Below are 72,089 nucleotides of genomic sequence, written 5' to 3' on the forward strand. Positions count from 1 at the left end.
GTGTGGCCCAGAACAGTGATTCCTCATATAGTTTGGATGTTAACCCTTTGCTCACTAAATGGTTGGCAAATACCTTCTGAGTGTACTGTTGTCAAAATGTCTCCCTTGCCTATCATTAAGAACAAATTCTAGAGTCATAAGTGTTTTGAAACCAAAAAAAAAAAAAAAAAAACCCAAAAAACAAAACCAAAAAAAAAAAAAAAAAAAAAAAAAAAAAAACCTTCTTCGGAAACTGCTTCGGAAACTGCTTCTTGCAGGCTTGCATATTTTATTTTGCTTTTAAAAGATTGTTTTTATTAAATTATTTTTATGTATATGCATGTATTTGTATACCGTGTTTAACCAGTGTATACCAGTGCCTGAAGAGACTGGGTAAGGGTGTCAAAACCTTAAAGGTGGAATTATAGGTTGTCCTTCGTGGGATCTAGGAACTGAATGGGTCCTCTGGAAGAGCAGTTATCCCTTTTAACTGCTAATATACCTTGCCAGCCCCTCAAACCTTTATTTTGAGAAAAAAAAAGACAATGATTTGAAATGTCACCAACAAAGACAGTAAATGTTAAGCCATGCATCAAAGGAGACTCCCGGGAAAGTGTTTCAAACACTAGTGGATTAGAGAGCTGGGTTGCTTTTGTTTGTCTCCTAGTAGGTCACTTGTGCAATACTATTTTTTTTCTTTCAAAGAAATAAGAAATTAGCTTCACTGGGATAGTACCTCACGGGCTCAAATTCTATTTATAAAGCCCTCCTCTGCCAGAGTTCAAAGGGCTTAGCGGATGGCTTCTAACAAACTTACAAAATCCATAAACAGTGGGTTTGGAGACTGTAGAAGACTTGGAGGGCAAGAGTCATTGCTGTGTTCCTGGATTCTAGAACAGTCACATGTCACCCCTCCCAGGCCAGCACATCCCTGCTGTGGCTGGGAACAAACTTTGTGTTTCCTAAGACCAAAGCTGCTTGTCCCCTTGATGGCTGCATCTCGCTTCACCAAGGATATTCCCCCCCAACCCCCACCCCCGCTCCATTCTATTTACTTGAACAAGTTTTCAACTAATTTCAGCTCATTTTCCCCCTTATTTGTCAACTAGCTGTATGGGTACATAGTACCAGCAATCTATGTATTGAATAAGACATGTTCAAACTTAAACATCAAGAAAGAATGTAGATGTTGGTTTTCACTGGGAAAAACTTTTTTTGTAGTCTGAAAATGTATACATGGAGTATATTGCAAATTGGTTTTTAGGATTTATTTTTAGGTCAATATTGTCTGAATCTATATTCATCAATGTTGTAAGGATAGGAGAAAATTCAGTTGTAGAGAAATTTGGGTGGCTTCTGTATGTATTGGGACACTTTAAACACTGACATTTTTAATAGTAGCACAATGAGTCAGTTTTATTTCTGCTTGGTTTGAAGGTTTATTCCCCCAGAAGACCTCTGTTGGGAAGTGAGTTCCTGAGTAAGCCATGGTGGGCTGTAGGACTTAGGAGGAGATGCTGGGTACCTTAATGGAGCCCTCAGGGATAGATTAATGCAGTTATCCTGGGAATAGGTTAGTTGTCGCCATAGAAGGCTGCTACTACCAAGGGAGTTTACCTCTTCCATGCTTCAGTTCTCTCTCACATACCTGCTTACCTTTCCATCACATGCAGCTGCCCTGATTTAGACTTCCCAGCCTCTAAAGATAATTATGCCTGAGGCTTCTGTGGGTACCATGGCTAACAGAGCATCTTTCTTTGGGAGGCCAGAAGGTAGTTCAGTTCAAAGGCACTGCATAGCTGGTGTTGGTTCAGATTTCAGGACTCTAACCGTGAATAGTTTATTTTGGGCGTATTAAGCACAGCCCAATTACCTTTCCTGGTGATAATAACTCAGTTCCATGTGTACAGTAAGGCTTAAGATGTGACTGCCCTGAGATTCTCTGTGCAGTCCATGTGACACTTTCCATAAGGAGGTGTTCTATGGATTGACTGAAAAACAAGACAGAACAAAACAAAACAACAACCAAAACCAAACTCATGATAAGGGTCTGGAGGAGGATGTACTGTGGTCTTGGCCACACAGATAGCGAAAAGATCGCCAGGCTAATAACCACATCTGCTCTCTGCCTTCTGGGCAGATAACGGGTTATGCGTCTCTTCGCTTGACGGGAAAAAACTGTGTGTTTAACATTTCTGGTTCCCCTGGTGTTTATCTGTAAGCACAAGAACCACTGTACCTCCCACACGGTCTCCTTTTTTATTTTATTTTTTTTTAAAGAGGAAACTGGGGCTGTAATAGGTGCAAGGTTGAAAGCATTGCCTTCATGGCTAGTCTAACTCATAGAGGCAAGCATACCAGAATCACAAGAGCAGTTGACAGAGAATCAAGGAAAGGGGAAAGCAGTCGTAACCACGATGGCCATTCAAAGGTTATTGAGAGATTTTGTTTATCTCTTTATGCAGATTATTAATATGACCATTGATTGCATGAAAGAAATCTGACAGATACATTTTAAGCAACACATACTAAGAAATAGTTAACAGTCGAGATTATGCTTGAGCAACAGTCTATCTTAGTTCTATTTTGTAAAACTGTAGTTAATTCTACTATCTCTTGATTAATTTCAGCTATTATTTTCACTGTAATATTAGTAGTTTTACTAGTAATACAGGTCATTTTTGAGACCTCTCTTTGTTTCCTAGTAACAGCTCCTGGAACTGGTAATTAAAAAACGAAATCCTTAGCATGGCAAAACAAAATCATTCTATCTCCTTCCTATTACAGGTGTGCCTTCATCCCTCCTCCCCAAAAAGGGATTTGGATTCTGCATTGACAAGCTGAGAATTAATATGTAATATAGTCAGTAATCATAGCAGCATAAGGGAATAAGCATCCAAGGATCTGAAGGGGTCTGCAACCCTATGGGTGGAAGAACAATATGAACTAACCAGTACCCCCAGAGCTCATATCTCTAGTTGCATATGTAGCAGAAGATGGCCTAGTTGGACATCACTGGGAAGAGAGGCCTCTTGGTATTGCAAACTTTATATGCACCAATACAGGGGAATACCAGGGCCAAGAAGTGGGAGTGGGTGGGTAGGGGAGCAGGGCGGAGGGAGGGTATAGGGAACTTTCGGGATAGCATTTGAAATGTATATAAAGAAAATATCTAATAAAAAAATAAACAAATGAAAAAAAAACCCCAAAACATAGCAGCATAATTTTGGGATCCAATAGTGTTATGTCTTTGACCTTATGTCATTGGTTCATTCTTCCTCTTGGGACATCTTGGGATGGATTTCTTGTCTATCTCCAGATGCTTCTTTTGTGTGGCCTCTGGGATGCTGTTCTGGTCGGATGCATCAGGGTGGGAGGCGTCTGGGACTTTGTTCATTTTCTGGGAGGACAGAAGAATAACTTTACCCTGATGTTAGAAAAACACTGGGTCCTTTCAATAGATTGGTTTCTAGACCTTTGCATTTAACGTATACTTTAGGCTGTGTCTCCTTTGGGGCAAAATACCTTTGGGCAGCAGAAAAATTAGCCTTTAAAGGGGAAAAAAAAGCTATGCTAAAAGCTATGGTAAATTTAGCATAATCGGTGGGGATTTAGGTAGGCGTATATGCTCCCTTTTTATTTGTAAAATTTGCCATCTAAGTATTTGATGGTGTTGTTCCACAATAGCTTGACCCTTAGATAATAAGGGACTCCAATAATGTGATTATACATTGTAAAATTCCTTAAATCGTTTGCTAGTATAAGCAGGACATTATAAGTTTTCAGTTGTAATGGGAGTCCCAGAAAGGAAATGTATAAAGAACTATTTGACAAAGTTAAATTCCAGATATGACACAATGGTATTTTTCCAGGAGCCTCTAGGGCCCCATGCCATGCCTGGGGCTCTGTGGCTGCCTAGTTAGGGAGAGGCACCGTGCATGCCTGTAGTACACTCTAAGCACATGTCTCTACACCTGACATCAGAGAGGGTCCCAGACATAGACAGCAGTAGTTCCAGATGTCAAGCTGATGTGAGAGCCATCTACTGCTACTTATGCACTAGATGCTTGGAACATTCTGTAAAATATGCCTTCAATCAAGGATAGGCTCTTGTGGTAAACAAACAAACAAAAAAACAAACCAAAAAAACCCCCAAAAACCAAAAAACCAAAAAAACCCAAAAAACCCAAAACCTTTATACTTTGTAAGTTACCCCACCTCTTGCATTCTGTTAAAGCAATGCAAAATAACTAACACAACCACCAAATTTGCCAAGGTTACCAAGTTGCACCGTGTGTCAGAAGAACCAACTGTATTTTCCTGTGGAGTCTGTGAGCATAGAAATGCTACAGAAAGGACATTTGACAACATAAATAAAATTGAAAATGTGACAATCCTGTGACTCAGTAATGTCCTGTCGAGGACTCAATCTCAGGAAACTAATTATGAATATGCTTCATGATTTTTCCAGCTCAGGATGTTCATCACAGCAGTGTTTACAAAGTAAAGCTGCAAATAGCTCATGGGTCAAATACAATCTATTAAGAAGGTTAAAGTAGAATCATGTCATTGGCTCCTACATTCCCATTAAATTGAGAGTACACCATGCCATACCATACCATACCATACCATGCCATGCCATGCCATGCCATGCCATACCATACCATGCCATACCAAACCATACCATACCACACTAAACCAAGCTAGCTGACATAAAAGATGATTTCATTTTGATTTTTGCTGAACCATACTTCACTAAACCAAACTAGTTGATGTAAAAAATGATTTAATTTCAATTTTGAGTGTTCACCAAAAAGTCCATGTTAACTATTAAGATATGTTATGTCTATTCATACGTGTTTCTATATATGCATTACATGTGCATTCTCTTCTCTTCTCTTCTCTTCTCTTCTCTTCTCTTCTCTTCTCTTCTCTTCTCTTCTCTTCTCTTCTCTTCTCTTCTTCTCTTCTCTTTTCTTCTCTTTTCTTTTTTTTTTAAATCTGTGTGTGATGGTTTGTATATTCTTGGCCCAGGGAGTGGCACTATTAGAAGGTGTGACCCTGTTGGAGTAGGTGTGCCACTGTGGGTGTGGGCACCCACATCCTAGCTGCCTGGAAGCCAGTATTCTGCTAGCAGCCTTTAGATAAAGATGTAGAATTCTCAGCCCCTCCTGCACCATGCCTGCCTGGATACTGCCATGCTCCTGCCTTGATAATAATGGACTGAACCTCTGAACCTGTAAGCCAGCCCCAATTAAATGTTGTCATTGTAAGAGTTGCCTTGGTCATGGTGTCAGTTCAGAGCAGTAAAACCCTAACTAAGACATTTTTATACTTTATGAAATGTGATTGTTTTTAAAAGAAATTACAGCATTGTGTGTAGAATCTGTTTGGTGCAGGCAGGTAAGCTTTATCACCCAGCAGTTCAGCATCATTTTGCTGCTAAGCAAGGCACCTGCTGGTGGGACAACAAGGAGAGGTAAGCAGCTGGGTTCAAATCCAGCCCTGAAAGCAGGAAGAGGGGAGTCGGTAACCAAGAGTCCAAGGTGATAAAATGGGCCTTCCTCATAGAGTGCTCCCTCCTGATTGGACACTGCTCTTCTTCCTGCTCTTAATTGTACACCAAGAATGATTGGAAATGTGCATCCGATTTTGGGTTGTCATGGCAATTGTAGAACCAGTAGAGCATTGACAGAGCATGGCCAGGGTTGTTAAAAATTCTTGAGACAGGAGACAGAGAGCTGTTCTGTATGAACGCCAATAGTGGCCCTATTGAGAAACACCAGAGTGCCCAAGGTCAAAAACCAAGAGAGCCCAATGGAGGCAGCAGGCCAAAGAGCAAGAGAATGATGAAAAGAAGACACAGCTAAGGAGTGGGGAAGCCAGAAGACTCCAGGGCTGGTGCTAGCCAGGCAGAGGGGATCGGAATGACAAAGATTGTTGCTCTTAGCAGCCACTCTGTATGGCAGAGAGGGAGCCTGTGTCTGTGTGCTGTTAAAAATCCAGAACAAAAGGAAGGATCAGAGGGAATGTTGCAGAAACCCAGAGCAAACGACGCTATGTAATATTAGGTTTCATTTTGATTAATTTATTTCAAGAGCTACTAAGCACTGTGATCTTTAGATGTACATTAAGCAAGAAACTTTAAGTCCTTGCTAAAAGGTAGGTACAGTAACTGCTGTTGTTATAATTTGGACAGTCCAGGACTTGGAATTTGTCCTATGAAGGACAGTCATGATCTTGAAAGTCTTGCTGAGGAGAAAGTCACCCCTGGTTTCCTACAGCCTTCCCAGACATAGATACATGCTCCCATTTCTAGTTGAAATCAGTTGTTCAAGGTAGATTGAGAAAGGGGAAAGTTCTGTGGTAGCATCAAGGCTGGCTCCTGAGGGCAATGGATTGGCTGGGCAGTGGCAATTCTTAGGGACCCAAGGATGAGGCGGTCAGTGTCAAGAGCAGCATCTATTCTTCATTGGTGACCAAACTAAAGGTGGGAGACCACACTGAAAGATGCTATTTGAATATGACTTATGTTCCTCATCGGCCTGGTTTCCAGACACACATATTTAAAGGGCAAATCCCTCAGCTTCCTGTAGATTGTGGCAATTACTCAGCGTCCTTGGAATAAATTCCTCTCTTGTTTATGTCAGCTCCAGAGAGTCCCTTTGGTAGGCAGATGCAGGTAACTAAACTATCATGTACCAAGCGCTGTATGATCAAAATCAGACTAAGTCAGTAAGGCAGACATGCACCTAAGTCAGATTCATGGTTCCTGTAGTGTGGGTCTGACCATGGACCATAGATGCTGTGGATAAGAAACAAGGATTGACAGTGTGCGTGATTTAGTTTCTAGGGGCATAGATAGACCAGTGAGGCTGATTAGCAACTCATCAATCAGGATCAATTAGCCTGTTAAAAATAAATAAAGGGGATTAGCTGCTGTTGTTTTTACAGTATGGGCCCGGAATGAGAACCGCATCCCTTGAGTTGCTGACACTGGAGCCTGGGATTGGACAGGGGACACAGAGCTGCATCTGGAAACTGAGTGCTGAGCCCAGCTTATCTTGTTAAAGAACTCCCTGTTTCTTCTTCTTTTGTAAGTTTGAAAGTCTTAAGTTTTCCAAAACACTGTCCCAATGACTGTGGTTCGTTTGATTTTACATGAACCGGATAGAAGGTGTTTGGGGAAGTAGAGGCAGGGAAAGAGTCCTAGGCTCCAATTCTCTTTGGTTATGTAGCCACGATCAGTGAGCTTGTATTCTAGGCCTGGCTTTTTTTCCACACAGGATTATCTTCTCCCTTTCAAACAACCCTCCAAGCAGAGATTATGAATTCAGTATTCTAGGGCAAGCCTAAGGGCCCAGTTTTAAAGCTCCAGAGTGATGGTGTGGAAACGCTTGACCCCAGGTGATCTGGCTCTAGTCCCAGTTGATGTCCACAAAACACATTATCCTGCCTCTTTTGGGGGAGGGGGATCCCATGGCAAGGCATCACGTGATCTGTCCATCATTGCAGGAGTCATAGCTCACTGCTGGAGTAGTGAGGGGCTAGAGATAAGTCCCAAGCTTTCTCTGTGGATTCATTAAGGTCACTTACAAGATCTCGAAGGTATCAGTCAGGAATAAATCTTTCTGACTGAAAATCAAATTCTAAGCACGGGGGTGGACTCTATGGGGTCAGCTCTGCCAAGTCATAACGTTTGAACATGGGGGGGAGGTATTAACAAGTCATGGTGACTTGCCTGGTGTTGTAGATCAGGATGTCAACAATACTTATCGACCACCTATGACACATCACTATTGTGTAAGGATTAAGTTGTATCCTCTTTAGTCCTCTGTACAGGTCCTTGAGGCCTTATCTGTTTTTTGTTTTTTAGTTTTTGTTTTGTTTTTGTTTTTGTTTTTGTTTTTGTTTTTTTGTTTTGTTTTTTGTTGTTGTTGTTTTTTTTTTTTTTTAGATAGAGAGGCACACTCTGAGAGGGCTTGTGACTTTGCCAGTATCACAGACCTTGATGAGCTATTAGGGACTCGACCTGTAACTTCCTCCCTCTAAAGCTCAAATCTCGCAGCATACGTGGTACCCACCAAGCATGTCCAGCTACATCCAAGAAGAGGTAAAGTTGTTACCCTCATTCGAGAATCAGTCACCAAGACCAACAATTATTGTTATATTCTGAGTTACAGACACTGCCTTCATGGTAAAAGAGAAAGAGACTTTTAGATAAAGGGACAGATGCACCTTTTTTGTTTTGCCATGGGTTTAGATGGAAAGGGTGGCCCTATGAGCCCACAGGGAAATAGGGCGATAGCAATGAAGTCAGCATCAGAGGACACTGTGGAGCTGTATAGAGGACGACAAGGGGGACTGTGAGAAGCACTTGGCAGCACTGGAGGCTTGTGTGCACATAGGCATTAAGGAAAGAACCCTATGTGCTCACCCACTGCCGGTTCGCTGGAATGTTAATTCACAAGTACTTCGTTTAGACTCGCAGACTCTTTCATGAGGATTGCATATCCACAGTAAATATAACTGGAATTAAGCCTCACCTGAATATTTAATATGGCAGGCCGTGGAAGATCTTCAATGCTTTAAAGAACTGACTGATACTTTTGAATTTTCTAATCATCAATGCTGAGAAGGCCATGTTGCATACATATACAGTCCGAAGTACAGAAATATGTGTAAGGCCATTGTAAAACTTGCTGAAAATCCTGCCTTAAACCCAAGCAAAAATTAATTGAATGGTATTGTTTAGGAGCTCAGCAGTGACTTGGATAGCAACTATCAAACATTCAAACACAACATGATTCAAATCTATACTCATGGAGGTGACACTCCCTGGCTGGGGCCAGATGACAGGAGCATCTTTGCTTTCCCTAATTCAGCTGTTACATTTCTAGAAGAGCAGAAAGCTGTGCATATGATAAAAAACCACTGCAGTCCATAGCATGCCGGGCGTCTGAGTGTGATGGTTCAGTGGACTAGTTGAGCATGATAGTTGGGGTGAGTGACGGCATCCACAAGCATACAGGGCTCCTGTGTGTTCCAAGCTGAGAGTACAGTGAAGCTGTGCGGTGTAACACAGGCGAGCCTAGCCTGAAGCACCTGGGAATTGCTACACAATTGAGGCTGAATTTATTTTTGATCATTGCACATCCAGGAGTCTTCTGCTATTGTCACTGTCTTTAGAACGGTCACCTTCAGCTGAGCGACCCTGTAGTGGGGTCACGACTTACAGTCAGACGAAGCCGGGCTCTGTAACATCTTTAAATATGCACACAGTATTAATACACCAGTGCAAATGCCTTGTGAAAATAGAACATATTTACATATTTTACATTGCTAGCCCCACTACTGTGGTGGCATGGGAAGCTGGGTAGCCAACTGATTTTTAATGTAAGATATTAGGAATACTGGCTTTCATATTCATATATATGTATGTATATATATGTATATATATATACGCACACATATATATAGTATGTATGTATATATATATCGTATGTGTATATATATATACACGATAATATCTTAACTATACTACCTATACATGTGCATACATATATAGTAACTGATTTGAATTGCTACTCCATTGACTAAGTATTTATGATGCATTGTATGAAATACATCTCCAGACCCGCCTGCCCCCCCCCCCCCAGCCCTGAAGGATATACCTCACTCATTTTTCTTTCTTTCAAGAAACTAATTTTGCTATCTTCAAGCAACCACTTCTTTTGCTGAAGCAAAACAGAACAAACAAACAAACAAACATCAACATTGAGATTTTCCTAAGCATTTAGAAACATGTCGAGCAGCCTGGGACATTCTGGGATCCTGTAAGAGCCCTGGTCTGTGACCTAAGGAAACAATTTTGTTTCATACAGTTAATATCTTCTCCAAAGGCTGAGTGTATATTATGTCGCATAGTCAGAGCACTGGGGGACACCCCGAGAGGAAGCTTGTGATGAATAAATAGTAAGGCAAAGAATGGACACTGTAAAACCATTCCTTAATACATGCTTCTGTCAAGGCCACATGTTACTTTGGGATTTAAGGAAATATATTGGCATCTTCTATGTGATAAGATGCTTCAAGCATTTATCCTTAAAAAGGACTAAAACCCATTGTTTTTTTTTCCTCTCCTGTTTGTATCATTTCCTCCTCCTCCTTCCCCCTTCCCCTCCCAGTCCATTTCTCTCTCTCCCTCCCTCTTTCCCTCCCCCCTCCCACTCCTATTCCCTCTGCTTCTTCCCCATTCCCTCTCCTCCCCTTCCATCTCTCTGTTCTCCCTTCCTTCCCCTCCCCCTTCTTTCCCTGTGGTCAGTGAGACGAAGTTCTTTTAACTAACATCCCATTTCCGCCAGCAGAGGGCACTGTTTGCGCGTTTAAGTAGATGTCTCGGCTTTGTCTTTCCAATGTGAACAGTATCTGAGTCACAGGCAGGCACGCTATTCAGCTGGAAAGATGCTGGTGAGAAGGCCTTGCCTGAGTGGTAGTGTTTCAGCATCATTTTGCCCAACATTTCCTTTGTTCTCGGCTGCTTGGAGGGACGTTCATTGCAAATGCCCTTGTAGTTCCTGGTGGAAAATGTATGTTTTGAAGGCAATGGCATTGGGTCACTCAACGTCTAAATATCACAAGTGCTTCAAACCACTTTAGGTGTCAAATTCTGAATCAAGGTATCAGCCCCAGAGTAGATCGTCTTGCTCCGGGAGCATCATAAATAATTTCTGTAGCAGCAAATGACATCATAAAGCAATCAGGCATTCCCTGTACACCATAATCGATGGACTTAGATGTCTTCGGATGGAAGGGTATGGTGAAAGACACTTTTTCTCTCACTGGACTTGAGCACTTTAGAATTAGTCAGTGGCTGCCTATCAAAAATGAAGTGAGTCACGTTCAACTTCTAATATATTGTGGAATATTTTCTCAAGAGTGTCATACACATCATTTATATAATATTGGATTATATATTTTGTGATGAAGTAAGTACTTTTGCATTTTTATGGCAATTGTTTTTTTTAAAAATTAATCAAAGTGTAGATGAGAATGGCATACTTTAACAATGAAAAGTCACGGTTAGGCAGATACCTACTTGGCTTGCCCAGTCCTCAGTATCTCTCTCGGCTCAGGTATAACTTTTCATTTTGGAACCTGTATTTTAGTCCACCCCACCCCACCCCCCCATCTCTGAAATAATCAGCTTGTCGTGCTATTCTCTAAGCTACTACTTTTAGATGTTAGCTGCGGTTTGACTGTAGCAGGAGTATGTTGCCCAGGGTTGTGTGTGTGTTTGCTAAAGCTCGGTCGCCAGTGTGGTGATGCTGGAGACAGGCACCTTTAAGAGAAGGTGGGGTAATTAGACCAAAGTAATTATTTCACACGGAAGGGATCAAAGCCATGTGTATGGGAACCCGCTGACTTCCTCTTAGAGTGGGTTGTTATAAAACATAACGCTCACCTTTCTCATGATCTGGCTTCCTGCCTCTGCCATGTGTTGTCTCTTTCCTTGTACTGGCTCCCCCACGACACCATCTGCCACAGGGTAGGCACACATAGGGGACTGTCACCAAGGGCCAAACATTCTAGGTTTTACCCAGGGTTGAATTGTCAGACTCAAAAATTGTAAGCTCAACAGATCTCTCATCATTCCACAACCCAAGGTGGTTTGTTATAGCCAAGCAAAGCGGGATTGTCTTAAACTGTGAACTGTCCTTTTGGAATGTATCGATAGATAAGACTTTCACCTTAGGCACTCGGTCCCTCTGCTCACCATATCTGTCACATCTCTGTTGGTAACCTGTTCAGCTGCAGGAAGAGCACTTAGACCTTCCATGGTGAGCAGTCTACTCTGAGTGGCCTTGCTGTTCTCTGATGCCTTCTGCCGCCCAGGTTTAGTAAATTTCCTTTACACGATCAAGGTTACTAACGTTTTTCTTGTGCTCTCTGGGCACAATTATAACGTCTTTGTCTACAGTATGTGAACTTATCAATGGCATTTCCCCTGAAAGTCAGGGTTGCTTCTCAGGGTAACCGATCGTGTGTTAGTTATTGTTGTACTCCTGTCTCTTACTATGGTGTGGCGTGTGTGCGCGCACGCATGCGCAGGAGCGCTTTCTTGTATTTCCACTTGTGGGGTTGCCTATGCATGCACATGCATGTGGAGACCTAGGGTCGATGTGAGGAGGCTTCTTTGATTGCTCTCTACTTTATATAAGAAGGCAGGGCTCTCACTGGCACTGAGACTTCACTAATTTGAATAGTTCCAGGGTTAGGTGGGTGCTGGGCCCTGAACTCGGGCCCTCAGGCTTGCGCAGCCGGCTTTCCTTCTACCCATCGACCCACCTCTCCTCCTTCATTTTCATTTTCTTAAATGCTGTTTGTCTTTCTCATGTCCGCATTTTTCTTTTCGTTTTTGTTTTTCTTTTTCCCTTCAGATAGAGATCTGAATTATATAATCCCCGCTACCTGCCCCCCCCCCGCCCCGAAATTTCTTCTGCTTCAAGACAAGCATGAGTGCCCTACCACTCTGTAGCCATCTCCTGTGCTTCACTGATCTCCTTTGTCATCTGTGACACCCCCTCCCCTTCTTGGCATCCCTTTTGCTGCTGTGGGATGTGCTCACACAGTCCGCAGGAGAGAGGGTGAGATATGTTTTTCTGCGTTCTCCCCGTGTGTGGAAATCAACACGTGGAAGTGTGCTCTACACCCATGCTTAAATAATACTATTATAAATCAGTATGGAAGATACAATTATAAAGGAACTTTAGAACTTTGAAGGCATTCTCCCTTTCTCTTGAGTGTCTGATATGCTGGTGTGAAGTTCAACGCTGTGTAATTTTTGCCTTCTGTGTGGAGGCTCTGCCTTCCTTATGGCTTATGGGACAGCCACTTGTGAGCTCAGCCAGTCTGACACCTTAAGCCTTTCAGGCACAAATTTCCGTTGTATCTTTCAGATGTCCTCCCCTCCTTCCTGTCTTTCCTTCTCTCCACTTTCATACTAATTTCCCATAATTCCTAATAATTACATGTTAGTTTCCCTAGAATGGTGTTTTAGTCTATTTTAATTTTATCTTTGAGGGGATTTTTTTGTTTTCGAAATTAAATTCTACAATTTTGATTCCTTTTTTTGAAGCTTGCTTTGTTCTTTGCCTAGCCCTTTCTGTTCTTGCCCACTGCAGACAATACACGTGTCAATCTTTCTGGCAATATTAGAATTCTTACAAAAGTATGCTGTTCATATTTTCAACTGAACGTGAGAATCAGTTTACAGTGCAAACTTTCCTCATCAGAACGTCTTATTTGGAGTCTCCCTCCCCCCCCCCCCCCCCCCATGTGTGAGGATCTATCTGTTCCTATTGTGGAGCACAGCAGGCAGTGTGCACTGGGCTTGTCATTTCCACAGTGGAGAAGCAGCTTTCCTGAAGCTCAGGTTTCCTTGGGTTTCTCCTGATGCTAGGCTTGTGTTTTACACATGACCCTTTGCAGTCTGAACCGTCAGGATCAGGAGCGCTGTGCCCCTTTGAACAGTGCTTTATCCTCATCTCCACATCTCTCTTCCCACTTTGTTTTGCTCTGATCTGCCATTTTTGAGTTTCTATCATCAGTGACATGTCTCCCATCTTCCGAAAACTTGTAGACCTGTTTTTATCAATAAAAACCAACTCTTTTTTTTAAATATATTTTATTACATATTTTCCTCAATTACATTTCCAATGCTATCCTAAAAGTCCCCCATACCCTCCCCCCTCTCCTCATTTCCCTACCCACCCATTCCAATTTTTTTTTTTTTTTTTTTTTTTGGCCCTGGTGTTCCCCTGTACTGGGGCATATAAAGTTTGTGTGTCCAATGGGCCTCTCTTTCCAGTGATGGCCGACTAGGCCATCTTCTGATACATATGCAGCAAGAGTCAAGAGCTCTTGGGGTACTGGTTAGTTCATAATGTTGTACCACCTATAGGGTTGCAGGTCCCTTTAGCTCCTTGGGTACTTTCTCCAGCTCCTCCATTGGGAGCCCTGTGATCCATCCACTAGCTGACTGTGAGCATCCACTTCTGTGTTTGCTAGGCCCTGGCGTAGTCTCACAAGAGACAGCTATATCAGGGTCCTTTCAGCAAAATCTTGCTAGTGTATGCAATGGTGTCAGCATTTGGAAGCTGATTATGGGATAGATCCCTGGGTATGGCAGTCTCTAGATGGTCCATCCTTTCGTCACAGCTCCAATCTTTGAAAAACCAACTCTTTATTGTTATTTTTACATTAGGAACTTGTATTTATTTATATTCTCTTGTCTCTCTCCCTGTTTGTGTATGTGTGTGTGTGTGTCTGTGCACAGGGGAGGGTGCTGGTGTGTGTGTGTGTGTGTGTGCGCGCATAGGGGAGGGTGTTGGTGTGTGAGTGTGTATGTTCCTCCTTAAAAGTCCACAGAAGTCAGAAATATGTCAGCAATCCTTTAATACTCTCTGCCTGGTTTCAGTGAGACAGGTTCTCTCACTGAACTTAAGGCTCACTGGTTCAGACAGGCTGGCAACCTATCAAACCCCTAAGATCTGCTTGGTTCTTTTCCCTACAGTGCTGGGGTTACACATATGCTCTGCCACGCTCATCTTCTTGTGTGTGCTGGGGGGACTGAACCCCAGGCCTTCATGCTTGCTCAGTAAGCACTCTTACACACTGAGCCATCAGCTGGCCACTGCTTTCTTTAATGACACTTTAGTGGGGCTTTGGGTTAGAAGAGACTATAAACACCTGCACAATCTACCATCCTTATCTAGAATCCCAGAGTAGTTTGCCTCATCTGAAATTTTTATGCATAGTATTCATTCATACCTCACATCGTTTTGAAACACACACACACACACACACACACACACACACCCCTAAGGCTTAGGGATCATCTCAGAAGTGGAGACAGAATGATGATGATTTGAGGGTATAGGTAGTGAGGCAGTCTTTACTGGACATAACAGGACTATTGCACACATGAACTCACAGCAACTCTGATCACATACACAAGACCAGCACAAGACCAAGCCAGCCAAAGTCCCAGCATGGGTGACGGAGGGGCTGCGGGAAGGAGAGTCCTTTTTCTTTCTTCATGGCTAAGGCTTTCAGAGACTGCCCATGCTCCAGTGGAGGGAATAGGGGTAGATTTGAGCAAATGTGTTATATGCACGTATGGAATTCTCGAACAATACAAACAGATACCTTTTGGCACACTTCTTTTGTTTGGTCCCAATACTAAGAAGTCCTTTTATTCTGTCCCAAGTGGTCTGCCCCAAACACTGAATGAACTCAATTAATATTGGAATATGTCATACTAACTCAAACATCTGTTTAATCCATTTTCAGTAAAACAAACAAACAAACAAACAAACCATACTTCAATTATTACAATTTTTGGTTCTTTATAACAATAGTGTGAAATAGATAGTATCACTACCTCATTTGAAGCTGGAAATGGAGTTGGTTTTTTTTTTTTTTTCTTTCAGAAAGATGAGTCTGCTTAAGATCAAAGAGCTGATGGGCTGACTGGCTTAGAGGCAACCTTTCAGTGCTTTTAAAATCCTGTACCGCACTCTCTCTCTCTACTGACCCATGGATAAAATCAAATAAATGCAACAGCACAAACAAACGATTTAATCTGTCTGCATAAATTCCTACTGCCCCAGGGCTTCATGGGTGGGGGGTGCTTTAGTTTAAATCTTGGGCTTGCTCTTAATAGTATTTAAGACTAGTCCTGAATGTTTGGTATAGTTACAGCTTTTCTAGCTTTTTCTACACAAGTGTGTGGAAACTTCTGTATACAGAATAAATCCTGTTGTGGAAAGAAAAGTTGTGGCTTCCATAGTGGGGCCAGGGCTAAGGGGCAGCTATGTTATTCTAGTTGCTTTGCCTTCTTCTCTATCTTGCCATATTTTAGGTCAGATAATTTGGCTTATAGCATTCAAAACTGTATTAATTATGGGATTTTTATGACAGGGTTATGCAGTATCTGTTTGCCAATTGGGAAAGAAAGATAATTATACTTGAATGTAGGTCACATTTAAGAAACTCTTTCAGGCCTATGGGAACCATGTTTCCTTACAACTCAATGTTAATGACATTGTGGAGTGTGAAATCTACTATGTGACCCAGTTCTTTTGGGTAGAGATGAGTTTGCCCCCCTCTCTTTTTAAAGTGGGTGTACTTAGGAAGAGAAACGTGCTTGATGTCCTGTAGGGCAAGCTGGTCAGTTGTGGTAGATGATGAACTGGATCCTGTTGGTTCTATAAAGCTGATGAACCCATGCTTTGCCAAGTTGGGTGCCTCCGGGTGCGTTTCTAGGGTTATTTATCATAAACATCACTCTCCCAAACCCCTCAAAGCTGGTTTCTACTGATTTTTTTTTTTTCTGGGAAGATCTTTATTTTCTATGTAGTTGTTTTATTTAAATTGGTGATGTTCAGACTTTCAGTATTTTGGATCCAATCCACTCCTGGATTTTTTCTTTCATTTTATCCAACAATAAACATAAATACTAAGTGTGGGGGCCAAGGAGATATCCCAGTCAATTAAACGCTTGCCGTGCTTGTAATCCCAGCTAGTACTGGGGGGGGGGGAGTTGGACTCCTGGTACTCACCGGCCAGATCACTTTGCGTAACTGGTAAGCTTCAGGCCATCAAGTGACCCCTTGCAAAAGGAAGTCAGTGGTGCCTTAATAATAACACTCAGGGTTGCCTTCTGGTCTAAATATACACTTGCATGAGTGTGTGGGTGCATGCATCCTATCCCCAACACACACACACACACACACACACACACACAGGAATAAGCTCCTTGGAACCTAAGCATTTGATGAGAGGGTTTGGTACATTTTTTTTAAATCCCTGTATCTCCGCCATGCCTAATTAATCTTTTAAATTAAGGTATTATACTTACTATTCCCAAATTCTGGCCCTATCCCACCCAATCTATTCCTTGCCACCAGGAAAGTAGATAGATGTAAGAGAATAGCGGACTGCTTAAAATCGATTTCACGGCACACAATGAAAATGCTTTCCAGTGGTTTCAGGTGAGTGCCCTGAATGGTGTGTGATTGCACATGAGATGCAGCTAGTTCCACAGTCCTAATATGCAGAGCAAAGTTTGGGCTTTTGACACTGTAATTTAGATGATTTAGTGGTCTAACCGGTGCTGGGCTTAGGGAAAAATTGCTTCTCTGAACAAGGAAGGAGGGAATCAGATTAGTGTAAATTTTAATTGACAACTTGAACTGAGCTAGGATTTTTATCCGGACTATTTCTATTTTCATGTTTCTTCATCTTCGCCATGTACGTGTATAGACAGCATCAGGCTAAGGCATACAATTTGGAATGAGGAGGAAAGATATGGAGGTCGGCTTTAGAGACCTGGCTTATTTCTAGCTAAGTCAGGTCAACAGCATGGGCATGCAATTAGCCCAGCAGCTTGACTGAGGGAGTCTCTTAAAGGATGCTTCCTACTTTGTTCTCCATTGACAATGTATCCATGAACCTGTGATGCTGTTTACAGAGCACAGTAAGAACTCAAGGGGATCTGTGTGGTCCAGATGCATCTCCTTGCTCAGTCGTTCATACTCAGTTCTGCATGAGTCCTGGGGTAAAGAGTCTACAAAATATAGCTATTCATAAGCCGATGAAGGCTGTTAATCTCCACCTCAGAGTTCTTTCAGGTGATGCATGAGCTGGTGGATTCAGCAGGGTTATGAACTCCCTGATGAATAAGGAAGTCTGAGATCAGCATTGACCAATAGGTGAGCCGGGCCTCAGTAATCCAGCTGTTGTTTGTCTTTTGGGTGTAGTCTGTTTAGCTTATGCTGTTGACCACAGTTCTAAATGGGTGTCTCTGGCTATGTCTTTAAGGGAACGATGTAATCTTCAGGCCATGGGCGCATGAAGAAATCCTTCAATTATTCTTGACACTCCTGAGGCCTCAAAGCAAAAGGTGGATTTATTTATTTATTTTTAATCGAGATTTATAAGATACCTGAGAATGAGTGCACGAACACTGCCTTCATCAGGCTGGGTATTGCTCAAGTTTCAATTCAGGAAGAAGCAGAGGGCAGCTTTAAAGATGTGACTAATAGCAAGATCATTCATTCAGGTCATTAGGTATGCCTCAGTGGTTTGTGGGTAGTCATCCTTTTATTTCAAGATTTTAATTTTTTTTTAGATTTTTAAATGTTTTTAATGTGTATTTATACTGCTTTTTCTCCTTCCTTTTCTCACTCCATTGGCCCCCTCCTAGCGGCTGCCCTTTGACCTCCTCCCACGACTTCCGTTCTCACATTGATAACCTCTTTCTCTTTCATTATATTTGTTTCTGTGGGCATTCATATTTAAATATTGGCAGAGCCAGACTTAGAGGAAGGACTAAGGTTGTTTAATTTAGTTGTGTTGCCTTCAGTTCTTTTGAACCCTCTAGGACAGTGGGTCTCAACCTGGGAGTCATGATCCCTTTGTGAGGGGTCACGTATCAGATATCCTGCCTATAAGATTCTACAATTCATAACCATAGCAAAATTATAGATATGAAGTAGCAACAAAATAAGCTTATGGTTGGGGTCACCGTAACATGAGGAACTGTATTAAAGGGTTGCAACACCAGGAAGGTTGAGAACCACCACTGTGGTAACTAAGAAAATAATGTAAAGAAGTTGTTCCATGGATGGCCAAAAGTGGAAGAGAGAGAGAGAGAGAGAGAGAGAGAGAGAGAGAGAGAGAGAGAGAGAGAGAGAGAGAGAATTTAAAGTCTTATTAGGAAGGGGGCGGTGAGTGGGTGGAGGGAAAATAGACATGGGATTGGCATTTACTCACCTCCTATTCCTGTCTCACATGCAAGTAGATGGTTTTGTTCATTATTTCATTTAATCCTCGCTAAAGCCGAAAGGTTTTTATTATTGTCATTATTATAAGTAAGGAAACTCAAGGGAGAGGTTAAGAAAATCACCTTAGGTTACACAAAAAATCCACAGGGAAGACATTTTATTAACTCCAGTGTCTAACTAAAACAATGCTTTTCCTGGTACAGCACGCGTAGGTACTGTTTTCATTCTCATTGAATGCTATTGGTCTGTGACTGTTCAGGTCACCTTAACTCTTTCAGGTCCTGGCTGATTGAATCATCCTGTTTTGTAGGACGTTGTGAATCCTGAGTAGCGACTCCTGAAGATGCACTCATTCCTTTAACACACAGTTGTTACCTGTGAGGTGTTGAGCTTAGGACTGGTATTCTATCAGATGCTGAGAGGGATGTGATTCTGAGAGACCAGATCTTTTGGGTTCAGACTCCATCTTAGAGATCCTGACCTAAGATTGAACTCAAGTTAACAGGCTAGTACCTACCACCAGTTTCTAGGCTACCACCCAAAAAGACCTGTGTCTAGCACCAGTTTGCAGGTTATTCCCCCAACAAATCTGTACCCCCAAGTTACAAGCCCTCCCCTGACACTTCACTTCCTAACAACCACCGATCAGGAGGAAAACAGAAGTTAACTTTATGGTTTGGCTCCCAGCACCAGCCATGATAAAGGCCATAATGGGCCCCCAATCAGATGTGCTCAGTCTAGATACCTCCTTCTTGTCTTTATAAATGCTTGCCTGAAACTTTATAAATGCTCCACCTTCCTGCTGTGTCAAGCTTGATAGAGGGCCCAAGCTCGAGCTTGAATAAAGAGACCCTAATGCGATTGCATCGGATTCAGCTTCTTGGTGGTCTTTGGGGCTCATGAACATTTCCTGGCACAATGGTTCCTGTCTGTGGGAATGCACACTCTGGGTGTGAGTGTTCACTCTTTCCACATTGAAAGAGGCAAGCTGCCACATCCAATGAGTGGGACCAAATAGAACTCAGCTCCAGGAGGCTATAAGGATGATATATGTACAGGCCAACTGAATATTGTGGTTATATATGTATGAATGTTATTAGGAACTTGGCCTGACCTGAAAGCATGATGAAGTTCTAGGTGAGTAGACTATTTCCCCATTTTATTTCATTTGAAATGTTACTCCCCAATTGCTTGCTAGTCTTTTCCTTTCAAGGATTTTTTTTTCTGGATGTCACTGGTACCAAGATTAGCAGAGTGCAGAGCCTCTGTATGAGTGATGCCAACCGTGTTTGAAGGCGCAGTGTTTGCCAGAAAGGAAGCAGAATTTTCACCTTTCAGATGCCACCTGCTTTTTGTTTACAGTGCCCTGAAAGACAGACAGGGGAGTTTAAAGTGAAGTTCTCAGATGGTTGACATATGAAACTATCTATCAAATTATACTATTTTTTAAAATCCATAAGCATGCAGAAAAATATCTAGGAAGAAAAAAAAATACCACACACAGAGGAAGGACCTGGGACCATAGCTCACAGTCAAATGGAATTTTATTGTTGCCATTATGAGATTTTCCTTAGAAAATGTATTCACTTGTGATTCTTATAATTAAAAAACAACACAACAAGCAAATTTAATGAACTGAACTTGTGATGTTCCAGGAGAGAGTGGATTGTTGACCTGAAATAAGACAGAGGATAGCATATCCCAGGAGCTGAGCACAAAAGCTCTTGCTCTAGAGGGCCTGGGCTTGAATTTCTGCTCTCCTGCTCACCAGCTGTGTCACCTGAATACATGACCTGGCCTATTTGTGTCATAGCTGTTCCATCCATCAATAGATTAGGACCTATAACCATACATAGATTAGATTAGTGATTGTTTCAATCATTAAATGACTTAGGATATGGAAATACTTGATTATTCATACTAAGGCCTCTGTAAATATTACCTAGTATTTTAGGGAAACAAACAAGATTGGAGTAGGCTCGCTAGGGAGAAAGGATAGATATTTAAGACAGAAGTGGACATGTGACTGATGCTGTCTTGGAGGTATCTCTCAAATCCCATAATCCTTTGATCATCCCTTCACTTGTACAGCCTGAGGTCATGCGGGGTGACTTGTAAAGACTCTACCAATCCTCCGGCAGGTGTTTAACTTTGTGATCGGGAACGAAGGGTCACATCCCTTAGCCTCTCCAGTCAATTCTGTGATTAGTGGGTTCTTAAATAGCCACACTACCCACCCTTTGTGTTTACATTTTCTCTTGTAGCGAACACAATGACTATTCATATTACAGTAGATATAAAACGGCATTTCTCCTCTTTCCCTTCTTCACCCTGTTCTATTTTCAGCCGCAGACAAGTCTACTTCTCTGAAGAATGTTACGGAAAGTCAGACAAGTCAAAGGAAAGCCTTTCTACCTCTCCTGCATTACTTAGATGAAAACCCAAAAGTCGAGGTGGGGTAGAGGTGGGAGGGACGAACACCCCGCTCCATGCTCTAATTATTTTAATACAGGATGAGAAAATACTCTTTGAGAAGACATACAGCATTGAATCCATTAGTATTTAGGCAGTGTCGAGAAAACTCTACATGGTTGTGTTTTGAATAAGCGCATCTACCGAGTTAGTATCTCTCTCTTGTCTGCCTTGTCTTTGAGTTTCTCAACCATTGTGGAAATTTGGCGTCTTAATTGATTCGATTCATAAGACACTGGTAGAATGGGTTCTTAATTTCGATCTAACTTCCCCCTTCCCTTCCCCCTACTGTCTCATGTCTACATGGTTCTTCATTATGACCCTAAGTAAAGTTTTGATGGCACTGTAGCCATTCATCTGTCCAGGCAATTATTTGAGCTTTTCCTGGAGGTCTTTGTTTAGCTTTTTTTGGCCTTGCTGTGGATCATAAACCTGGCCAATGTCTAGAGTCCGCAAGAAGTGTAACCAATGTGTGTGTGTGTGTGTGTGTGTGTATCCTAGCCATGACCCCAGTGCCTTTCTCTGGTACCCTACCTTAAGCACACATTCTTGTTACTGTTGCCCTTGTTAAAATCTTTTTTTTTTTTTTTGTATACCCAGAGTGTGGATTTATGTGCTTTGGGCTTTTCCTCATAATAGATTTTTTTTCTCATTCATGTATTGGGAATGCCTTCATGTAGCATAATGAAAGTGAAACACGATTCTCAACTGAGAATGTACTCTAATATCTTAGGAAGCTCTAAAGCGTGCTCTTGAAAATGCTCCTTTATTGCAGTGTAATTGGCATACAATGAACTGCATCGATTATGGGAGTCCAATTGTGAGCCCAATTATGAGGCTTTGTCTAGAAGCCCCTTCTTAGGGATGAGCCTGTCTTTCTTTCTGTCTTCAACCTGAACCTCTCAGGGGCATTGCCTTAACTCTCTTTAATTACTTGCCTTGTAAAAGTCCATTTTCAATCCCTCTCAATCAGCCATCTATTTCCATTACTCACCTAAAATTGCTCTTTAAAACTTTCAGCTGCCGAATCCGGTGGGTATTTGTCTAGCCTTTTAAAAATGGAGATTCTTTTTGACATTTGCCCCCATTGGCCAATCTGTTATTTATTTATTTATTTATTTATTTATTTATTTATTTATTTATTTATTTGGAAAATTTAAACTTTCTTGGTATCCACTGCAACAACCTTCTGGCACTCTCTTACCACCGACGTGGTTGCTTCTCAGTGCCCATGTTCCGCTGGCTTACACTCTCTTTTGTTTATCCTCCTCGGCTATCTCTGTCTCTATACAGTCCCTACTACCTGTGCACCAGCACCCATTGGTTTAGTAGTATTAAATGCTTGTGAATGAGTTCAGCAAATTATTTCATCTTAAGCCTTCCTGATACTCAGATCTGTAAGCAGGGCTGATAGATGGGAAAAAAAAAGTTCAATCAGCCAAGCAGACTAGCATAGTGAAGGGCTAAGTGGGGTCCTGCTCCCACAAAGTTATATTTCACCTCCACCTAATTAGACAATGACTATGGAAACCTTAACAAGGATACGCTTAGAAAGAGATAAATGCCTAAATGCCGCAAGGAAAGAATAGAATAGAACGGCCTAGAAAGCAAGAGGAGGCTACGGGGTAGGGGGTCGGGGGTGGGGCGCTCCTTAGACAACATGGCGGGAGAAAGCATCTCAGGGGTGAGGCACTCCAGCTCTTTGCTGGGCGGATACATGAAGCTTCCTTTCTCCCGCAGCTCTGTAGAAAAAGGCTCAACCGATCCCAACCATTCGAAGGAATTCGTTGGATGAGTGGGAGGCCTTGCGTTTATTAGACTCCCTCCAGTGTAGTCAGAACAAGTGTTTGTTTTACTTTCTTCAATATTTGAGATGAGATAATCTCCTTCCTGACTTAAATTTTGTGCGTGCATGCATGCGAGTGTGTGTGTGTGTGTGTGTGTGTGTGTGCATGCGTGTGTGTGTGCATGCGTGTGTGTGTGTGTGTGAGCGTGTGTGTGAGTGTGTGTGTGTGTGTATGTGTGTTTAGCGCTAGGGAAACTTCTGAAACGAGAGGGACTTAATGAGAAAAGCTTGGTCCCCTCCTTACCAAATGCAGCACCTTGAAGCCCTGCAAGTTTTCCAACATACAAGGAGGAGATCAAATCCACTTGCCTTGTAAGTGACATCCTGAGTGTTTATGGAGAAACTGGGTTCAGGGTACCGGGTTCTGGAAATGGATTCACGCAAAGATTTTTCTGGAAGGAGAAAACAAACAGTAAAAAAGGAAACACATCAACAAATGTGTGTCCAGAAATGATAAACACTGTTCATAAAGAGGGGGTAGGGAGTTGGAAAGTAATGAAAGAGATGAAACTTTAGAAAAAGAAGCATCTTCTAGGAACAGATATTTTTATTTGGGGGTGGGGGTTATTGCAGTTCCCCCATTTATCTATTATTATTATCATTATCATTATCATCATATATTGACTGTTGCAGGCAATGGGTCTCAATATGACATTTCCATCAGAGCATTTAATGTATTTTGATCATATCTGCTTCTATTATTCTTTCTTATCCCCCCTCCATACCATGTTCCTCTCTCTTTCACTTCCACGAACCATTTCCTTCCCCTGAACTTCATATGTGAGAGAACCCATGTGACTCCTGTCTTTGTGAGACTGGACTGTTTCCATTAACATGATACATTCTATCTATTTTTTCATGCAAATGACATGATTTTATTATTTTTCTCAGCTGTAAAAAGTCCCATTGTATGTGTGTGTGTGTGTGTGTGTGTGTGTGTGTGTGTATCACAATGGCTATCTTTACCCATTAATCTGCAGATAGACAAGGAGGCTCATTCCTCAAGCCTGGCTGTTGTGAATGGGGTTATGATAAACACGGATGTGCAGGTATCTTTACGGGAAGCTGACTGATCCCCTTGGACAGAGCCCCGAGTGGTACAGCTTGATCAGAAAGCCTTTCTATTTTTTAATTTTCTGAGGAAAGATGATCCTCAGGTGGAGAGAGACACTTTCAGCCATGAGGAGAGTTAGGGGAGACGGCATGATACGGGGTAGTGGGGGATGGAATCTTGTATCTTCACAGAAGGTGGGGTTGGCCAGTTTGGCTGAAGCATGGCATGAAGGGGTGATCAATGAAGCCATTGCATCAAAGGCAAGGTCTCCTACACCATGGAAAGGAGCCGAAATATGTCCTCCATTCAGAGGGAAGCCAGGAAAAGCTTTGAATCATGGGAGTGACATCATCTGGTGCAATTAGCCTTTTAGTGGGAGCAGCGACTGTTCTGTAGAAAACAAAAGCAAGGCTGTGTTTTAATCTGGCATGGTTTCTGATGCATACATGAGCCAGACAAATGTTTCTCAGGAAAAAGGAGTCATCAACCTATTGTACATATAAATGGATAGCTCTGGCCTTTACATGAGTTGTTTTCTTACTCTCCGAGAACAATGCTACCTAGAATGTGTAATGGATGTGGCTCATTGTCCCCAAGACCTGGGAACAAAATGTTTTTTCAAGGCAGAGGGCAGCAAGTCTGTTAACCAGAGGTATGGCCTGTTTAGCAAAATGATAATTTCCCATTTTTGACTTTACTGTTTATATAATTTATACCTTTTTATAATCGAGTCACAAACATGACATTTAGGCTAGAACACAAAGTTCTGTTGTTCTACAGACTCCAGTGTCAACAGAAAACTATTTTTTCCCGTGTTTTCATTGTTCTCAATAAACCAAAGTCGTAAAAGGTCCGAGCTCAGTTCTTGTACTAGATATAAGATTGATAAAGAGTTTATGTGTCATGTGTTTAGTTTTGTTGTAGAAGAGGGAGGCTATGTTTAAGATAAGAGTTTTGCTGCCCTACAAGAGAAAGGATGTGGAAATGAACCTGTACCTAACTTTGTTCTTGATGGAGGAAGAGTATGTAGCAGAGGTTCCTTTGCCTAGACCATTTGGCTTCTTCATCGAAAGTCCCATAACCCCTTCACCCCCCAGGAATTACAATTTTTCATAAGTAGTAAGGAAAAAGAACTAAAGAATTGCTACTGCTAAAGAGAATACAGAAGTCCTTGGGTCTTGATTTTCACTGTTTTAGGTTTCTGCTTGAAGATGCTTGTTCTTAGAGAATGGATAATGCCAACCAGGGGAATTTCTGCTTGAGATTTTCAAACGACCCAGCAGGTCACTTGACAGAACCTTGTAGGAAGCATTTTGGGAGGAGCATGGGCTTTGAAGTCAACCTGGAACGTTGAGTCCTGTCCCCAAGAGTCTTGCTATGTGGCTTTCCACAAGTCACAAAAGTCTTTGTACAGGAAATGAGAAGCCAGCGAAATTGCTGACTGTAAAGCACTTTGAAAATACTGGTCCCTGTTTTGATGATCATTGTTGTTATTCTGTTGGCCAGTTTCTCCTTCTAAGGATGACTTTACTTAACAGACTTGTTTGGGTTTCTGGTAGCATCTTTACTTTGGAAGAACATGTTCTGATGACTCAAGCACACATCTAAAGTTTGGAAGAATGAAGGTCTTATTAGAAGGTTCTGGGACAGGTAGTCCAGGAAGCTTAACTATACCTTATCTTGAATGAGCATCAATTCAGAGCTAAGGAGTGCAGCAGTGTTCGAGGATGATGAATTCTGTCGTGGGTGGGGAAAAAGCAGGGGAGAGTCTTCACAGAAAGAGGTAACTCAGTGGCCTGCACAGAGACAAAACAGACCGAGAAAGACCCTGTCCCAGAACTAGACCAGCCCCTGTGAGGGGGCAGGCACCAGGCAGAAGGATCTATCAGGAAGTAATCTCAGCAGGTACAGCATGCATCTGGTGAGCATGGCAGTAGCTAGCCAGCATGTCATTTTTCCAGCATAGCTATCAACAGAAAACTGAGAGAAGGAAGGAAGGGCAGGTCCCCACAGGCCTGGTGACAGGCACAGAAGAGAGTGATAATAATAATGCTCTGTAGACAGGCAGCAGCTAATCCAGACCAGGAAGTCTGAGAAGGAGGGTCTTAGAGAGCTTTCTTACCATTATGCCCTACCTTAATCCCCACCCCCACCATCACCTCCTATACCAAACATGTACAGGCCATATACAAATACACACACACACACACACACACACACACACACACACCTCAAACACAAACAGTCCATACACAGTTACACACATATACCCCCACCTTTACTCCAAACACATACCCTCACCCCACTCCCCACACACAACCCATACACAGATACACACACACACTCATTGCCATCACAAACACTTACAATACACACACACTTACCCCAAACACACACAACCCATACACACACACACACACACATACACATGCTCACCACAAACACACACACACACACACACAACATTTAAAGATACACACACATACACACACACACACACACACACTCACCCCAAACTCACACAACCCATATACAAATAAGCACACACGTAAATCATATAAAGATACACACACTCTCACCCCAAATGTACACAGCCCATACACACACACACTCATCCCAAATACATATAACCCACATACAAATGCACATGCACACACACACCATCACCCCAAATACACATAGCCCATACATACACACACTCACCCCAAACACATACAACCCATATACAAATGCACACACATACTCACCCAAACACACACACACACACACACACACACACACACACACACACACACACCCTCTGTTAAAAGTTATAGCTACTTATCCAGCAAAGGCTCTAGAGTTAGAAGGCTCTAGTTTCAGCCCTTTTTCATCACTGAATATCCATGTGCTTTGAGCAAATTTCTCCAACGTTTTCTAGCACAGGGTCATTGTAAACTCCTCAAGAGAGGGTTACTGTGAGGAGGAAATGCCATCACGTACAGGAGGTGAGACAGCCCGGGACGTAACCGTAATGTAGACTCACTGAGAAGCATGGATGAAAACAAAACCTAGAGTCCAGTGTTGTAGACGGAAAATGGTTCCACAAAGAGATGCTCTTATGGAGGAGGGACAAGCCAAGCCAAAAGTCAGATCCCAGAGGGCAGAGCTCATTAACCAGAAATCTCTTTTGCCTGAGACTCCGGGTTGGTTCTGTAGTGTTGCGCAAGGCTGCGATTCTGGAGAGAGTCAACAGGAGGCATGCTGTGTCTAGAAACATGGGACGTATAGCACCTCACAGCCAGTAGAGGTGTGTGAGCGAGCTGTTCTGGAATGGAGGTAGAGGCAGCAGAGCCACACATTCACAGGCATGTCTGGAAGCTGGATAGAGGTTGAGTTCCAAGGTCAAAACCGAGAGCTGGAGGTTGGCTTAAAAAATAACCAGGACTCAGCCTGAAATGTTCAGGAGAGTAACACATGTGTAACCCTGGGTTTAGTAACAGATGGGCCAGGGTGAGTGAGAAAGTAACTGAACAATAGTGAGCCTAGCTGGCTGGCCTGGTAGGCAAGTTCCAGAAGAGAAGGGCAGAGTTACCTGAAGGGTGAAGGAAGCCTTCTTTCCAAACAGAAGGGTATCGATTGTGAGGAACACAGAGATGGGAATGAGAGAAGATGACAATGGTTTGAAGTGGTGGCCTCTGTCTTAGCGCAGAACAAAACAGGTAGGCTGGCTGATCTTGTGGCAAATTGACACACAGATTAGTGTCATCGGAAAGGAGGAACCTCATTTGAGAAAATGCCTACGTAAGATCCTGCTGTAAGGCATTTTCTTAATTAGTGATCAAGGGGGGAGGGTCCAGCCCATGGTGAGTGGTGCCGTCTCTGGGCTGGTGGTCCTGAGTTCTATAAGAAAGCAGGCTGAGCAAGCCAGTAAGCAGCATGCCTACTATTTCCTGCCCTGTCCTGGCTTCCTTTGGGGATGAACAGTGACAGGGAAGGGTTAGCAGAATAAACCCTTTTCTTTTCAACTAGCTTTTTGGTCAGAGAGTTTAGTTGCAGCGATAGAGACCCCAACTAAGCCAACAGTCATCTCAGAGGGGTCCGCAGAGGATGAAGCCAGGACATTAGTAGAAAATGTCAACTTTCTGATTGTGGAGAATTTGTGAGGGAGCTGACTAGAGATGAGTCAGCCCACGGTTGTGGCTTGTGCATCTCTGGAATGTACCTACCCAGGCTGGGGCTCGTTTGGAAACAGAAAGTCACCCATACAATGGTCAAAAATAGTAAAAACCAGCCTCCACCCTCCATCCTAGCTAAGACCAATGGCCTGCACTGCCATCCACAATTCCTACCTCTGCTTCTCTCTTTCACACCGCTGGGCAGTTTCAGTCCCACCTCACAGTACCAGCCCAGCTCAGTGAGGCCACCCAGGCAACCTGGAGGCTCAATACCTGCTCTTGGTTCTCACGTACTAGATCTGTAGATTGCAAATCCTCTTTCTTCTTAAAGTGCTGTTCCTGTGTTTTGTGTGATGTGATGGAGTCTTTCTCAATTTGCACACTATTAATAATTAATTAATTATTTTACAAATGCACCTGTTGTTTGTTTGTTTATTGAGATAGGCTTGGTCTCTCTTGACCATGCTGACCGACCTTGAACTCTCTTTAACCTCCTGGCTCCACCTCCTGACTGCTAGGATTACAAGAGTTCACTACCACATCCAGTCCCAAGTCTCCTGTTCAAAGTCACAAGACCAGGCTTTCCTGAAGCCTTACGGGAAGGCCTTTTGCTGCTCTGTGATCGGATGTGCCCTCTGCAGAAAGCATATAACAAATAAGGGCAAAATATAGGATGCTTTGCTTGGAGGACAGGGTCTCCTAATCATAGGTGAGTTCCAGACACGTGTCGGAAATGAGATACCTGAAGTAGGTTTCAAGGAAGCCTCCGAGCAAAGGCCCCATGTTTGCCCTCTTTCCTGGAGTCTTTTGGTAGATTCTACCCGCTTTTATGTCTTCTACCTAGGTTGATATCCATCACCTCTAATTCCATTGGCTATAAAGTCTCTGTTTTGAAAAATATACACACAAGGAACCTCCTAATGGCTGTGGCAGAAGAAACAAGGGACTTGGGTTGGGACTTAATGACCTAGAAATCTTACTGTGGACCTCGGAAGTCCTGTGCAGGGAGTTTGCCAACAGGGTGTCTCAGACAGAGCAGGGAAATCAGCGTTATACTCTCTTCAGAGACTCCTGGCTCATCTCCTCAATTCCTCAGTGTGACCCTTTGTTGTAACCCTGGCCAATTTAGTAACATGTCTCCCCATACAATGCCTGAATCAACATCTGAATCTTCATGTTTGAGGCTGGATGGGTCAACATCACATGCCTTACCATTTTGTAAGGCAATGTGAGTCTGTCCTTCCTGGTCTTTTCAAATGACCTGTCTTTCAGAAGGATACACTCGGGTATGGTCCAGGGATCATCTGAACCTCTAGAAGCTATAGGTACATAGCCCTTCATCGTGTGCTTGAGAGGGCCAACCTGGGGGTAATTATTAAGTCCGCAGCAATAAGTATCGTGTAGACTGCCTCAGAAATTAACTCAATGCAGAAATTGAGGTCATGTGGCTTTCTGAAGTGCAAGGACAGATGGCATATGGGTTCAATTTTGCCTTCAATTTCTCTTTGAAGTTAATAGGCATGGCAGGTACTTATCTAATCATGCCATTTGGACCAGCGTGTTCTGCACATTCAGGACTTTGTAATGAGATGCAATGTTTATGTTCCAGGCTCTTCCCTACAGACTGCAAAAATACCCTTTGCTCAATCCTGTCTAATCATTACAAGTGTCAACAGTCAAAGCTAATGACAGAAAGTAGGTTTATAGGGCAGTAACCCTGCCTGCTTGGCACAAAAGACCTATTCCCAGAAGGGAAAAAAAAGAGAGATTTAAACAATTATGTGAACCTTGGTATAGCTAAGGGAGCGGTAGTGGCTTGGGGATTTCAAAATCATAATATTATATATATGTATATATGTATATATATATATATGTTCAGATTGAGTCAACATTTAAATGGGAAGTATGGGAAGGCTGGTGTTATTTAGAAGACTGAAGAGGTGTTTTGCCTTCTTTTATTTTTTTAAGAGCAAGCTTAAAACCTCCCAAATTTTCCTCTGTGTGTCCATCCATCCAAACACCAAAGAAGCCCCCTTTAAAGGTAAGTTCTATATATTCAATGTTTACCAAGTACTTTCTGGGTTCCTTGTGTTGACCTGGCTATGGAGAGTCACAGATATCTGGGGACTGAGCGATAGTTTGTTCTCAATGTGATTATGAATCCCTGTGTTACAGTCTGTTTAGAGCCTGACTTCCAGTCCTGGATACTCAATGCACACCCTCTCAGAATGAGATGCCTAAGGACTATCTTAAAATCTTGTAAAATATTCAGGTGCGAGGGCCCTAGCCCAGAAATTCCAGTCAGCTGGACTTATAAAGATCATGGGGAGGTTTTGCACTTTTATCTTAGCTACAGTTTTGGATAAAGCTAGCACCCAGGGCTATGTTACTGGTGCAGTAACTGGGAACCTCTCCTGAGATGTGAAACACATTCTCAGGCCACTGAAGTGCTGAGAGCTTTGGGAAAGACAGCTTTAGTTGTGGTCCTAATGTAATCTCTGCCTCTATTCCAATTGGATTCCTTGTTTTTTTTTTTTTTAAGAAATAATAGCTTAATTGATGTGTGTGTGTTTATATGTATATATATATATATATATATATATATATATATGTATGTATGTATATACACACACACACATATGGGTGTGGGTGGGTATGCCTGGAAGGGGCATCAAATCCCCTAGCACAAAAGCTAAAAGCAGTTGTGAGGCACTGGACATTGCTTTTGGAAGCTGAACTCAGGTTCTGTGTAAGAGCAGTGGGTGCTCTTATCTACAGAGCCATCTCCCCAGCCCGCAACTGTAGTTTTGTAAAAAACAAAACAAAACAAAACCCCCAAAACAAAAAAACACAAACTAACAAAAAGCAAACAAGAAACAAACAAAAACCCCTTCATTTCTACATTTGTTTCATCATTTTTTAGATAGTGGGCTTGAGCTGTTGAAGATGGAAAGGGTTGAGCTGTAATATGGCAATGGTTTTATTTGCCTGCCTCATTGTGTTCTCATAACTGATACATGAATATCATACCACCACCACCCCAGTGCCCCCCAGCTTGCTCACATGACGGGTGGTGACAAAGTACACAAGACCTATTAGTGAATAGAATATTTGGAGCCTGTGTCTTTCCAGTCCACCTTTCTGTTTCTTTCACAGCAATGCAGGACCAACTGGCTCATCACCTCCCTAAGTGTGTGTCATTAATATGGAGCCTGCTGATCACACTTCTCTTTGTAATTTCATAGGTTTACACAATGGCAGAGTTTAGGGGTTTGTAGCATTGACATGCAGCAAAGGCCAGAAGTCTTTTTTTTTTTTTTTGCTACTTCTTCTTTTTCGGAAAGTCGATCTGTGATCTGCCAAAAAAAAAAAAAAAAAACTGGAAGTGATCAAGTTCGAACACGATTCTCAACTTGTTATTTTCTCTTCGCTTTTTGTTCTGTGCAAACACACGGCTTGGCATAGATGCAACCCGCAACCCATTCCTCTCATTTGTAGCATCCAGAAACCTAATCCCTCTGTCTCCCATCCCTCTGCCTCTGGCTGTGCTCAGTCACTCCAGAGTGACCTTGGGGAGGGCATTGTTTACACTTCACTGAACCTGGGACTCTTCTTGCTTGGAGCTCAGGGAAGGAACAGGAAAAACCCGCAGAAGGAGCTCAGCCATTTCAGACTATAAACAAGCAGTCCAATGGGAATAGGGGCAGAGATTACTCTAGGACTGCAATTAAAGGCCTTTCCCAAGGCTGTCAGCACATCTGGCTGAGCAGTGGCCTGAGAATGTTGCTCACATCCCAGGAGAGGCTGCCGGTTACTATGGCAGTTATGTGGCACTGGGTGCCTGCTTTACGCAAACTTCAATGTACCTTGCTTTATCAAAACAATGTTTTTCACACATGTACATATGCCTACTAATGTATGAGTACATGGTTTCCACAGTCTACACACAGAAACAGTAGGAAGTCTAATGCTAAAGCTTCATTAGAGGTAACAAAATTAACCTTCAAAGGTTAATTTGTCCGAGGGCAAACGCTTGGGAAATAAATGAGGACAATTTAGTTAACAAATGTTGTGTAGCTCCAATGGTATCATTTTCCTATTGGTAGCACAAACCTACACTAATTTTTAAATAAAGTTTTTACTGTGATCATTTGGGAGACACAGAAGAAACAGGCATTGTGCTTTCTGCCCTCTCATATTTGAGGAGAAAAGACTATGTGTATATTATTGAATGAGTTAATGAGATATGCATAAAACCACAGTGAAGGGCTAGAGAAATGACTCAGTCTTTCAGATCCCCTATTGCTTTTGCAGAAGACCTGGGTTCAGTTCCCGGCACCCATGTTGTGGCTCACAATCACCTGTCACTTCAGCTCCAGACGATTTGACTCTCTCTTCTGACCTCTACAGATACCAGGCGCGAATGCCGTGAGCATACATGCACATACAGGGAAAACAGTCACACACATAATGTAAAAACAGATAAACCTAAAAACAATGGCGAAGCCCCCAGATGAATGAGATAAATATTGGCTTTAATTCAGAGGAGAGGGTTTTCAAGGTGGATGGAAAAGAGAGAGGGGGAGGGGGATGGGGAGAGAGAAGGAACAAGAGAGCAAGAGAGCATGGAGGAGGCAAGCAGCCCCTTTTATGGTGAGTCAGGCACACCTGGCGGTTGCCAGGTAACTGTGGGGCGGAGCCTAGACTAAATGCTAACAATAGTGTGCTCTATGAGCACAGGCTGGAATACTCTGAGGCCTCTTTCAATGTTCAGACACCACAAGTCGGCACTTTGGGGCTTCTAATGTAAAGGGCAGCCTCCACGTGTTCTCTGTGTCTCCAAGTGCTTTGCTTTTTTTTCCTCCTGGAAGATGACCAGATATGGCCCAAGGACAGAATCAGCACCGACTACACACCCATTTTTTTCTTTCCCCTTGAAAAATTCAAGAGTGCAACCCACATTGGGTACTTTGCAGCAAGCTTGCTAAGTCTTGACCAACTTGGTTTTGGAATAATGAACAATGAGTCAGAGTGGAACCATTCAAAGAAACCCACAAAACATTTCTTCGAGAAAAATGTTGCTCAGATGTCTAATACACCCTGCTTGTGGTCGTGTAGAGTAGGTTATCCTCATGACAACTGGAGAGGTACTTGTGCCTTGCACTAATCCTCCTTGTTTATTCATGGAAGTATCAATTGCCTTATTTCTTATTTCCCCCAAGTAAGGGCAAAAGGTAGCTCCCGACACTGGGTCCAGGAAGAATAAAGCTAAGTAAGATTATACACGGGCCATTTCTTATGTAAAGTGCTGCCCTTCATAGTGAGACCTTAGGAATTGTTCTTTTCCTGGGACAGCCAGTGAGTCTTAACGGCTGGAAGCATCTCTCAGCAGTCTATGTAGACAGCTTATACTTTCGACTAGACTTCAGTGACTCTCTGAGGGCTGTGAAATATCATTTAGGTATGGATTGATATTCTTTTGTTTTTTTTTTCTTTTTTTTTTGATTTTTAATATTTTTATTACATATTTTCCTCAATTACATTTCCAATGCTATCCCAAAAGTCCCCCATAGCGCCCCCCACTTCCCTACCCACCCATTCCCATTCTTTTGGCCCTGGCATTCCCCTATATTGGGGCATATAAAGTTTGCAAGTCCAATGGGCCTCTCTTTCCATTGATGGCCGACTAGGCCATCTTTCGATACATATGCAGCTAGAGACAAGAGCTCCAGGGTTCTGGTTAGTACATCATGTTGTTCCAACAATACGGTTGCAGATCCCTTTAGCTCCTTGGGTACTTTCTCTAGCTTCTCCATTGGGAGCCCTGTGATACATCCAATAGCTGACTGTGAACATCCACTCCTGCGTTTCCTAGGCCCCGGCATCGTCTCACAAGAGACAGCTATATTTGGGTCCTTTCAGCAAAATCTTGCTAGTGTATGCAATGGTGTCAGCGTTTAGAAGCTGATTATGGGATGGATCCCTGGATACGGCAGTCTCTAAATGGTCCATCCTTTCATCACAGCTACGAACTTTGTCTCTGTAACTCCTTCCCTGGGTGTTTTGTTCCCAATTCTAAGAAGGTGCACAGTGTCCACACTTTGGTCTTCATTCTTCTTGAGTTTCATGCATTTAGCAAATTGTATCTTATATCTTGGGTATCCTAAGTTTTGGGCTAATATCCACTTATCAGTGAATACATATTGTGTGAGTTCTTTTGTGATTGTGTTACTTCACTCAAGATGATGCCCTCCAGGTCCATCCATTTGGCTAGGAATTTCATAAATTCATTCTTTTTAATAGCTGAGTAGTACTCCATTGTGTAAATGTACCATAATTTCTGTATCCATTCCTCTGTTGAGGGACATCTGGGTTCTTTCCAGCTTCTGGCAATTATAAATAGGGCTGCTATGAACATAGTGGAGCATGTGTCCTTTTTACCGGTTGGGACATCTTCTGGATATATGCCCAGGAGAGGTATTGCTGGATCCTCCGGTAGTACTATGTCCAATTTTCTGAGGAACTGCCAGACTGATTTACAGAGTGGTTGTACAAGCTTGCAATCCCACCAACAATGGAGGAGTGTTCCTCTTTCTCCACATCCTCGCCAGCATCTGCTGTCACCTGAATTTTTGATCTTAGCCATTCTGACTGGTGTGAGGTGGAATCTCAGGGTTGTTTTGATTTGCATTTCCCTGATGATTAAGGATGTTGAACATTTTTTCAGGTGTTTCTCTGACATTCGGTATTCCTCAGGTGAGAATTCTTTGTTCAGTTCTGAGCCCCATTTTTTAATGGGGTTATTTGACTTTCTGGAGTCCACCTTCTTGAGTTCTTTATATATATTGGATATTAGTCCCTTATCTGATTTAGGATAGGTGAAGATCCTTTCCCAATCTGTTGGTGGTTTTTTTGTCTTATTGATGGTGTCTTTAGCCTTGCAGAAGCTTTGTAGTTTCATGAGGTCCCACTTGTCAATTCTCGATCTTACAGCACAAGCCATTACTGTTCTATTCAGGAATTTTTCCCCTGTGCCCATATCTTCAAGGCTTTTCCCCACTTTCTCCTCTATAAGTTTCAGTGTCTCTGGTTTTATGTGAAGTTCCTTGATCCACTTAGACTTGACCTTAGTACAAGGAGATAGGAATGGATCGATTCGCATTCTTCTACATGTTAACAACCAGTTGTGCCAGCACCATTTGTTGAAAATGCTGTCTTTCTTCCACTGGATGTTTTTAGCTCCCTTGTCGAAGATCAAGTGACCATAGGTGTGTGGGTTCATTTCTGGGTCTTCAATTCTATTCCATTGGTCTATTTGTCTGTCACTATACCAGTACCATGCAGTTTTTATCACAATTGCTCTGTAGTAGAGCTTTAGGTCCGGCATGGTGATTCCACCAGAGGTTCTTTTATCCTTGAGAAGAGTTTTTGCTATCCTAGGTTTTTTGTTATTCCAGATGAATTTGCAGATTGCACTTTCTAATTCGTTGAAGAATTGATTTGGAATTTTGATGGGGATTGCATTGAATCTGTAGATTGCTTTTGGCAAGATAGCCATTTTTACAATGTTGATCCTGCCAATCCATGAGCATGGGAGATCTTTCCATCTTCTGAGATCTTCTATAATTTCTTTCTTCAGAGACTTGAAGTTTTTATTATACAGATCTTTCACTTCCTTAGTTAGAGTCACGCCAAGATATTTTATATTATTTGTGACTATTGAGAAGGGTGTTGTTTCCCTAATTTCTTTCTCAGCCTGTTTATTCTTTGTGTAGAGAAAGGCCATTGATTTGTTTGAGTTAATTTTATATCCAGCTACTTCACCGAAGCTGTTTATCAGGCTTAGGAGTTCTCTGGTGGAATTTTTAGGGTCACATATATACTATCATATCATCTGCAAAAAGTGATATTTTGACTTCATCTTTTCCAATTTGTATCCCTTTGATCTCCTTTTGTTGTCGAATTGCTCTGGCTAGGACTTCAAGTACAATGTTGAATAGGTATGGAGAAAGTGGACAGCCTTGTCTAGTCCCTGATTTTAGAGGGATTGCTTCAAGCTTCTCACCATTTACTTTGATGTTGGCTACTGGTTTGCTGTAGATTGCTTTTATCATGTTTAGGTATGGGCCTTGAATTCCTGATCTTTCCAAGACTTTTATCATGAATGGGTGTTGGATCTTGTCAAATGCTTTTTCCGAATCTAAGGAGATGACCATGTGGTTTTTGTCTTTGAGTTTGTTTATATACTGGATTACGTTGATGGATTTCCGTATATTGAACCATCCCTGCATCCCTGGGATGAAACCTACTTGGTCAGGATGGATGATTGTTTTGAGATATTCTTTTGTTGTTGATCCTCAATCTTCTGAAACAGGAGACCTCAAGGGGTCTATTTTCATGAAATGCCCACCAAAATTTTGCCTCAGTCTGAGCCAACTAGTGGATCACTGATTGTCAGTGCCCAGATGGTGACTACTGCCCTGTTTCTCAACCTTGCCATGAGGATAGCACTCTGTGATCTGTGACAACGAGTAGTGAAGTCATTCTTAGGGGCTTCTGGGACAGCTTTCTTTGTGCTCATCCACTGAGTTGATGGTTGGTGACTTGAGGACATGATGCATGAATCACAACCTCTGCCCTGATGTGTGAGGTACTCCCGTCTGACTTCCAAGACAACTGTGATGGGTCAGATTCCCCCCTTTTTAGTAGTTTCTTGTGCTGTTTGGAGGGTGTCAGATAAACCCTTGGGAAGTTTGTCAGCTGGTCTGATTGACTAGCAGGATTTTGTTTCCCATAATCGGGTGGCCATTTAATCACCTTCTTTGCCGTTGGGTTCCCAAGTTAATAGAGCTCTGAAAAATAGAATCCCTTCTAATTAACTTTTACCACATGGTTTAATGCTATAAAGACTTTTACCAGGGGGTTTAGGTCATTGTACAAAAGCCCCTCTTCCCACTCATGGGGGGCAGGGGGCTGCTCTGCTTGCTGTGAAACTGAGGTGTTCCCAGATAGTGTAACCTTCCTTCAGTTCTTACATGTAGGCTTCCTTATGGGCTTTGATTCTACAAGAGTAGCTAGACAGTGCTCCTCAGACTGGACTGGGCGGCTGAGGGTTCTGAAGGCATCCTGGCCCCCACGAGTGCTAAGTAGTCCCAGTGACCACAATGTGGTTGACATTGTCCCAGTGAATGACAGGGCTTGAGAGATGGGGAAACCACACAGCAGTAAGAACTGGCAAGCTTCCAAGCTTACTGTGTGCCAGAAGAGGAGCCCAGTGGTTTACATGTGCTCTCTTATCTGATTTTCATCATAGTCCAAAAAATGCTTCTATATCCCCACCTTGCAGATGCGACTGTTGAGGCTCTGAAAGGCCAAATTATTTGCCTAAAGCCGTATACACAGTGACAGACTTATGTCACTCGTGTAATTTGGATCCATGGGCTGTTGAATTCTGGAACCTATCCTTTAACTGTTATACTGGCTTAGTTCTGTACAAATACTGCCAGCCTCAAGAACAAACTGTATCTAGATATAAATAACACATAAATATGGGCAGGCCTGGTTCATGGACATATTTCTTTAGAGCTCTAAGGAACAAGTTAGCTTTGTGACTTTGACAGAAAACAGAAGGTAGGTTGTGAAGTTTCTTGGGTAATTCTAGGTACTTGGACACCTGTTCAGCTATTCTGGGATTCTGTGGTGGGGGTAAGGGGATACAGGGAGGGTGAGGTCATTATTGCAAAAACCATTTCCTGAAAGCTTGACTTCAGGAAATGCAGGAGCATTAAAAATACCCATTGTGTGGGAGCCGTGGCCAGAACATGACTCACATTTAACAATTGTGTCCATAGGTCACAAAGGATTTGAGGAACATTGGAGATATTCATACAAAACTCTGTCTGTGGGTGGTTCATTATGAAACGTTCAGTAGGTTGCGAATCATGTTACCATTTCAAGAGTGACATTTACAAGTTTTCCTGGAAACTGTGAGGCCAGACTTCTCCATTCATACATTGATTTGGTTGTCCACCTACTAAGTACAAGGACCTTCATTAGTTCCCTTAGGATATTAGAAAAAGAACTAAGTTGTGGTCTTGACCTTTGCGGTGTATAGGAAGCACCTGCAGGAAAATGGCCTTCTTTGTAAATTTGCCCACATCTTTGCTTTCACAAAAGGAAGGCCAACTCTTAAAGGAAGATGCTTCAGTTCATTTCCACCACAAAGAAAGGGCTCTAAGTAAATCTGCCAACTCTCAGAACTTATTCCCAGCAATCCCTGGGAGAGGCTTGGCTTGGGCTTGGTAGGTACTTTTTCTGTCATTATAAGAATGAGACCAGGTGAAGGGAACAGAAATTATTAATTGAATGATCCTGTGCATTTTTTTAAAAATTGGCACTGAGAATGTTTTTGTTTATTATTTCTAATTTATACTTTATTCAAACTTATATATTCTAAATAAGATACATACATATGTATTACAAAAGGCAGTAATAATCTTCTCCTAGGAGGCTACGCCAAACTCAAGGTTCAGAATAGCATCAATACTTTGCATTTCCCTATGCCTTCTTACTCTGTCCTAGCATCCCATCTCTCCCCTTTGGAGGAAACCATTGTCTTGAAATTATGCTTATAAGATACAGAATGGAGGTCTCAACTCCTCCAGTCTGTTCACGATGAGGCAAAGCTGAAGGAGAAGTAGCTTAGTACCCAGGGTTCATTTCACCATGGCAGACAGACCCATATTGGTGGCTGTGTTTATTTCCATACAGGCTCCTACTGGCTACATGGAGACATAGTGTCTGGCAAAGGAGTGGATCATCTGAAGACCTTGGTATTAGAAGTGAATCCAGGACCAATCCTCATGAATGACTCTGTAGGAACCAGGCAGATATGAAGGCTAGGGTGATGGCTCAGTCAGGAAGAGCCCTTTCTGTGAAAGTATGAAAACTGAACTTAAACCCTAGAATCCATATAAAATAGTAAATGCAGTCACATGTGCACCTATAATCCCAAGTGTCTGGGAGGACAGAAAACAAGAGGGTCACTGGGGCTTGCTGGCCACCAGCCTGGTAAATAAGGCAGAGAACAACAAAACAGGACGCTTGATGCCTTCCTCTGGCCTCCATTGAGATATACCTCTCTGGGAATGAGAATGCTTGTGCTCATTCACCACACACACACTCACACACACACACACACACACACACACACAGAATCGCAGAATATTTTATAAAAAGTAATAAGAAACTATTTAGTAGATATTATTTAATATTCTAATTTTGTATTGTTTTGAAAAATTCAACTAAATACCATGAGTTAATAACTGGTGATCAAAATAAACTTTGGAAGGCTGAAATATTAGCTCACTAGAAACACGGAGGAAAACATGTTATTATCAACTCTTCAGAGAGGCAATGATTTTCTTTTTTAAACTTTGAAATGACAGAGGAAACCACAAGGAGAAATGATTGACACCTGCAGTTACATAAGAAAGTGGTAAATATACAACCAGCAATATAACTTAGGCCAGCAGATGGGAGCGACTTTTATCTAACATGACACCCAAGCTCTCATCTGTGGGGGAAACTCCCAGGAAGCTGAGTACAGTGGCAAACTCTTTCCAATGTGTTGGATGAAGAAGGAATGGAGAAAGATGAGCTCCAGGTGGGAACAAGACAGCTGTTCACACTGTGCATGAGGAGAAGGTTGTGGGCCTGATACCCAGGTATGTCTCCTGACTCTTTGGGAACTGGGGGATTGAAATGGTTCTAGGACAAATGAGATTGTTGCTATCTAGATCTTTGTCTATTGAGGTGGGGTCACTAGAATGTAGGAGCTACAAAAGCACTCAGATATAGCATTTGGGAAGAACTGGGAAACATTTCTCAAGACTCTGACAAGGAAATGAGCTGTTTCTGCTGGGTAGGGAGAGACAGTGCCTCGCAGAGATCTTATGGCAGATAAGGACATACTGCAAGGAAGTAGTATTAGTAGTAGACAGACTGTCTTTTTGCTTTAAGAATCCACAGGGTAGTGGGTTCATAGGACAGTGAAACAGGACTCAAAAAGCCACACAGGAACTCAGAGGGAATAGAAGCTGAGGCCTTTCATGGATCTCCCATTGCATGCTTATTTAATATGTGGGGAAAATGATGTAAATCAATTCATACTGCTGCAATGACAAGCAGCAAGGAAAAATAGAATAGTAATTTCCTAGCAGTAGCCAACAACATGCAGCTGAAAGGCATCCCATTGCTGGAGGATGCATGTCACTGACAGTGGGCTCTGAGAGTATAAAGCATTGAGATAATTTTAGGTGGCATTCTCTCTGCTTCTTGCTTGCATTTCAATATGTGAACATTGAACCATCTTCCTGATATCATGCCTACTTCTTGGTGCTATAAATTTCTGCTGAGATGGTCTCTTATCCCTTTAGTATCATAAACCAAACAAGCTCTTTCTTCCGTAAATGGGTTTGGTTATGGTATTTTATCCCAGCAACAAAAAGTAACTTATGTATTCGTGAGTGGTATCAATGACCCCAGAGAGGCCTCTCCTCTTTCCACAATGAAAAATCACCACTTGTGATTTAATGGTCTGAAAATTTCTGAAGGAAGACTCCAGAATCAGGTAGTATACAAAAACAAATACTGTTTATTTTGTAGAAACTACTAGCATGCTAGGGCCACCATCATTTCAGAATGGTCACACAGACAATGCTATTCAAGTCCCTTTTATAACAACTGCTTAACTGCTTCTGAGATAACAACAGACTTGTAAAACCTACAGCATATTCCAAGGGGTTACAAAGACCATTAACCAAAGATCATAAAGAAGATGTATACCACAGGACCACAGGTGCAAAGACAGGAGATAAGATATTGACTGGTTTATCTATACAAAATTTCAGAGAGAGCTTAGTTATGGTTTTTAACTTTCTATGAACCTGTAAGCTAGTAACAAATGATGAATGTTTAGCCAGATTATTATTCCTAGTGGATAAATAGGTGGACTTTCTCTGTTATAAACCTCTTATTCAATTTATGACCTGAATTTATGTACAAACTCTTAGTGAACTTTTTACCATGTGATCACACACTCTGAAAGTCATCAGAGTGCTGAGAACAAAAGGCAGAGACAGACCTCCCTCCCCTGTCCTTCCTAAGACTTCCCCTGCAAAATTCCCTGCTGTGATAGATGAGAGGCTGCTTTTACCTAGCCTTCCACTGTTTTACTATGAGGTGCTAAAACTGAGACTGCAACTTCTCACCTCAGAGCAACCCAGAAAGGCAGATTAGCTGCTGAAGCAAATTACCTTACACTTAGGATGGGTAGCAAATAGTCTGTGGCCTAGTTTCTGAATGGAGACAAAATGGGATAAAAAGGATCCTTCAATGAACCAGGAAGACTGTCTTCAGGAGACATTGAATCTGCTTGTCATAAGTTTCCTGGATTCTAGAACTGTGAGAAAATTAAAATTTTTATCCGCACTCAGTGTGAGTGATTCTGTTATATAGTTGTCTAAATGAACTAAGATAATAGATAAAATGCTGAAAGCCACACATTACTTAACTGACATGATGATAGTAATAAAATAGTTTTTGCTCATTTAAAAGGCTTGTTAAGGAGACCACAGGAATGTGGAGAAACACTTCAATAACATCCACTGAAGGAACAGAATATAGAGGCTTCCTGATGCCTCTGATGTTATTGTTGTATGAAAAAGCTGTAGATGCCTGACAGGGATTCCAGTGTAATTACAATGCTCCCGTGGCCACCACCACCACTACCACCACCAGTTATGTGACTGCTGCTGTTGGAACTGTGTCCCGTTCATGTACCTGATGTCCTTTCATATCTGACAACCACTTTAGTGCTAATAACTGGTCCCCAAAGCATACAACCATAACTGTTAAGCATCTCAGAAGGATTTTTTGGCCTTTATTGTTTGTTTTTTAATAATGCTATTGTTGCTGTTTGGGTAGTTTTTAAAAATTCTATTAGTATACTGTCCTGGAGGCTGGGTGGAAAAACATTAAATACTAAAGAGGTTTGGTGCTTATTTCTATATTGTGTTGAAAACTAGCTCTTTTCTCTGATACTGCTTTTTAAAAGCTTGGGCCTAACTCTAAACTATTCAAGATTAGTCTATTTAAGGGACCTCCTAAAGACATTTTCTCATGCAAACCAATCTCCAGTGGGCCTGACCTGTGAGCTGCTACATATGTGTACACATGTCCAGTCATGCTCAGACATGTTTGATTCTTTTGGTAACAAATTCTGCTCAAATGCAAATTGGAACCTCTGAAGTGCTATAATTATTCTTCTTTGGCAGTGTGATTTGCTATGGCCTTTTAATTTGACAGTGTTTCTATATTTTATACTTACATAGAAAAATCAAAGAACAGCCTACATTGATATGTACTGATTTCTTGTGTTATATAGATTTTAATTTAATTTTCAAACATTTCTGATTCAAAACTTATTTAAAATATCCAGAAATTTATAAAGAAAACATTGATAATTTTTCTTTATCAATACAGTTTTTACTCTTTTGAAAAAAACAAATGTTAATAATATTGTGCCCTTCTATGTTTCTGTTCTGCCTGTTTATATACATAGACATAAATGTGTGCTCCATCTCTAGAAAAGTAGTGTGAACATATGATGTCCACAGCATAGTACGTGTTTGTCTTTCACAATGTCAGAATTGATGAGAAACCAAGTCACAATGTACAGTAGTTTTGTTGGCAGTAATTTGTTAAATAGTTCTATTTTCTATGATAGCTGGATGAGGCAAACACGGGTTATTTTATTCTAATTGTGTGTGTACTGTGTGTGTGTGTGTGTATGCATTTTCTGTGCATGGGTGCGTGTGTGTAGGTGTGTGTGTGTGTTGTGCTATAGAATATCTAGTTACAGAGGGGTCAAAGAGGCTGCAACAGAGTTAAGAGTTTCAGGAAGCCAGAAGCTGTGAAGCTCACAGGAATTCGAGAATCATCTGGACACAGTATTAAAGGAAGAGATGTCTGCACTGTCACTATTGTTCCTATCATTGGGGGATCTCTTGCTGGGCCAGCCATGGTGGCTTACAGGCTTACAGCTAGGTAAGACTATTGATTGTGATTTTTTTTTTCCTCTTGGAATTTTCATAGCACCTTCTGATACAATGAGAACTAGACCTCAGGGAGGAGGCTTCCGGGTCAGCACCAGAATGAATCTTCTAAGTTCTGTCTCTGAAGTTTGTGATGTCTTCAGTAACAAAGCTTACCCTGAAGCTTTTGGAGGTAACCGAGGGCAGTAACTACATCTTAAATCATTTTGGGAGTCTCTTGGATTCACCTGACCCACAACTTAAAGGAAGGTTTCTCTTGCCTGGAGTATCAGTTATATAGTTCATAATTCCTGGGGAAGTACCATCATTCTGTGTGGCATAATTTTACACACACACACACACACACACACACACACACACACACACACACACACACACACAGAGCCACCCCACAGTGTGTAAGGCATTTCCGCATGACTTTTGCAGACATCTGTAGTGTTATTTATCTCTCCTTCCTTGTTCTGCCTCCCTCTGTATCATCCTCCTTCCTCTTCCCTAGTTAAGCCCCTGCCTCCAGTTCTCCATTGATAGCACTTGGTGACATTTACTCTACGGAGCTCCTTCTCTCTGCCTGGCCCTCAATGTCAGAGTCCCTGTCCTGTCTACTTTCCTGGCTTCTATGGTCACTTCAGATTAATTTTAACAGTCAATTTGATACAACTTAGAATCACTTGGAAAGAGAGGCTTAATGAAGAATTATGCAGATCAGGTTGGCCCGTGTGCCTGTTTTGGGGGTGATTGTCTTGACTGTTAATTGATGTAGGGGGCACCCAGTTCACTGTGAGAGCCACCATATCATGAGGAGGGTCCTTATCAATATGAGTTAAGAAAACCAGCTGGAAGCAAAATCAAGCAACATGGATGTTTTTAATGTTTCTCTGCCCTTAACTGTGGCTGTGTCATGACCAGTTGCTGCCTTGAGGTCTCTGCAGTGATGGATTATAATTTGGAATCACAAGACAAATAAGCCCTTTCCTTCCCTATGTTGCTTTTGGTCAGGGAATTTTATCACAACAGAAACAAAACTAGAATAGTAATGGAAAGAACTTTCCATAAAAACAATAGTGGAAATAACTGCCAATATATTTGGTTGCACAGAAAGTTAGAAACATTAATCAATGGCAAAGAAATGAAATCATTAATACAAAAGAACTCTTGAAATAAATTAAATTGATACTTTCATAATAAAAGAATATTATGATTTTTTTAAAAACAAAAGTAAATTCAAGTCATAAAGGAGGAAATTCTAATTTGCAAAAGCATGCTAGGAGATTCTTTCATATAATATTTCATTAATTCTTTGAGCATTAAATACAATGCATTTTGATCACATTTGTCTCAGTTCTTCCCTCTAACTTCTCCAAGACCCACCCCAAATTAATGTCCACTATTTTTATTTAATAACACACTGGATTCTATTTGTGCTATTCATGTCTTTGAGTGTTGGGGTGCCCATAGAAGCAGAGTCAACATAACAAAGGTCACATCATCAAACAAAACTGGTTCTCCTTCCCCCAGAAGCCATCCACTTCTAGTAGGTCTTTAGCTAGGAAGAGGGCATTCATGAGCCCCTTTCCCCCACTGCATGTGGGAATGTTGACTGACTTGATCTTGTACAGGTCTTATGCAGATAATCATAGTTGCTGAAAGTTCATCATGAGTGTAGCAATCTTGTCATGTCTCTGCATTAACCACCATACACTGCACAAAAACTTCATGGCAAGTTTTAGAAACTGCAGTAATCTATGGGTAGAGAGATAGATGGTTAGGGGGCAATTTTATACTATATGTATTTACCAGAGTAATAATTACAACTTCCCGTTTTGCATCCTATGAGCTCTCAGTCATGTGTTCTAGGCCAGATTTACAGCACCAGGCATGTGTTTTCTCCTGCTGAGAAGACCTGAAATTCAAACAGAAAGTGGTTGGTTACACCTACAACATTCATACCACTATTGTGCCTATAGGCATATCTTGCCACACAAGTCATTACTGTAGTTCTCAGCTTGGTAAGAATGTTGATGACTCCCCATACAATAGCCTATATAATACTTTCTGGTACTATGCAATCTAGCCAGCCTGGAGAAAGCTTCCTGTGTAGTACCAAGTTGATTTCTCTAAGTCTTGTGATCAATGTATGCAATACTTTAAGCAATAGGGTCTTACTATAAAGTTCTGGTGGGAAAACAAGAACATTGGCAATAGATTGTATTGCTTTTGGGTCTTGGGGACAACCTAACCAACAATATCAGGGGCAGTATCCCATAATTGGCACTGGGCCTTTTTTTGGCCACCTATGTTTTCTTAGAAGAACATTATTCCTAGTTAAAGTCTTTTATTTTGGGAAATATCTATCATTTATTTATCTATCTATCCATCTATCTATTCATCTATCTATTATCTATCTATCTATCTATCTATCTATCTATCTATCTATCTATCTATCTATATTCTATCCATCTATAATCTATATTTTATCTATCTATGAGGCTCATAAAGTAGCAGGTTTCCATATATCTATGTCAAATGTCCTTAGTATTAGTTATCCTTCCCCATCCCTTTCTGTCTCTTACCCTTCCACTTTCCTCCCACTTGATCTTCCTTCCCCATTATTACTCTTTTCCACAACATATGAAATGATAATTTAAAGGAAAGTATCTAGCACATTGGGAAAATTGACTCATGTCATTTTGAATCACTTCACTCTCTGAAAGAAACACACCAGGCAAGAGCCTGAGATACTTGACATTGGCCTGGCCCTTGTTATGATAATGCGAATGGTATTCAGCTTTGTAGCATATGTATGGAAACTAGAATGGGTCACCCAGGAAGCACCGCACCAATGATTGCAGAGAAAGTCAGTACAATGGGAGGTAGGGGAATTACATTTGCTTAGTCTAGAGAGAAAAGAGTGAAACAGGAAAGAGTTATCTAGGAGAATAACAAGTATTTGATAAGATGATTGGTTCATCTTTATGATGGACAATAAAATAAAAAGGATTTGGTTAAATTATGGGAAAAATTGTCTAATTAATACTCTTAAAACTTCAGGATAGATTGACCAAGGACCACCTGTCTTGTTTCTAAGCAATTTAAATGATACCTGTTGTGTGGCTTAGTTATAGAACAGTAGATGGCTGGGCCTTGATTAGAATATAATTATAATATAATATAATATAATATAATATAATATAATTATAGATTCCTAGAGCTGAAAATAGTCATAGTAGATTAAAGCATCCCATTTGTATGGTTTTTAGATTTTCCTTACCAGGCACCTACCAATGCAGAACAATAACAAAAGGACATATAGAATATGAAGTCTTGAAGGTTACAGTTCTCATGAGGTTAAATGGATGGAGTTTTTCAAAATGTCTGCTTAGGTTATGCGAACAGATCTTAGTTATATTGTATGACTAAACAAACTTGGACATAAAGTTATGGCAGAATGATACAGTTCTATGATGTTTTATTGTATTTCAGATTACAGATGAAAACCAGCTGTTGATTGTGAGAAAATGCATCCAGGTTCATAAATCCTGACTGCAAGTGTAGTGACCAAAGTGGAGGTGCTATGGAGTGTAATTATCAGAAGACCAGATGGGCCTCTTATATTCTCATCTGCATGAAAATCCCCCCTCTTACTTCTAGCCTTACCACATTGAGGATTTCATTTGTTTAGACAGGCTCTCACAGTACAGCCTAGGTTGTCCAAAGCCCACTATATATCCCAGCTAACAGTGAACTCACACTACCCCTGCCTCAGCCTTCTGGGTGCTAGGATTAAAGCCATTAAGCCACAACCCATGACAACTTCAAATAATTTTTCCAAATCCATTTCCTCATCTCTGAAGTGAGGGGCTGATGCTAAAGCATTTTGCTGAAAACCAATTAATCATAAGGTGAGTTTAGAAAAGGAGATGGCCAGACCCATAGCAAATGCTATCAAAAGGTGGACAGCATCCACCGTGGTAGTTTGGGAGTAAACTGATTTCATGGGTCACAGATGATGAAGAGGATAATGGAGAATTTTTGTTGTGGGAGGAAGTCATGTGGTTACATGTGGAAGCCATGAACAGGTATACAGGGTACCAATACAAAATATTTCCTGTTGTGGATCATGATCAACAAAGTTAGGTCAGCATTATCATCTATTACTTTTGCTGACTTATCCTTTTGTTTGATTTTTTTCTCATGGCTCAGAATGTATCTCATTTTCTCACTGCCATTTTGGTAGTAACATGGCCATTGCCTCACATAAGAATAACACTCCCACAAAACTATGCCTTCTCCATCCTTCCAGCCATGGCAGCCATAATGCGCATGCATTTGACTTCTGTGCATCTTATAAGTCACTGAGCAAGTTGCTATCCACCGTTATAAATACATTTTAAGATTAAAGAGCACAGTGTAATACAACATGAAGAGAAAACGTATGGAAGTTGCACAACTGAAATGTAATAGCTAATTCAAACAATTAAGTGGACTGAGTTGCAGTTGGTAAGTCATAAATATGCTCTGTTCTGGGCTCCTGCAGTGAGGAGCAGAAGTAACTGAAAGCCCAGTTTTTCTTTCTCTAGATTAATCACAACATTCACAGCAAGAACAAGCGTCTATAGGCTGCTCCCAGATAATGGCTGAACATGGCAGGATATTAATGTAAACACATTTGGGTGAGATGTTTGATTTCTTCAATGCATGGCTTTAGATTAAGAAGTTTCAGTAAATATATCAAAAACACATGCAGACCTGGGGTTTCTTCATGAATATAAAGCTTCAATAAAGATTTAAGGGTTCTGTATACTTTGTTCAGCTTCTCATCTTTACCTTTTGCAGATATTGCCTCTAATTTATACACTGAATGTCTAATTCCATCTTTCTCCCCCTTCCCCTCCTCTTCCTCCTCCTCCTCCTCCCCCTCTTTCTCCTCTTCCTCCTCCTCTTTCTTTTCCATCTCTTCCTTTTCCTTTTTGAGACAGGGTGCCATGTAGCCCAGACTGTACTCAAACTCCTGATTCTCCTTCTGACCCTTCTCAAGAGTTGGTGTTATAGGCATTTTGCCCAGCTTGTCATGTGTTTCTTGAAGGATTCAAATTATCACTGAAAGACTGTACACTCAGGAGCAAGCATGAATGGACTTGAGAGCAAATCAGTAGATTTTTCTAGCCTATCTCAGAGAGGAAACTGATTGGAATGAAACAAGAACAGCAGGTACCTCAGTAGCAGCAGAGATCAAAGCAAATGTTCTAATGTGACTAAGCCTTAGGGGATGGGGATGAGGGAAGATAAAGAACTAATGTCAAGACACTTTCAAATTTGATTAAAAATGTACAGCAAGACTCAGGAAACTCAGTAGATACATAGCAGAAGATACATAAACCAAGCAATAGTGAGGAACATGTTGGATAAATTGCTAAAACTCCAGGATAATGAGGAGCTCTTATTCATGCTGTGGAGAAAGTGTTGTTTGCAAAAAGTGAATCATTACATCGAAGGGAGCAGTGTAAAGATATTTCTTGGTCTAGTTCTGCAGACACTACTTCCTCTTAAATAAGGTCACAGTTGGACATTCCTTTCATGTCTCATATTTTTGTTGTGAGCAGCATGTACAGAAAGACAAAGAATGAAGTACACACATTTTGCTTTTATTTATTATGCTGTCTTTTACTAGGGTGAAAGATGAGTCATTCGCTCTCTCCTTGGAGACATTGAGAACCTGCTGGATCATAGATAATTAGACCACGTGTACTGGTAGTTCACCATGTTCCTGCTGATTTAATCACGTCAATAATATTTGACCTGAGAAGATTCTTTACCGTAATTTTACCACGCCATCCAAATCTGGCCTGCCCTTGGAATTCAAGCATGCCTGGACTGCAAGAAACTATGTGACGATAGTGTCTTCTTCAGCCTCTTAGTGAAGATTTCCATTGCTATAAAGTGACACCATGACAAGGCAACTCTTATAAAGGACAACATTTAGTTGGGGATAGCTTAGAGTTTCAGAGAGTCAGTCCATTATCATTGCAATAGCATTATGCATGTCAGTATCTAAGCAGGCATGGCACTGGAGGAGCTGAGAGTTCTTCATCTTGTTATAGAGGCGAACAGAAGAGGACTGGCTTCCAGCCAGCTAGGAGAAGTATCTCAAAACCCACCCCCACAGTGACACACTTCCTCCAACAAGACCATACCTACTCCAACCAGGCCATACCTCCTAATAGTGCCACTCCCAGGGCCAAGCATACTCAAACCATCACAGCCCCCACTCTGCTCTCTCCTTTGTATGACCATGAGGAGGGTGGGATGTGTTAGGAGGGGATTCCATCTGAACAATTTGGTTTCCATCGGGAGCTTCACTGGACTCTAGTCTTCACTCCCCAACCTTCATTGTTAATAAAGGCTAGCTAACTTTTCCTTCATTCAAGCCTTTTCATGACACCCCACAGTGGGACCTGTATACTTCAGGGTCCATGCAAGGAACTCATCTCAGGTGTGGCTACATCTACTCTATATCATCTTTAAAAGGATAAAAGTTCTTTTTTCCCTCTGGAACTTAACCCATCAAGGCATATGACTTTTTATTTGCCTATTTTTTGTTTTTGTTTGTTACTATTAATGCAGACATAAAGGTCCTCTGTGTTTGAATACTTAAAGGACCCAAGGATCCGAAGAGGTTTGCAGCCCCATAGGAGGAACAACAACATGAACAAACCAGTACCCCCAGAGCTCTCTGGGACTAAACCACCAACCAAAGAGTACATATGGAGGGACTCAAGGCTTCAGCCGCATATGTAGTTAATGATGGCCTTGTGGCACATCAATGAGAGGAGAGGCCCTTGGCCTTATGAATGCTCTATGCCCCAGTACAGGTGAATGCCAGGACAGGGAAGCAGGAGTGGATGGGTTGATGAGCAGGGGGGAGTGGGAATGGCATAGGGGGATTTTTGGAGGGGAGACCAGGAAAGGGGATGACATTTGAAATGTAAATAAAGTATCTAATAAAAAACAACAACAACAAAAAAGTAGAATGCTGCTATGGGGGGGGGGTTATTGTTATCTCATCATATCTCAGTTGACAGCATTTGTTTTGTGATTGTCCTTGTTCTCTTTGTGTTATAAGGTATAACAGGGTAACTTATGAGCATCAGGTATTTATTTGTACACAGTGCTGGAAGCTTAGCTATCTAAGATTGGCAGGAGCCAGCCAGACTCCACATTTGGTAAAGGTTCACTTCTTGTCCATGGATGGCTATCTTCTTTTTGTGTCCTTTCACAGTGGGAGTGACTTTTTCTATTCTAAGTCCGGTTCCTGAAAACCCTTCTCTTGTGCCATAATCACACTGGGAATATAATTTTAATATATGAATTTTGAGGTGATGACCAAATTCTTTCTATAGAAGAATAGATCTTTAACTTATATATATTTTCTTAGTCCATTTGGGAATGATTTTTACCATGTTGCAAGGCTGCAAAGTGTTGCATCTACTCCTTTGAAGCTGATTTTTTACTTAAAAATTGTCACAAAATCTATAATAGATAACTTTGTAAAGAACACCATTGGCGAAAAGAGTTACTTACTATTTCCTTAGGAGAGTTTCTTAGAACAGGATCGCTGGGTATAGGTCACACAAACTCTGAAGTCATTATAAATCTACCCAACAGATACTACCAACACATACCTTGATCAGCATTGAAGACATACTTTTCCTTAAAAGTCATACTCAGGTAAAAAGCTTTTTGTTGGGGCTGGAGAGATGGCTCAGTAGTTAAGAGCACTGAGTGCTCTTCCAGAGGTATTGAGTTCAATTCCCAGCAACCACATGGTGGCTCACACCCACCTGTAATGGGATCTGATGTCCTCTTCTGGTGTGCATGAAGACAGCTACAGTGTATTCATAAAATAAATAAATAAGTCTTTGAAAAGAAAGAGAGCTTTGTTCTATGGGTGCATAATCCAATGCATGGGCATGCATGTGTATGAGACAGAACAGCACTCATGTGGTAGTCAGATGACAACCTTGGGTGTTGGTCCTCACCTTCTACCTCGTTTCAGACAATGCCTTTTATTGTTCTTTGTTATATACAGCTGGCTAGCTAGCCCAAGATGCTTCTGTGGATCATCTGATCTCCACCTCCCATCTTTCCCCAGAGCACTTGGGTTATAGGTGTGTCCACTACTATGTCTGGTTCCATGCAAGCTCTGAGGAGTCAAACACAGGTGATGGAAATCATCTCCTCAGCCTTGAAAATCATTTTAAGATAAGTTTGATAGTGTGGAAGGATGGTTTGTTGTTTCTACCATTTCGTTTTGTGATTAGAAAGGCTGAGCATCAAATTAATGTCCTTAACCCCTTTTTATGATGTGCCCTCATTGTCTCTAGTTTTCTTAACCCCCACACTGACCACTGAGTGCTATGAACACAAGAACGATATTTTTCAGGCATGTGAAATTCTCTCTTGTTTTGGAATGTCTACTTCTGTTGCTTTTGTAGCCTAAGGTGTTCTGTGTCAAGTCCTCATTGGGATTCCAGGGTGAATTCATATGGTACCTTGTTGTAAGTTCTTTCCTCAGTTTTTATACCCAGGAAAACTGGCCTGTTTCCTTATACCTCTTACAATCTACAGGGATGCAAAGCTGTCTTCCGGCTCAGTACTTGTCAGTTAGTTGTCTGTCTTTGAGACTACACAAAACATACATAGAAGCATCCCTCATCCCAGCCACTGGCGGATCCCCAAGCTTCAGAGGATACCTGATACATGGTAGGCATCAGAAGTATACATTGAATGAGGAAATATTTTATGTTGGCTGAAATGCTATGTTTATTATTTGAGTTAATGCTCAGACTGCAGCCTTTGCCCTAAGCATTCACACATGTTGCAGCCCTAGTTCCCACTGTGAAGGTCTTCCTTGGTAGGGCACTGGGCAGGCAAGCAGGTTTAAATGAGCTTGTAAGGGTGGTGCCTTTCTCTTTTCTTCTTTAGGATGGAGATTCTGGTTAAAACCATCAGAGGGACGTTCCAAGAGCTACAATTAACCTACACTTCATTTTATAATATATCTTCTTAGTGTAGTTGTGGAACAATGGAGAAGATATAATTTATTTACCTATATTTGAAGGCAATGTTCCTTGGTGCTATTTAGTGCTGATGTAACACTACTCATTACATTTGGCATCGAGGCCAAGTGTTAAGGATCTCAGGCTTGCAGGTTTGCAGATTTCAAACTGTCTGTCTCCTTCTGATGTGGTTCTTCCAGTTGTTCATTCCCACTGAAGCTTGGAGATCTGAGAGGCAGGATTCCAATCTCTGTGTTTTCTTAGTGCTGTCAGAGGAACCTTTAAAACCACAGACTTCCTGATTGGCTGTTGCTCTCTCCTCGCCACGTCTTCTTTCTCTGGTTCTGTGACAGTCACTTCCACCAAGCCCACTTCTTGTGTCATCTCCTTTGAAAAATCCTTTCCAAAGTCTTCTAGAGATCTGAGTAAAATAACTATCTCTGGGCTACTGCTGTGTGAAGGCTTCTGTGAATGAGATCTAAATGGGTCTACATGACTCCGCTCCCAGAACCCTTAATTTATCCAGTAGACAAGATTGTAGCTTGATGCTCGTCCACCAAGTCTATGGATCTAAATTTCTGTACTTCTCCTGTTGTAACTTGGTTGCTTACTCACTTGGACTGCTCTGAGTGTAGTTAATGTGCATCATGTGTGTTCTTAGAAGAAGGAGGAAGAGGAGGAGGAGGAGGAAGAGGAAGAGGAGAAGAAGAAGAAGAAGAAGAAGAAGAAGAAGAAGAAGAAGAAGAAGAAGAAGAAGAAGAAGAAGAAGAAAATGTGAAATGATTAAAACAAAAAGAAAAACAAAAAACAAAAACAAAAACAAAGCCCAAAAACAAAAACAAAACCCGGAGAGGGCCCCTGCACGATACACTCTTATTTCCCCACTAACATCACAAGTCAAAGCAGAATGAAATGTTGGTTACTTATAGACTTTCAGGGACTAAGTTTCTTCCATCTATTATGTCTACCACCTAATACATGTCCTGAGGGTCGTCTCCAGTCATCTAGGAAAAAAATAAGGATCACAGGGGAGAAGGTTTTATTGTTCAGGCCTGGGGGGTGGCACCCATTACTTTTGCCCATGTTCTGCTGATGATATCTCAGTTGCAGATAAGAGCCTAGCTATAAAGGAAACTGAGAAATCCATTCAAGTTCTATGCCTGGGGAGAAGAAGTGAATGGGCTGTTGATGAACTCAAGCATGTGGCCCAGGTTGAATTAGAGGACAGCAGGAATGGATTAAGCAGCTTAAATAAGGAAGAAGGCAAGTGAACTTTTCCATATGAAAAGACAGGATTTTCTACAGTGGCACGTAGTTGTTCAGTAGAAGTCTTTGGTCATGGGAAATCACATACCCTGTCATAGGTAAATATAATTGTGTGTGAATGTAAAAAAAAAAAAAAAAAAAAAGAACAACTTATGAGACACCGTCCAAGATACACTAGAACACAGTGACACACGACACATGGGGAATGTACTTGCCTTAGGTCTGGGGTGAGGCCGCTTGGCATATGTTCGGTTATTATAAGACCTAAGGTACAATTACCAATCTCCTGAAAACAATTTGATCATCATTTAGTTCTAATTATGTTGACTCTCCTCCTCAGCCCCTGCAATTATGTCCTTCAGAGTAATGGCAGCCGACAGTTCTCAGGGCTATGGGAGCCTGATTTCTTCTCAGAGTGGGTGGAGAGTAGGAGAAGAGGTGGGCAGGTAGACATTTTGTGCATCAGATGCCACTGTCAAAGCACTGAATGAGAGGCACCCAGAGCACAAAGACACATGGCTACGATTACACCCTTATTGCCGCCATTATTATTTTGCTTTATCTGTTGAACTTGAATTGCTTATCACGTTGAAATACCAGGAACAGCCTTTGCCAAAAAGTGCTTCATCTGTGAGATCTTCTCTTTCTTAAAGGATGGCAGGCAAGCTATTTCCCTGATGGCTCATGAAAAAGGACCACGGGTGGGTCCTTTTCAGCAATCTGCTTCCCTTACAAGTGGGTTTCCTAGCGGAGTGGCTAGTGTTATAAGTTAGCATTAGTTCCTGGGTCTGAATTATTCTTGTCCTGTGTTGTACACATTAAGAAATATTTGGAGTCAGAGTTAGGCTCTAGACCCGAGACAGCTTGAGGAAAACTACCAAAGGAGTTGTGGGGTAAGGGGAAGCCACCCTCTCATTCACTGATAGGATGATGAGGTATCACAACCCAAATTGCATCTTTTATGTGTCTGAATTTTCTTAAGAGGGATTACAAGATTCAGTTTGCATTTTATAGATGCACACTGTATATATTTAAGTGATCATTGGATGTTTTTAAGGAAGGTTTATTATTATTTTTACTTATGTGAGTGAGAGAGAGAGAGAGAGAGAGAGAGAGAGAGAGAGAGAGAGAGAGAGTGTGTGTGTGTGTGTGTGTGTGTGTGTTGGCCAGAGGTTTCAGGTCTTCTGGAACTAGAGTTAAAGGCAGTTGTGAGTTACCTGGTATAGGTGCTGGGAACTGAACGTGGGGTCCTCTGCAAGAGGGGCATGTACTTTTAACCCCGGATCCATCTGTCTAGTCAGGGAAGTGAGTCTCTTAAAACTGATTCAAAAGAAAAAAAAATCAAGCGAGGCCAGGATTTTTGAGTCAGAGATACTTTTACTGTGATGTCGAGCCATTTTCCTTTGTGCCTTGGATGTAGCCGTCTGCCTTTTAAAAGTATTCAGGATGGGTAGGATTGTAATTCCAGGGTGCATGGAATGGGAAATACTGTCTGGGGTATTTCTGCTTATTTGCTATAAAAATAACAACTCGTTCTTCCCACAATGTAAAGGATAGGATGAGGCATATCCTTTGCTGTGGCGTTAAACTTTGCCTTTTATTTTTATGACCACATTTAAAACTTTCCGTGGGATACTCTATAGCTATGAGTGACCATGGAGATGTCATGCTTCATGCTGGGACTTTTGTCAGAAAGGGAGATTTTTATTTCCATTGCAGATTTTGGAAATTCTGGCCTCGGGTGGATGAATTAGGGCCAATTCTTTCATTATATTTACTTAAAATAAAAAAAACCTGGCTTTTGAAAATGTAACGAGAGTAATATAACTCCTTAGATTTCCAGAAAACATTGCCAGTCTCAGACACCGTACATACCTCTTAACTGCTCTGACTTCCAGTTTGGTTGTGTTTCCGGATGAGACTCTAAGGTGACTAATTCTGTATCCATGCTCAGCTATCTAAAACTGGTGTCAGTGATGAGCTGATGAGAATGCTTCTGTACATACATCTTATTGAATATCTCAAAGACCTGACACATTTAGGGGAAGGGAAATGTTGCTTGACAACAGAGAATAAAAGTTGATAACCACACACCATGATTCAAGTACCAAGGATATGGAGGAAGGGATGGAGCCTTTAACTGGGATTGACCTTGAAATAGAAAGTCTATGACAAAGAACCTCTTCAGTACAATAATGTCGACTTTTAAGTGTCAAGTTGCACATGAGGGTAGAATTTATGGTGCCAACGGGCATGAAGAAAAGCTTATGAAGTTGAACTGAGTTTGTTGATGTCCAGCCAGCCTGGGGGACATGGGAACATACTTTAGAATGCTTAAAAGAAACTGTCAAACCTCCTGCAAACCCCAAATAATTTTTAGAGGATATCTTTCAAGGTTTAAAGATTTGGTATTTGGCAAGTCCTTTTACTATTTTAGTGGTGTGGACTGAATTCCTAAAAAATAACTGCACTTAATTTTTATTTAACTTTCACAATATAAGATATTGTTATAAATGTGTTATATACATTATATATTGATTATATATAATGTACATTATATATAAGCACAATATAATGTGCACATATTATACATGTGTATTATATATTGTGTTTATACTTTTGTCAATCATGTCTGAATCTTCCACGGAGTCTCATGGGTAGATTTGTGGTAAGGAAGAAAGAAAAAAAGAAGAGAAGGTAATTGAGGGTGTGTGTGAAGTAAGAGTTTAGCTTATGTGGCTGGAGAGGTGGATCAGCAGTTAAGAGCATTGGATCCTCTCACAGGGAACCCAAGTTCTGTTCCCAGCACCCACAAGACAGATCGCACCTATTTAGAACTCCAGTTCTAGGGGATCCAAAGACCTTTTGGATCTTGCTTTTGAGGGCACCTAGGGCACATACACTGGGCTCAGACACTCATTTTTGCTTATTGTGTTTAATATATAGACACAAAAGAAACACATCTTTAAACAGTGAATTTACCTGATGAATGCACCGTCATGGGCTCAGCAGATAGTTTATGTAAACCATTTTTGTCTTTGGTGAGTTTCTTCTGCATCTTCTCTCTGCGGTGATGCTATCAAGAGGATACGTCAGCGAGCTCTAACTAATCTTACTTCAGTGTAAATCAGGAGATAAAGCTCTCTTTAAAAATTTCCTTCCCAGAAAAGGAAATCCCTTCTAGATAACAGGGAATTTTTTTTTTTATCAGTTTTCTCTGTAATGCAGTTCTCTTGGCAGATTCAATAGGAAACAAAGAAAACTCCCAGGCAGGTGGTTCCTGTCTCTTTCCAGCCAAGAAACGCAGACTTTGCTCTGTCTTCAGTGCTTGGCTCTGTCCCCTTTCTCCCTTATTCCTGAACACGTGCTTTTCTGACTGGCAGCTGTTGGGGTTCGCAACCTGTGGGTCGCAACCTCTTTAGGGGTCAAGCGACCTTTTTACAGGGGTCGAACACCAGATATCCTGCATATTCGCTATTTACATTACGATTCATAACTAGCAAAATTACAGTTATGAAGTAGCAGTGAAGTAATTTTATGGTTGGCGGGAGCGGGGGGGTCACCACAATATGAAGAACTGCCTTAGGAAGGTTGGAAACCGCTGGTTCATTGGATAAAAATGAGGGGTGACATGCTCAAGTGGACTTGGACTCTTCTGTCACTCAGGTTCTCTGACTCAGAATGTGAGTTCAACTAGACGTATTTATTGTCCATTGAATAGAGTGTATCAGTCAGGGTTACGTTACGGTAACAAATGCCCCCCTTCCTCCCCATCTTCATCACCTTAGAGTAGCACTGATATGTTGGTCAGCTTACTGACTATAGGTCAGGTGTGGCTCTGTCCCTTGTCCATTTTCTGTGTTCCTTTTCAGATCTGTTTGACCGAGGAAGTTCCATACAGGGATAAAATGAACCTGCATGAGAGGGAAGACAGGCTTTTTTTAGACCTTCCTCTTCAATTGCAGGTCATTTGCCAAAGGACATCTGGAGTCCCAGACTGATAAGACTGTAAAATCCAACCCCATAGAGAGACTCTTTGGATAGTCATGGAATTTGCTAACGTATGAGGCACACTGTCTAATGTCTTGTTCTCCCCTAGAGGACTAACATCCTGGGTCAACTCGAGCCCTTCCAGACTACGTCATAATTTATTAGCTTTATCTTTTTTAGAAAATGCAAAACCTGTGGGGTGAGGTTTGTTTCACAGTATTTTGAAAGCACTAAGACTACTGAGATAACGCGAATGAGTGTTGTGAAGAAACCTTTAAATTATGTCTGGATATCGATCTCTTCAGTTTTGGAATTTACCAAACAATGTGTTCAGTCTTCCCTTCAGCGGGCCTTAGTCCATGCATGGACACCTCTCCTTACAATAATAGAAAAGAATGGCAGAATACTTCCCTGCTTCATTCTCCCAGATGGATTGGAAATGAACTCAGGGGCAAGGTGACACCTCAAAAGGGAAGTCACTGCCTGTAACCAATCCCTGGCTCATTCATTCTATCCACATTCATTCCCCAGAATGAGAAAGTGATTTGACTGTTGCTTTTCTCTCCATCAGCACTGCAAGAGACTGTGAAGCATTGGTATTCAATTAGTCATGTCTTACATAAATACAAGTGCCCTTTTTTATCAGCCAAACTAAGCCGGGCGCTTAGCAGTGGCTCAGGCAGCCTAAATTTTTACCCAGAAGGACCTTCTAGTTGGAATGAGACTGCGGCACACCTTATCCTCACACAGACAGCTGATGACAACCCATGACAAATGTTAAGAAAGATGCTTATAAGGGGACTTTGAGAAATATGATTTACTTTGTTTTCTGGTTAAGGCTTTTTATAAGACAACAACTGAGCTGAGACCCAAAAGCAGATTAGAAAGAATGAGGAGGAATCAATTGTGGGGTATGCAAAGGCCAGGTGAGGAGACAAAGAGAGGCCAGTTGGGAGGGAACACAAAAAGCCAAGCAGCCACAAAATGACAGGTGGGTAGAGCCAGTTCACGAATGGACTTGCCTGCCCTCAGAAGGTTTGGGGTGGTATCCATGGACAACTCTTTAGGAAGAAGCGAGTAAACAAAGCAGAATCTTCAGACATCACTCAGGTTATCATGGGAAATCGATGCTATGATAACAAAGCAGGACACCGACAAAATATCTTTCGTAATAGTGGAGATGATAATTTCCCACATTTTATCAGATTCACGATCCCCAGTAGATTAAGATCCATTGATTTACATGATCACATGACCAGCCCAAAGTCACCTCACCCTTAGACTGTAAGCCTGGGTACAGCTTGATCTGTTTGGAAAGCTTGGGTGACTGCTAGAGCTTAGCTCTCTTTCCTTGAGAAGAGTTTGTGGGACATAGCTTGGCAGAGACCTCATTTGCTAGCCCATTGTATCTTCCCTCTTCTGTGTGTGTGTGTGTGTGTGTGTGTGTGTGTGTGTGTTGGGGTTGTGTATCAAGTGACTGTATCTGGTCATCAGAACATACATAGAATACCCAGTTGACACTTGAGTCTATGTCTTAATGTTTCCACAGTTCTCCTGGTTTTCTAGCAACCTTGGGAAGCATGTTTTCAAAATGGCAGCGTCACAAGTAAAGGATCTGTTTTCTGAGTTATGGAGGCAGCCGGGACAGCTGTCCAACTGTGAACACCTGCACTGTGTTCTTAGTGACTGAGGAATACATTTTTATTATCTTACATAATTGAAATTTACAGTTCTTTATTGGAACAGTTAATCCACCCTGGCAAACAAAAGTAGCATTTAACCCAGAGAGTTACAGTAAAATAGGTGCATTGGCTGGGCAAGAGACCTAGCCTCATTTCTTCTGGAATCAAAATTCCAACTCAATTCTTCTCTGAGATAGAAAGGGCAATTTGCAAATTCGTCTGGAATCATAAAAAACCTAGGATAGCAAAAACTATTCTCAACAATAAAAGAGCCTCTGGTGGAATTACCATGCCTGACATTAAGCTGTACTACAGAGCAATTGTGATAAAAACTGCATAGTAGTGGTACAATGACAGATAGGTAGATCAATGGAATCAAGAAACAGCACTGTCTGACAGGCCGTAATTTCTGGGTGTTGTTTTGCAATGTGTGAGTTACTCTGAGCCCCAGTTCTCACAAACGGTACCCAGAGACTGTGATGGTCTTGAACCACAGGAGGAATGGCTTTAATATTGGTAAAGGAGACATACTTTGAGTAGAGATATTTCCTTACTCATTATTGGATATTTCCATACCCAATAAAGATTTTGTTTATTGACTTTCTTGTCAGACAGTTTTTCAAATTTGCCTGGGAAGGCCTAGGGATTTAGCTCAGTGGTAGACTCTGTGCGTAGCTTGCTTGTGATCCTGAGTGCAGCCCGTGGCCTGTGTCACAAAATAAAATATACGTGAGCTTTAATTGTTGTAAGTTATGGTAACGTGGCAGAGGCGAGTGCCCTTGTGGGATGAGTTTATTGCTTATATATCTCAAGATCAGGTATGCTCTGCCTGGAGCCACATGGGGAAGTCCTGGGGTTTTTCGGGAGGGTTGGAAAGCTGGGGCAGCAGCCTTATTTCCCTTTTCATAGGAACTGGTGTGCAAGACAGGCAGTCAGATTGGATTCTTCTGGACGGCTCTAGGTTTCAGGAAGAGGGTAGCATTTGGGACCCATGATGTCAAGAGGCACATGGGTCATGGTCATGGAGTCTCCATTAGCTGGTTTGTACATTAAAATTTTTGCTAAAAATCAGGCTGTTTAGTATTTTTAAAAAATCAACGAATTCATTTTTTTTCCTGGTCTGCAAAGCCCTAAGATGACAAAGCATAGTAAAATATATAAAAACACAGCTAGCATATGATGTATCTAATACAGGTAAAACTAAGAATGAAAAACCAATTGGCTAAATCATTATAAAGATGACAGAGGCTTACAGACTTGATATTTAGTAAACACAGTTTCTTGCCATATTACTGTGCACCTTGGAAGTCATTTGGACTACTGGATATTTCTACCAAACTTTGCCCAAATGACTATATTCATTAAGTGCCACCAGAGTAACGTGAAAACTCATGAGTTTCAAATTCACTTTGAGGGGATTCCGGGTGCTTTGGCATTTATACTTTGAATTTATATGGAAACAGGAACCTGAAAAGTCTCAAAACTCTATAGTGTTTCTAGAGGTTAAATGTAATCTCTTTAGCAGGTATCTTTGGTCTTCCCGCTAAACTTCCTAAAATAGGATTTAACACTGAAAATGCCTGATGATCCCCCTTCCCTATTTGGGACACCTTCAGAGATCATTCATTTTAAGAGCACCACAAAGGGTACCTTTGTCATCCCCATCCATCTGTCCATCTGTCCACTGTACTGTCCATCTCTTGCGCTATGTTCTTAATTGTTTTTCTACAGATCAGCTTGGTGCTGTCCGTGTTAGCTTTATCTAAGCAATTTTTGCATCTGGCCAGTTGTAAATTCAGTGTTAACTACGTGCTTTTTCAGTTTGTTACCCCCCACCCCACCCCCCCATTACATGAAGAGCGGTAGGGAACTATGAAGTCTTTGTGTATCCTGGACCGAAACACTACCACCCAGTAGGGAAATCCCAGGTGGGTAGTAGACCAGGAGGCATACTGTCAAAGCTGTTCACAATAACCGCCTCAACTCTATAGCTCTATTCCCAGCTATGCTTGCGTTCCTTGTAAGCCTGCCTGAAGAGGTTCCTCCTGCCTCTCCCACACCGTGGTCTCCCTCCACAAGTCCCCCACAGCTCTTGAAGCTCTCCTTCCTCACAGCCCTAAATCAGTGCTGCCTGAAATGGCTGCCTCTCCGTGGCTGGTTTTTATCTTTACAGGCAATGGTTCTAGAACAGTATTTCTCAACCTATGGGTCCAGACCCCCACCCTGCATATCAGATTTCCAACAGCAGCAAAACTACAGTTATAAAGCATCGACCAAAAAGAATAATAATTTATGGTTGGGGGGGTCATCACGACCTGAGGAACCGTATTAAAGGGTCACAGTGTTAGGACGGTTGAGGACCCTGCTTTAGAATGATGTACAAGTATCGTTTTCTAGTAGAAGCAAACTACTCTATCCTTCATGGTTCTTTTCAGGGCTCTCTGCTTTCAAACTCTGAGCCTCCTTAGCCAGTCTGACCATGTCACACAAGATTCCAGGGTTTCCTGGAATCTTAGTCACAGCAGAATACTGCAGCCAGTTCTTTCAGCTCGAGGGAAACCACGGTCTAAAAGCCTTTCTTTCTCGCATCTAGTGTGTTCCTTGCTGGCTCACAACTCAGTTTCATTACCACCACCTCCAGGAAGCTTTTCTTGCCCTTCACTATTAGGCAGCAAGAGGTTTTTCCAGTTCCTTGGATTTATCATGCTTAGCATAAGTGCCCTAATTATTTGTCTCGGTATCTGCCCTTGTGTTTGGGAATTAATTTTAGGCATCTTTGTTTCCCACGCACTCAAGACAATGCCTAGTGTTGTCGACAGTACCTAAGTAGTGTTTATTAAATGCATGCATCACTTAAGAAACTAGAAAGGTATTATTGTGTGCTCTGAAAAAGAGCTTTAGAGGTTTGTTTCTGGGTATGTTAAAAGAATAGAAGTAGAAATAGTCTTATAAAAATGACAGGGGAAAGAAATAGCTATTGACCTTCCCCTCACCTCTGCCTGGAGTTCTGATTCCTGAGTCCTACCTATACAGGAGAGATGGAAGCTTGCCTAACAAATCGGAGCAGCTGGTGACCTGTGACCCAGGGGTGAAATGTCTCTTTCACACCCAGTCCCAGGAGAGGCAGTAAATGGAGCCCTGTGAAGAATTCTGTTCGGACTAAACACTAGGAAAAACACTAGGTATTTATGCAGACTGTTTTTCCTGTTTTAAGCTGGGGGAGGGGGTGTGTAAGAAAGGAGGGAAAGCCAAATTAAAGGCACCAGCTGGTTTAACTTCTCTTTTTACATTTTTTCCATTGCAGCCCTTCTTAGTCATAAAGGCTTTCTCAACAATTTGGTTGCTTTTCCTTTGGCTGAAATTTTAAACTTTTTCTGCGTTGAAAGAGAGCACAGATTTAAAGGTTAAGTGGATTGTGCCTCTACATTCTTTTCCTCAACCCACCTCCTCACACACACACCACACCACACTCTCCAGTTGTGTTTGGTTGAAACCAGTTTCTGATAACAGTATTCAGAAATAGGATCTCCCCCCCCCCCGTGTGTGTGTGTGTGTGTGTGTGTGTGTCTGTGTCTGTGTCTATGTCTGTTTGTCTGTCTGTCTGTCTGCCTATGTTTCTCTTTTTCTCTGTGTCAGTATGTGTATGTTTATCTCTGAGTCTTTCTCTATCTCTTTCTCTGCATCTTGGTATCTGTGTGTCTCTGTCCCTGAGTTCTCCCTCCCTCCCTCCCTCCCTCCCTCCCTCCCTCCCTCCCTCCCTCCCTCCCTCCCTCCCTCTCTCCCTCCTTCTCTCTTTCTCTCTTTCTATGTCTTTATGTCTTTGTATCTGACTATCTGTCTCTGTATCTGTGTGTGTGTTATCTGAGTCTCTCTGTATGTCTATCTCTCTCTGTCTCTCTGCCCCTCTGTCTGTTTCTCTCTCTTTTTTTCTCTAACAAAAATATTAACTCTCAGTCCCCAACCCTGCCAGCCGGTGAGCCCCACCCACTCCCACGCCGGACCTTCTTGCATCAAGACTTTCTAAGCAGCCGGAACAGCTGCTGAGCACCAGGATTTTCATGCAGAGCCAGTAAACAGACAAGGCATAATTTTCTTGAGCCTTCCACCTCTGTAAAGTCCATAGAATGAGTGTTTTGATTCTGCGATGGAGGGAGAAGGGAGAGAGGAGAGGGCGGCTTCCTTTCCACTAGTCTTTCTCTATCCGTAAAAAAACAAAAGGGAGTGTTCACTGGGGCATTGTAGCTGCTTGTTTTGTCCTAAACTTAAATATCAACAATGACAACAATATAAACAAACAACCCTGCCCCCTACATTATTCAGTGTGTGTGTGTGTGTGTGTGTGTGTGTGTGCGCGCTCTGTGAATTTACTCAATTGAAGAGGCCAGGCTTTCTAGGGGAGACTGGGTGGCCCACTCAGCATAGGACAATCTGGCTGGCCCTGTTCCAGCTGCACTGGGTGAACCAGCCAGTCAAGGGGACACTTGTGGCAGTTTGGAATTTTCAAGTGGGTAAAAATAACGATAAATCCTTCAAAGAATCAAGGAGGAGCCCCGAAACTCATTTAGCCCTCAGACAGAAACCCTAGATAATGCCCCCAGCCACCACCTGACGGAGGTTCGTGGAAAAGTCCAGAGGCCTGTTGCCAACATGGGATTGTTTGATCTGCCTTGAAGGTGATCCTAGCTTGGTGCTTTTCAGACTGCATTCTGGAAACATCAGCCCTAAGGCCCCGAGTCCCTTGCTTTACAGGTTTCTAACAGAGACTCCTTCTTTTGGAAGACCTTTTCTTTCGGATGGGAGTGACAAACGAAGCCAGCATTGAGCCTGGCCTTCCAGGCTGTCTCTGTGCATAGGGATCTAGGAGATGCTGCTGCCATCTCCGCCTCTGTCACTTACAAAGACCCCCTCTAATTCCAATTGCCTCACACAAAAAAAGTGGAAAAACAGTCTACGGACTGGAAATAAAAAGGAATGCCTGAGGATCAGCTGGCACCTTAACGCCCCCACAAAACACTAGCTGGCACATCACCATGAAACCCAATCACCCTGTCCCCAGTTAGGATGGGGTTGGATTTAGTTCTGCAACAACATAATGAAGTATATTTTTTAACAAATAAACATAATTTTGGCAGAAGCGTCAGCATCGTTAGCCAGGAAATACTTTATATACTTATCTCAATTTGACATATCCTCTAGTCCTCCAGCCACGGCCTGCCAGTGAGGGACACAAATGCTAAGAAAGGGAGCAAATGTTTATAAATGTATTAACTGCCCTTCACACACATGGACGGACACACACACACACACACACACACACACACAAATACTTGTGCTTCCATATTATAACCAACTATTACTTCTCCTTCTGATCAGCATTTTTGTATTTGTTTACCTTTTATGAAGTATTGAGCAGTGCCTACTTGCTAGCCATGTTGAATTTAATCATCATTTTCTGAACTCTTGCCTTTTGGGCACCTTGCCTTTTCTTAGCGTACACTCATCCTGAAACTCCTGGGAAATCAAAGGCAGGTTAAGCAAAGAGCTGTGCTTAGAAGAGAATAGCTCTTCTTGAACTCTCTGGCATCCTATTGGAGGATTCTTTGTGACCCAGGATGAGCTAGGAACAGAGCCAGTCTTTCTTAGTACTTTGGCCAGGCCACTGCTGGGGATTCTCAGCTGTTGTGTCCTGTCAAAAGCTGCGGTGTGGGGGTGGGGGATTTATTGGGAAATAATAGATTGTAGTTAATTCCAACAGCTCTCAGAGTCACGAGGGTCCAGATACTTCTTCCAAGGGAGAGGTAGCTGAGAGAGAAGTGAGAAGAGGATGCTGAAGGTGGGGGGAAAGAATTGCAGAAGTGAAAGGAAGAGTCCTGGAGAGCAGGACTGAGGGGGGAATGGCACTGTGAAGAGGGAAAGTCCCAGAGAAAGAGCCCCTTCTCTTTCACAAAGCTACTAGCCCTCCCCCACCTCCCCCTGGCTCACAGCCTCTCATAAAGGGAGTGCTTCCCTGGGCTGCTGAGTGTGATCACACTTAATTTCAAGTAGCAAAGTCCATTTCAAGCTGTATTTTCACACTGGCGGGATGAATGTGAATAATAGCCACATTGAGGCTGGTTCTGATATGGCTCGCCCAGCTGACATGAATGTGAAGTTTTCCAGTCGAGAATGTGTTTAATGGTTCAGAAACCACTTTTTGCTGACCCTCAAGTCACCTCCTGGGTTTTGTCAAGAGCTTCTTTTTGAGAAAGGATTATTCTCTCCAGTTGTTGTCTCCTGAGTGCAACTCTTTCTGTCTCTGCTTGGATATTTCACTCCAGCCTGTGGTAAGCCTGGTCCAAGCCTCTGGCTTCTTTTGTTTGGCCAACACCTTGATTAAGAGCCTAACTTGATTTTCTCCATCTTCCTAGTTTCTGACCAAGCCTTCTCTAGATTTCTTAGGGTTTGCTTCAGATTTCTAAATCTGAGTAATTTCTAAGTTTTTGACCCCTGTTTTCATTCCAGGGCCCTGTTGCCTGAAGAAGGCCGACTCTAGAGCTCAGTGGTGGCAGGGCAGTTACAGGATTCATGTCAAGTCAGGGGTAGAAGTAACTTCCTGGAGAAAATGACCCCCTACCTCCTGTTCTGTGTCTTTAAGAGAATCTCAGCTGACTCTCCAAATCTTGCTCTCTAGACTTTGTCCCATGCATGTTCCTAGAATAGATGGGAATGATCGTTATCGACTTAGAACAGTCAGGATCCATCCTCTGGCTTTGGAAAGTATATGAGAAAGCTGTACCAAATTAGTATTTAGTTAGGGAGGTGAAGGCAGTGGATAGACGTCAGGAGTTGGCGAGGTCCGCAATGTTTCCCTTCCTGTCTGCCTTTTGATCTCCTCTATGCACTTGAATCCCAGATCACTAGTTTTGGCCAAGACCCCACCCAATCTTCAGCCAGGCTCACTTTCAACAGCAGTAGCCTTGTCTTACGTATGCAACTGATTCTCATCTTGGTCTTATGTACACCGCTAGTACTCATTTTTCCTTTCCTGTCATTCATTTCCCTCAGACCTTTTCCTGGTTTTCCTATCTCTCTTCATGGTAGGACTCATCTCTTTACTTACGGTCTTCCTTACAGTCTCTGTTCCCTCATTTTGTACTGAATTAGTCACTAAGTCCTTTTGGTTTCTCTGGCAGAAATTTCAACCGTCCTTTTTTCCTTCCCCTTTCCTGCCTTCACTCAAGAGTCTGTCCTCATGTGTGTCTCTTCCTCCATCATCTCCTCCTTAATCCACATGATAAACAGACACCAAATTGGTCTCCCACAACCCTCTGTGTTACTGTTTTCTTCAGAGTCGTCATTCTTATTATCTCAGGATTTAGTACAAACCACAGTCTCCTCCATCAGATTAGAGTGAGCTTCCTCCATCAGATTCAACCTTCCTTCAGTGTTTTTCCCCACTCTCATATATTATACCACTGCTCTGCCAATCATGATGTTCCATTTGTAACTTCTTAAAACCAATTTCAAAGATGATTATTGGCTTGATTCTAGTTTGCCACATGCTACCTGTGGGTCACATGTTATCTTGCTCATTGCAGCCTCCTATTTTTTTTTGTTTGTTTGTTTTTTGTTTTTTTTGAGACAGGGTTTCTCTGTAAAGCCCTGGCTGTCCTGGAACTCACTTTGTAGAACAGGCTGGCTTCGAACTCAAAAATCCACCTGCCTCTGCCTCCCTAGGGCTGGGATTAAAGGCATGCGCCACCACACCCGGCTATTTTCTTTTTTTTTTAGTATATAAAATGTTACGTTGCTGAGCACTGTAGGGCATGACTTTAATCCCAGCACACGGGAGGCAGAGGCAGGTGGATCTCTACTAATTCAAATGCAGCCTGGTCTATTTAGTGATTTCCAGGACTGTGGGGCTACCTACAAAATGTGACTTAGATTCATCACAAATTGGACCACATACGGGACATAGAAGGTTCTCAGAGAAAGTTCATAGTTGGAAAATGAGTGGCATCTCTTCACATTAAATCTTACAGAGCCCTTTGGAGGCTACACGGTTGAAGCTCTTACCCTATCTCTGAAGATTTGTCTTTCATCTCTTACCCTGCTCCGCGTGGACTCCATCGTGCAGACGGAAGAGCCCCACTTCCTGATCATTGCTAGCCCTACCAAATATCCACATTTTTCACATCCACTCTTGCTTGCAACATGGGTCTTCTTTTGCTCCTGCCTTTTGCTCCTTTGGTATGCAAATTAAGTCTTTTCTTCTCTAGTCTTCCAGGACTCCTGACTCCCATAAAGAGGAGTTTCGTGCATGTTTACTTTTTACTCTTGGCTGTGTTCCCGTTCAGAACCAGAGGTCTTTTCCCATTGTTCTCCCCACACATAGCTTAGGAGATGGCTAATACATCATGATACATTTGATGTTATTCTGTAGATTTTAATCCTGAGAGAACTAATGTCTCTGACATCCTTCAATCATCCAAGACACTCTTCAAATACAAACCAAGCGTCTAAGTGTGGTCTGTAGAGATCTACTGGGTATGGTTTTGAGCTTCACCTTGCAGATAGACCTCTGTCCTATTCACTTTACTGTGCACATACCTGTGGTCTTCAGTCTCCCAAACTATCTAAACTCACATATGCCGCTGGGCCTTTTTATGGACTCCCCCACTAAAATAACTCTTTCCTTAGCTCTTCATATTTCTGGATTTTGGTGGATCGAGGAGAGTTTCTTTTCTAGATCACTCCTGGCCAATCTATCCCGAAAGACATCCCAGCATCTTTCAGATGTACCTGATTGCGCTCAGAGAATCCATTTGTTACCCCCTCCCCATTTTCTTCTATGTTAACATTTACCACTTGAATGTTAATTGTCTTAGAATGAAAACAGAAACACCCCTGATCACTAACCCACCCACTCCTGCTTCCCTGTCTTGGAATTCCCCTACACTGGGGCATCGAGCCTTCACAGGACTAAGGGCCTCTCCTCTCATTGATGACCAACTAGGCCATCCTCTGCTACATATGCTGCTAGAGCCATGGGTCCCTCCATTTGTACTCTTTCGTTGATGGTTTAGTTCCTGGGAGCTCTGAGGGGTACTGATTGGTTTATATTGTTGTTCCTCCTATGGGGCAGCAAACCCCTTCAGCTCCTTGAGTCCTTTCTCTAACTCCTCCACTTGTGACCCTGTGCTCATTCCAATGGACGGCTGCAAGCATCTGCCTCTGTATTTTTCAGGCACTGGAAGAACCTCTCAGGAGATAGATGTATCAGGCCCCTCCTGTTTGCAAGTACTGTTGGCATCCACGATAGTGTCTGGGTTTTGTAACTGTGTGTGGGATGGATCCCCAGGAGGGACAGTCTCCGAATGGCCTTTCTTTCAGTTTCTGTTCCACTTTGTCTCTGTATCTCCTTCCATGGGTATTTTGATTCCCCCTTCAAAGAAGGACTGAAGTATCCACACTGTGGTCTTCCTTCTTCTTGAGCTTCATGTGGTCTGTGAATTGTATCTTGGGTATTCCAAGTTTCTGGGCTAATATCCACTTATCAGAGAGTGCATACCATGTGTGTTCTTTCGTGATTGGGTTATCGCACTCAGGATGATATTTTCTAGTTCCATCCATGTGCCTAAGAATTTCATGAATTAATTGTTTTTAATAGCTGAGTAGTACTCCATTGTGTAAATGTACCACATTTTCTGTATCTATTCCTCTGTTGAGGGACATCTAGGTCCTTTCCAGCTTCTGGCTATTATAAATAAGGCTGCTATAAACATAATGGAGCATGTGTCCTTATTACATGTTGGACATCTTTTCGGTATATGCCCAGGAGTAGTATAGTTGGGTCCTCGGGTAGTAATATGTCCAATTTTCTGAGGAACCACCAAACTGATTTCCAGAATGGTTGTACCAGCTTGCAATCCAACCAACAATGGAGGAGTGTCCCTCTTTCTCCACATCCTCGACAGCATGTACTGTCACCTGAGTTTTTGATCTTATTCATTCTGACTGGTGAGAGGTAAAATCTCAGGTTTGTTTTGATTTGCATTTCCCTGATGACTAAGAATGTGACTAAGAATGTTGAACATTTCTTTAAGTGCTTCTCAGCCATTTGGTATTCCTCAGTTGAGAATTTTTTGTTTAGCTCTGTACCCCATTTTTCAATAGGGTTATTGGTTCTCTGGAGTCTAACTTCTTGAATTCTCTGTATATATTGGATATTAGCCCTCTATTCAGTGTAGGGTTGGTAAAGATCATTTTCCAATCTGTTGGTTGCTGTTTTGTCCTACTGACAGTGTCCTTTGCCTTACAGAAGCTTAGCAATTTTATGAGGTCCCATTTGTCAATTCTTGATCTTAGAGCATAAGCTATTATTGTTCTGTTAAGGAAATTTCCCCCTTTGCCTGTGTGCCTGAGGCTCTTCCCCACTTTCTTTTCTATTGGTTTCAATGTATCTGTTTTTATGTGGAGGTCTTTGATCCACTTGGATTTGTGCTTTGTACAAGGAGATAAGAATGGATTGATTTGCATTCTTCTGCATGCTAACTGCCAGTTGAACCACAACAAAAGGAGGTCAAACAGAAAATGGATACATATTGGAAAGGAAGAAGTCAAAATATTTGGAGATGATATGATAGTATACTTAAGTGACCCAAAAAATTCCACCAGAGAACTCCTAAACCTGATAAACAACTTGAGCAAAGTGTGGCTGGATATAAAATTAACTCAAACAAATCAGTGGCCTTCCTTTTTTATTTATTTATTTATTTTTTTTAGACAGGGTTTCTCTGTGTAGCCCTGGCTGTCCTGGAACTCACTCTGTAGACCAGGCTGGCCTCGAACTTAGAAATCTGCCTGCCTCTGCCTCCCAAGTGCTGGTATTAAAGGCATGTGTCACCACTGCCCAGCTTCAGTGGCCTTCCTCTACTCAAAGGATAAACAGGCTGAGAAATAAATTAGGGAAACAACACCTTTCACAATAGTCACAAATAATATAAAATATCTTGATGTGACTCTAACTAAGCAAGTGAAAGATCTGTATGACAAGAACTTCAAATCTCTCCAGAAAGAAATTGACGATCTCAGAAGATGGAAAGATCTCCTATGCTCATGGATTGGCAGAATTAATATAGTAAAAATGGCCATCTTGCCAAAAGCAATCTACAGATTCAATGCAATCCCCATCAAAATTCCAACTCAGCAGCCGGGCGTGGTGGCGCACGCCTTTAGTCCCAGCACTCGGGAGGCAGAGGCAGGCGGATTTCTGAGTTCGAGGCCAGCCTGGTCTACAAAGTGAGCTCCAGGACAGCCAAGGCTACACAGAGAAACCCTGTCTCGAAAAACCAAAAAAAAAAAAAAAAAAAAAAAAAAAAAAATTCCAACTCAGCTCTTCATAGAGTTAGAAAGAGCATTTTCCAAATTCATCTGGAATAACAAAAAACCCAGGGTATCAAAAACTATTCTCAACCATAGAAGAACTTCTGGGGGAATCACCATCCCCGACCTTAAGTTGTACTACAGAGCAATAGTGATTAAAAACTGCATGGTATTGGTACAGTGACAGGCAGGTAGATCAGTGGAATAGAATTGAAGACCCAGAAATGGTCACTTGATATTGACAAAGGAGATAAAACCATCCAGTGGGAAAAAGATAGCATTTTCATGCCTGCTTTTGATCCCTACAGAGTAGAGACATTTTGTCCCCATTTTTCAAACCTGGTAGTTTCTTTTCCAACTTTTACTGTGTCCTTTTCTTGAGACCTCTGCATCAGATGTTTTCACAGGTGTCCGTTCCTCATTTACTTCTCAGCCTTCTTTCTATGACCACCCAAAAGAAGGGCCCAATTTTCTGCCACACAGTTATCTTTATTTTCCCTATAGGATTATCCTTACTTTAAAATTCTTTTTTTTTTTTTTACTCACAACTAATTTATATCATTTTCCTAGGTATTTCCAATGTCTAGAACAATTCAATTTAAAATAAATGTTGGGAAATATTGGTTGACTGGCTAGAACAAACAAGTGAGTATTCCCATGGTATTTATTCCTCAGGCATAGTCAACAGAAAGGTTTATCTCTACCCATGAAAAGCGTATTAGCTAAGGCATTACTTACCTATTCTTGAATAACAAATTACCTAGTCAATTTGAGACTAAAATTAAAACTGTATCACTCTTTGTACATATCAAGAAACTGCATATGACATAGTTGATCATTCTAGTGTAATGTCTTTCATCAAGTTGTGGGCTGTGGGTGAGATCTCTTTCAAAGGAACAACTGGGATGATGATAGATCCATTTTAAGATTGCTTATGTGTTCTTGACAAATCTAGGTCCAGTATCACAGAAGCCTCTGCTCAAAGCTTGCTTGTATCCTATCCATGACTTACTCCAGAATGAATGACCCAATAGAGCGTGTTAGCACTGTACTCATAGTGAGAGCGGTGATGCTTTCCTAATCCAACTTTGGAGATATTGTGTCACTTCTGCCACAGTGTATTAGAAATACAGCAGTGATTTCAGTACACAGTCAAGGGAAAGGGGGAAGATTATCAAGGGCATGAAGGCTAGGGAGCAGGGGTTACTGGAGACCATGTGAGAGGAATCCTACCACAATCAAGAGTTCTTGGT

General features: G+C 41.9%; 1 long non-coding RNA gene across 1 annotated transcript; it reads left to right on the plus strand.

The window, feature by feature from the left end:
- Window positions 1-27,651: 27,651 nt before the first annotated feature.
- Window positions 27,652-49,041, plus strand: LOC110303759 (uncharacterized). Its single transcript, XR_015048457.1, has 5 exons — window positions 27,652-27,903; window positions 30,328-30,400; window positions 39,130-40,085; window positions 43,516-43,647; window positions 46,959-49,041. It is a non-coding gene; the product is annotated as an uncharacterized LOC110303759 (long non-coding RNA).
- The last annotated feature ends 23,048 nt before the right edge of the window (window positions 49,042-72,089 follow it).

The sequence above is a fragment of the Mus caroli genome, unplaced genomic scaffold (genome assembly GCF_978045245.1).
Source record: "Mus caroli unplaced genomic scaffold, Mus_caroli_1 scaffold_9, whole genome shotgun sequence".
Taxonomy (NCBI): Eukaryota; Metazoa; Chordata; class Mammalia; order Rodentia; family Muridae; genus Mus; species Mus caroli.